The following is a 61,806-nucleotide window of genomic DNA, read 5'->3' on the forward strand; positions in this document are numbered from 1 at the left end:
AAATGAATTTGTTTAAATTACTTCATATTTTAATGTTAATCATGAAATAATGCTTAAACGGAAATGAAGAATTCACCAAAGTTATATGACCATTTCAGTACACACACAACTCCATATATATGGTTTAAGTTCAACCAAAGTTTTGATTCACATATAGACCTGGACCTATAGAAACATCTAGTCAGAGAGGTATATAGCGAGTCTTTCCTGTCGACCCCGATCCTGCTGTAGTGAGCGTGATGCGAGTTCCGGTTCCTCCGACACCCTGTTCACACCATTCTATTTGAACATCATTACTACATGTATTTAAAAAAAGAGTCAGTGAATCCCTATGAACAAGCAACCTCTTCTTCCTGTACAATATTGAATACGGTACCTCAACTAATTCTGTAAAGTGTTTCACGAGATCTCTAGTTGATTCTGGGCTTGTTTCTCCTATTTCTGTCCCAGCCTCAATATGTTCTGGTTCATTTCAGTACAGTGGTTCAACCTCAGGGACTAATTGTTTTTGTGATCCAACATCAGGGACTGAAACAAGGTCTTTTTCTGGCATGGAGGTAGTGGTAAATATATCAGCTGGAAACAGTTCGTCCAGACCCACATATTAGGCATTATTGGACACTTCAATGACTCCCTCATCTGTTTGAAATAAAGTAGGTTTGTTTTTTCCACTTTCTTCATCTTCAGATATTTGACTTCTCAGCCTCTTCACCCTAGCCCCTTCAACCAGAGACATTCTGCAGATTTAACAGTAGCATTTTTTTTCCATGTTCAGAGTAATTGAGGTGGATCTGTTAGTTTGTTATACCTTCCAAAATCTTACCCTTAATTGTACCTTTAACAAGCAAGCTGTTTGCCTGATTATAATGAGTACTCAACCCTTTATGAAACTTGTAAGATTCATGCCCATGGGTTCGGCCTTATGGTGGAACGATTATTTATTGCTTAACCCCTAGTCGGCAGTATTTTGACCATATTTCGCAGCAAAATTTATTTCCTCTCCTAAGTGGGTCATATAATATATTTGAATTGCATATTTGAAAATAATTTTCTTTACTTCCGGAAATCTAGCAGGGCAATCTGTTTGCTATAGTTGCAATATTGAACCCTCAAATTTGATTTTGACATTTCATTTTATGTCGGTCATTTATTATAAAATGTATATCTTTGATTTTCTTTCCATTTAACAAACAGGCTTTATGCATGCATATGTGATAGCAGTAAGCCATTCGGTCCTTGTGAGAAAAGCCTTGTTAATTATGACAGTGAATACAGTGTTCCCAACAATTAGGTAAATTCATGTCATATGAGTTTAGATTTTCTGTTCCAGGTTGGGCTTAGAAAGATACGATTTAGCTATCCTCCAGGTCTTTCTGATCGGTAGCAACGCCGTCAGAGACCAATTCTAAACCCTAAAGATAGTTTCTGAACTGATTTTCCAACACTTTAGATATTCTACTGTTTGAAACCACTGTAAAACAGCTTCACAATAATTGTTTTCGTCTCCTCTATCATTTTCTAACGTTTGTAAACTTATGGCTTTCTGTAGCAAAAACAGCTTACATTCGCTGCTCCAATATTATAATAGATTTAAAGTCCAATGCACTATATGGAGCATAGCTGTTGAACTTATATCTCCAAATTAGGTCATTTTACAAATATGGCAGTCAGTGATCCCAAATATTCACTAGGTTCTGATCAGAATCATATTGAAATGTGTGAATCCCACAAATTACCTTTTGATGTTATATGTGAGGAGTGTGATGAATTTATTTGTGGTAAATGTGTCAAAACAGATCACAGAGATCACGAGTGGAGCACTATATCCACAGCAGCCAGTCAAAAGAGGAGAGGTCTACTTAACTTTTTAAGAAAGATCAAGGAAGAGGATCTGCCTGGGATTGAAGAGAAGATAAAGAAAATATCAAAACAAATTACAGAAAATATAGAGTTTTGTCAGTCTGAGACTAAAAATCTCCGGGAGCATCTTAATGAAATAATAACCAGGCTGTCAGAAATCAAGAAGGAAAATGAACAAAGATTGAGGGACCATTTTAAGGAAAAAAATGAAAAGTTGAATGATGTGAAATCTGAGCTAAACAAAAAGAAAATAAAAATTGAAGAGATGGTAAAGTTTATGGAGGACAATAAGAGTGTTATGTCAGATTACAGCTTGATTGACAAACATAGAGAACTGAGACAACTGTTGTCTGGCCTGGATGTCGATATCAAAAATTGTAAACATTCAATGAGATACATTAAAGGAGAAATCAGTGATGAGGTAATGGAGAATATAATTGGAAAGACCCTAGATTTAAATGATACAATTCTACAATTTGACTGAAACAAGCTCATTCATATATGGAGATAAAAAAATCTCAGTGTTGAGAGCTTCATGTAGCGATGAATGTTACATAAAACAATTTGGATTAGCCTATACTGAAAAAGTAAACAACGAAGGTGAGAGAAAGCATAAATATTACATCAATCCTTGTAATATGTGTGTGACTGATACTGGTGACGTTTATTACACTGATTTTGATAACAATTCCATCTACTATCTTTCTCCATCAGGATCTGTCTCTAAGATCATCAAGACAGATCTACTGGTACCCATGGGAATTTGTCAGTCAGTGGACGGTGGATTACTGGTCACATTTAGAGACCTGGAATCAGAAATTTTAAACAAATTAGACTCACACAGCAGATATCTGGTGAGACACATCACACTGACAGGTGATGTCATCCATGAGTATGAGTACCAGGAGGACGGTCAGACCAGACTGTTTACAGTGCCAGTCAGAGTCACACAGAATAGTAACAGTGATATCTGTGTTGTGAACCTTACAAGTTTCACTTCAGGTAATCTAGTGATTATGTCTCCCTCAGGTTATTTGAAGTCTGTCTACCGTGGACAGAACCTGAAGAACTTTGATCCAAGAGATGTAGTGTGTGACTCCCTCTGTAACATCCTTGTTACTGACAAAAACAACAAACAGATCCATCTTTTGAGTCCTGACGGAGAGTTCATAAAGTTTTTACTGACAGAGAATGGAGTGAACCGTCAATATTCTTTATCACTATACAAGTCTATACTGTGGGTAAGATGCACAACTGGACTTGTCAAAGTATTCCTGTACAGAGTCTAACATATAATGTACATGTGTAGTGAATTGATTCAATCATATAAAATTAAAGCATGTTCATAAAACCACATCTGCATAATTATATGAACCATAAAATCAAGTACAGTCGGATGTGTTGAGTGCCCATATTTCGTTATTAATTCTTATTTAAATCAAACTTATAATAACAACAAAATAAAAATTACTTCTTATGTTAATCAAGGTTTTCAGCAGTTCTGTAAAAAATTTTTAAAAAAAACTTTGATAATGTTTGATTATTAAATTCTACAGAATAAACAACTTACAGTATTTTCCAATTTGAACATTGTAGCATATCTGTGTAAAAGTTATGGAAGTTCGTAAACAAGGACAGTTAAATCCATGTACTATTTAGGAGCACCTGTTATGATGTATAAAGTAAGAGTGGTAAATGATACTAGAGTCTCGTGAGTATATGGCATGTGATGCAAATTTTGCAGTGCATTTTTTTGTATTATAGGGGCTTAAGGTTAAAATGGAAGATACAGGTATAAATGACCACCGAAATATGTGATGTACATGTATGAAATGTGAAGATAACCATCAGTGATCATTCTCAAAAGTCCATTTAAACATACAAATTATGAGTAAATTATGAGTAGAGCCAACTCGGAACTCTGTAAACAGAGTATGACCAGGTGCCATGGAGAAGTAAGCATCCCTTGCCGACCTGTCACCACCGCCATGTGCTCCTTATCATGATCGGGTAAACGAAAAATCCGTTATGAATTGATAGTGAAAATAATATAATGGCATAACAATTTGTCTAAAAGACGTCAGTCAACATTCAACCCAACGACAGATTGCATTATTGTATCGACTATAAAACAGAAATGTTGCCTTTAAACGAGGTTGTTGATAGTCTTGTATCATCAATTTATTTGTCAATGTCCTGTCTCGTTTTAGAAATTGTTCGTATGTAGAGCATCTCTTGTGGATCGATTCAACTTGGAGATATATACTCCATATGCAGGTAATAATGGTTTATTGCTACATAAGTAAGGGAAGTGTTAAAGTCATCGCGTTTATCATAAAGTCTAATTGTCTGTTTGCCATCAATATCTTTCTCTGGTGTTACATCCAAATATGAAAAGATATGTCAGACTCAGGTTTCTTTTATTTTCCGTTCAATGGGATATATCGTTTCAACGCAGGGATGAAAATGAATATTGTTAATTGATGAAACGTAGTCAATATATCAATGTCGAATTGAAGGCTACAGAAAGAGACCTCTTTTCATATGAAAGTTTTTAAATATAAATTCTGCTGCATTTAAATACAAAAACAGGTCTACTAATAATAGGGCACAATAAGTACCCATTGGAATTTCAAAAAAAAAATGTTAGAAAGTCTGTTCTACAAAAACCATATAAATTTTGTCAATGAGAAACTCAAGCATCTCTTTAATATCAATTATATACAATATTACAGGGTCATGCGATTCAGCAGAGACAGGGATTGCTTTTTTTGGAATTCATAAAATTATTAGAAATTTGGAAAAGTTTGAATAACCCCAAATTGCACCATTTTTAGTTAGTAGAATATTCTGTCTACCTGATCAAAACATAGGGCTCATGGCAGATGAGACCGATCGACAGGGGATGCTTACTCCTCCTAGGCTCCTGATCTCACCTCTGGAATTTCCAGGGGACCGTGTTTTATGCCTTGTTCATAGATTTGTATTGTTTGAATTTTTTTTTCTTTTGAGATCGATCACTGTTCGTTATCTTCTCCTTTTTCATTAGTAACTCACTTTGAATGTTGAGCCTTTCTTTAATTGCTGCTTTTATAAAATTTACAATTTTTTTTTCTCATATAGATCTAGAAAAAGTAATGATGTATTGAATATTTCATTATTTTCACCGAGTGTACACCATTACATTGAGTACACAATCAGAGGATTTTGGTTGTTACACAGAATAATTAAAATAAATACATCATGCTGCCTTAAAACGTTAATTCTGGAGATGATTTTAAAATGGGGGAAATGAAATGTGGATTTTTTAAATTAGTCTGAACGAAGGAAATCTGCATAAATAATATACTACACAAAAACACATGATCATAATAATACAGTATGAAGTGAGGGCTTTGACTTAAAGAAAAATACCAGACGTTTACAATATTGAAAGAAATAACTTGAGGTCCAAGGTCCAAATGCAAATGCTGTTAATTTGGCTGATTTATAGTAGTCATATCGTTTTGTCTTTCAATTTGTATGTACATGTGTGTCTCTATGTATATATTAGTACATGTAATTCTTTTCACATACAAATGTAAAATTCCCTATTCTATTCTACACTATCCGAAACGTTACTGTATCGAGTCAGTTGACACTTTCCTTTGACAGCTGTTTGACAACCCTTAGCGGAACCCTAGCTCTCTGACTGTGTCAATTTTAAGCTCACCTGAGCTGAAAGCTCAAGTGATCTTTTCTGATCATCTGTTGTCTGGCGTCCGTCCATCTCTAAATTTTTCACATTTTCGTCTTCTTCTCAAGAACCATTGGACCAATTTCCAAAAATAGCACAAAGCATCTTTGGGTAAAGGCGATTCAAAATTGTTTAAAAGAAGTACGAAGTCCCCTTCCAAGGGGAGATAATTAAGACAAGATGCCCATGCATTCACTCGAGTAATTCATAATTATGGTCCTGCTGTTTTTCAAAAGCAGAATGAATTTTCCCCATCTTTTCCTATGTAAAACTTTGATCACATATTGAGGCTTCATCCCACCCCCCGGGGTCATGACGTGAACAAACTTGATTCTACACAATCCTAGGATGCTCCATACAAATATGACTAATGATGTCTTTGCTGTTCTTGAGATCTTTAATCATTTTTCCTATGAATGACTATGAAAAACTTTTGAATACCATTGTGGCCACACCCAACCCCAGGGGGTCATGATGTGAACAAACTTGAATCTACACTACCTGAGGATGCTTCCATATCAACATGACTAATCATGATTTTTCTGTTTTTGACAAGAGGATTTTTAAAGATTTTTCTTTTTACTATGTAAATCTTTGATTGCCCATTGTGGCCCCACCCTATCCTCAGAGTCATGATTTGAACAAACTTGAATTTACACTACCAGAGGATGCTTCCATATCGATATGACTAATCATGGCAGTGCTGTTCTTCACAAGAAGATTTTTAAAGATTTTCACTATACAATCCTATGTTAAACTTTGATCCCCCATTGTGGCCACACCTACCTATTGGTCATAATGCACCACCAATGGCAGTCAAAATTTTCCAAAGGAATACATGTATATAAGGAAAAAAATCTGCTGATGGAGAACAGCAGGGCCAAAGTAACTCAGGTGAGCATTGTGACCCATGGGCCTCTTGTTTCGTTCAATTAAATATTGTTATTTTTAAACCTAGTGCAGTTCTGTTAATGACCAAAAGCGACAATCCATATTATATCAATATCTGTTAAAAAAAATTTAGAAATGTATATTGGCCCAGAAACTGAAGAAAATAATCATTAAAGTATTAAAACAACGGGAATTTCTGTAAACAAATCAACACCTGGATATGTAGTGGGTAAAAATGTTATTGCAATTATAGATATGTTCAAAGATCTTTTTAATTTAGAAACAAATATTTCCTCAGAAACTGGAGAAAATAATTATTACAGTATTAAAGATAACGGGAATGTAAACAAATGCACACCTGGAAATGTAGTAGGTGAAAATGAATGGAAATTTGATTTGATTTGAAAAGATAGACTCAGTCATGGGTCTAGACAATTATCAGCAAGTTCAAAATTTGGTTCCTGGGTTTAATGCACTTGAGAATATTCACATACAAACAACGAACTGAGAACTCAAAAGGCAGACATTGACATAAAAAGGATTTTAGGGTAATATAAGGGTAGCCGACACCTTTTTTTATTACTCCTAGTTACTATGACGCAGACAAATACAATATTGATAAACTATTTTATGTGATACTGTGCACTTATGTTTCGTCTATTTACATGTTCTATAAACATTCACTGATGTCCACAAAGTATACTGGATATAAAAAGTAACAATTTCCACTTTGTATACAAGTTTTTGTGAGCATTAGTGTTTGATTCAATGAGTATTGTAGAGGTAACCACATGAATACTTTGAAACAAGAAAATAATACCAGGAACTCAGTGGTTCCTTGTAAAAATTACCAAACTTTACAAATCACGAGAGCTATTTACGACACTGTTTAGTATTTTATTAAATAAATAAATTAAATTCCATGAGTAAATAAATATTAACAAAATTTTCTAATGAAAGACAAATGCAATACAACCTGTATGTCATAATTTACAATACTGGTATGACTTTGCATTCAATTAACTTTTCATTTGTCCTCTTATTAATAAACTGTTGCCAATTTCACATCATTTTTTTTTAACTTTCACATCATTTTTGCCAACTTTCATAGTCTAGATTTGCCAGGAGGTCATCATCATCGTTGTCATCATCCATATCATCATTTTGGTCATCTGAACTGCTCTCCGACAGATTCACCTCATCTTTGTATACAGGCCTCTTTGTAATCTGAGTTTTCTTCGCAGGACCTTTCCCTTTCCCCCTCCCTCTCCCTTGGACAGATTTTGAACCTTTTCCCCTTGCAGGTCTCATATGGCTATTGCTCACTCCTTTTGATTTTTTAGTGCTTTGATCATTGGTTACTTTCATTCGTTTTGTTTTTCCATGTTCATTATCCTTCCTTTTAGATTCAGAATCACTGACTACTTTAGTTTCTGTTTGTTTTTCTGGAGAGTCATGGAACTTTTTGAGAGCCCTTTTTAACCTAACACTTTTTAGCTTTTTTGGTTCCATGAAGTTCTCCGGTTGGAAGAAAGAATTTATTCTAGTCTGTGTCTGAAAATCAAATCATTTTGTATAAGAAGTGATTACCACTTATGAAATTTGTCATCCATATTACAAACTCTGTATACTTACAACCATACATTTTCACATGATCATATATTTACATATCAATTATGTCCTTCTCATTTATGACATACCTGTGAGTCCTTTAACTTCTGAAGAACTGGCAATAAAACTTCATCAGTTTTTACTTTTGTCCAACCCAGCTTTTCTTTTGCATATCTTTATAACACATAAGGATTTAATACTCATTAGGAGCTTCCAAAAAAATGCACAACAGATAACCCAAGATTTGATTTCCAAAATCGTTTGAAATATCAAAGCTATTTTATATGTTTGTTGTGGGGTTAAGGATACTCTCTCAGAAGGTCAAGGTCAGGGAGGACCCAGGAGAACGCCTCTTCTGAATCATCCACTGTGGGTTTCAGGTATGCATCCACTATTCTGTGGTCTGGAAAGCCTGCAATGTAAAATTGATGACAAATTACACTCAGTATTATACAACATATATTACATTTTAAATGCATAATTTTTGGCCAAGTAAAAATCAAGTAAATATACCCTCATTAACTTCCAGCTGCCTTAGTTTTGATCGGACTTTGCTCACATTTGGATTTCTTTTCTTTTTCTGGCTTTCTTCCCACCAAGATCTTTCAAAAAATAAAAATGGAATACTTAAGATTCCTTTCAGCCTATGACTTAAAACATTTCTCTGTTGATGTTCAGTATGATACACAAATTGTTTGCCATCTCCCACTTTCAAAGACAATAAATAAGTTGACCTGTTTACTCTTTCCTGACTTACTTGAAGGCTTGTAGGGAGGAGATGTCTGAAGCAGGGAACTCACTCAGGATCTCCATAGCAGTCACAGGTCCCACCCCCGGGATTCCATCTGTGTAGTCACTCCCACACAACAAGGCCATGTTTATCAGGATTGCACGACTCAGACCTACAGTCAGCAATGGAGACATCAGTTTAACATGGGATAGTTCAGATTTTATTGTACATTATTTATTCTCCATTCTCCAAAACTAAATTTGCTATGGAATTGGCTTGCTCCACTCCAAACTAAATCGCACGTTCATACAACTGCTTGAAAATTCTCTCCTCAATTTAGACTTGATTTAATGAGTATTATGAGAAATGCGCAAATAGTGAAATATGTGTTTCACTGACATACTTGATACTGAACAAATATGTGTACAATACTGTACAGTGTTTTCCCTTTATTTCAAAGTAAAGGGTTAGAGATCAATTGTGACAGGCTTTGGGTTGAAGTTTATGACAAATCTCTTTGGACCACATAACAATTAAATGTTGATTTTTTTTTATTTCAAAGCAGCCAATTTGGCCAGTAGTCGGTTCTTAGGAATAACACTGCTGTAAAAGCTGTCTCTCACCTAGCTGACTTTGTATGCTTTCCTTTTGATAAAACTCTACCGTCCGATCTTGGTTGAAAAAGTTTTTATATACACGTCTCCCACCAAACAACCAGATGTCACTGTCGTCTGTAATGGTGCCATGAGTGAGATTGATTGAGTCGAGCCATGCACACTGAGCCTCTGCTTCTGTTGGACTCAGTACATACGGCACCCCAAACAATCTGAGTAAGTCCTGCAGAGTAATTGTATACATCAATACACATTCAAAATTTGAACGCAGGACTCTTTGGCATAATCAAGGATTGGAAATCTTCTTTGTCGATTCTTTCATGTATTTTTTTGATTATTTTTTTTCTGTTATATTCATGAATTAAGAATTTAATAGGTTTTCATAAATTCCTACAATATAAGTTGTATTGATATCTTTAGAGATACTAGTATGTTAATGTCCAGAAGAAGGTTTGGTTCACATACAGACCTGAGCCTCCAGGAACATCTGGTCAGAGAGAGACGTCGCGAGTCTCTCCTGTCGACCCCTCTCCTGCTGTAGTGAGCGTGACTCGAGTTCTAGTTCCTCTGACAACCTGTTAACATCATTCTGTTGGAACAGAGACATCAGTAATCATCATTAAGATTTAAAGAAAGAATTTGCAAAATTTTACAACAGAAAACGACCTCTTCTCATTCTTGTAAAAAAAACTTAATGAATACCTCAACTAATTCTGTAAACTGTTTAACGAGGTCTCTGGTTGCCTCTGGACTGGATTCTATGGTTTCTGACTCAGCTTCAATATGTTCTGGTTCTCTTGAGTACTGGGGTTCAACCTCAGAGACTAGTTCTTTGTGAGGTTCAACCTCAGGAACTATTTGTTTTTGTGATTCAACATCAGGAACAGAGATAAGGTCTGGCTTTGAGGTAGTGGTAAATATATCAGCTGGAAACAGTTCGTCAGGACCCACATTTTGGGGATCAATGGATACTTCAATGAATCCCTCATCTACTTAAAATAAAATGTTCGATATTGCAGTTAGAAGTTGCTTTTATGACAAAACTCAGAGCAGTTTAATAGATACTACAATTTAAATTGTTTCGGACATCAGTATCATATTTTTCATTCTAATGTAAGTAAATAAGTGTTTATATATTATCACACACCTTCTGAATCGCTGGATTCATTCTCGTTAGGTTTCCTTTCCTCACTCTCTTTCTCTACAGATAATTGACTTCTATCCACATTCAGGGTAATTGAGGTAGAACTGACTTTGTTAAATTCTGCAGTGGTTATTTCCTGAGACTTTATGTGAGACTGAGATGTTTTGTTCTTACTTTTGCTAACTTCCATCTGTCTTCTTGAAATGATATTGTCTGTTTCATTATTTTCCTCATCTGAATCACTAATGTCTATCACTCCTTCATTTTTAACAGATTTATCAGCACTTTTCACTGATGATTTCTCATCTTTAATCCCATTTTCATTATTTTTCTGCACTTGACATTCAATATTGCCACCTCCTTCTGGGAATTTTTCCCTGTCCATTCCATGGTCACATATTTCAGTATCACTTTCTACCAGATCATCCTTATAATTTTCAGGTCGTTCCTCCTTTCCTTCTACTCCACTTATAGATTCCTCCTCCATTTCCTCTGCCATTTCTGTTTCCTCTTGAATTCTGTTAATTTCCTCCATTTTACGTTTATTAGTTAATCCTTTGATGAGGATGAAATGTGAATTGTCATCGGACAGAATCCGACGAGTCTGTATCTCGGTTCCCAGGGTGTGCTCACCGAGATCCTCTGTAATTGCTCCGGAAACCTGGCTGTTCATTTCTTTTCTCACCTCCTCGATCTTATTTGACAAGTGGCTCTGTTTCAGAATTTTTTTCATTTGGAAACTTGAGAAGTCATTCGAATCCTGTAAAATATAAGAAAAAGGAAAAAAAATCCTTATCCATCTTTCCCTGTAGTAATATACTTTTGAATCCTGTGGATACAGGAAAAGAAAATGAGATCTCCTAAACTATTTCCCTGTGTGCTTAAGAGCTGAAAATCAATCCTAATTTGCAAAAATCTTGAAAATCAGAAAAAAATATCAACTCTCATTATTTTTTTTTTGATGGAACATTAATCTACTCTTTGAAATTTCAAAGCAATCCAGACCCCTGAATAAAACAACATCCTTAAAAAAAATCTTCATGTCATATGAAAGGAATGTAAAGTTATGACACTTTTCGGATCAAGTAAGCTCAGGTTTGCAGTGACTTGATGTCATATCTACAGTATATGTGTTGGTAGTTCAGAGAATTTACTACGGCTGGAACAATGTGATATTTTACGGACAGCCTTATCCTAGCCGAGCGAGTTTGAAGTCCCAACTTCTCTTCCTCCATGTATTTTAACCTCCATATCTCAAATCTTCCATTATCCTCCAATAAAGTTTTTTTTGTCCCCATTGAGTTAGAGATAAAGAGGTTTGAGGGTACATAGAAACTCCTTAAAAAAGGGTCTTTGGATGATCCAATTTTCAGATACAGAAAATTACCCCAAATCAAAATGAATAACTTTTTACCTAACCTCAGGAAGATCAAGAATTGTGTATTGAGTGAGTCTTTATAACTAACCTCGGGAAGATCAAGATTTGTGTATCGAGTGAGCCTTTTTAACTAACCTCAGGAAGAACAAGATTTGTGTATCGAGTGAGCCTTTATAACTAACCTCAGGGAGATCAAAAATTGTGTATCTAGTGAGTCTTTTTAACTAACCTCAAGAAGAGCAAGATTTGTGTATTGAGTGAGTCTTGATAACTAACCTCGGGAAGATCAAGAATTGTGTATCGAGTGAGTCTTTATAACTAACCTCGGGAAGAACAAGATTTGTGTATCGAGTGAGTCTTTATAACTAACCTCAGGAAGAACAAGATTTGTGTATCGAGTAAGCCTTTTTCTCCTTTCCTTGAGTTCACTCAGAATCTCATGCTGGATCTCAGAAGGTAAACTTTTAAACTCAGGTGAGTCAATATCTACATCATCCAAGTTCTGAAACTCATCCTATGAAAAAATTTCATGAATAAGATGTTAATACATGTATATACTGTATGCGTACTTAAAAAAAATGGGCTTCATATTTTATTGGCTTTGACGCAGACAACGATGCGCTAATTCATGAATACCACTAAGAAATCAATTATAAATACAATATACGGCACAGACATGTATAGCGCTAATTTATGATTTCACCAACAACTCCATACCCAGTGATTGCGCTAAATTTTGAATATGCCAATTTATGTACACATACAGTATATACAGTTATCAGGAACACAAGTACTAGATGTAACAAAAAAAAAATATGTTCATATTTCAAACATTTAGTTAACATATTTTAAAATAAAACGATATTTATGGCATCAAGTGCCAAGGTTGATAAATGTGTCTTAATGTGATATTTGATACCTACGTGTAATAATGATGAAAGCTTTTTATGTATATCGACTCATTTAAAGATCTTTTTCAGCTAAAAGTTCCTTCAATAAACATCTTGATAACACAGGTGTAGAACATCTGTTGAATAGTTTTCATTATAACTACAAAATCTCATTGTATTTAACCTATACCTACCTGAAATATGGTTGCATTTGAAGTAACTTCCTCCCAAGGCTGAAGTTCTTGGGCTCTTAAAAAAAAATTAGTCAACATTTACTACTTCTGACATTTAAAAAGAGGTTGTTTCACATGTTAAATCTAGTATATAATCATATTTAATATTTGCCCTACATATACACAATAAATATAATCAGAATTCTGCATGACCAAATGATTTTTTTTTCTGAATACCTTACAAATTCTTCAGGTGGGGGTGGTAACTGAAAAAGATCTCGTTTTTCAGCTGTTTCCTGTGACTGACTTGATGTTGAAGGCTGGGTAGAAGTTGAGGGCTGTGACACATTGGAGTTACCTGCTGTAGAAGCATGTCCTTTGTTTAGCACCTCCTTTAGGGCGTGGCTTTTTAGGAGATTGTCCAGTAACTTTTTAGATGCTTTATCACCTTCAACCTCAGCCACCATCTTTCTCTCTCTTCGAGAGGCCTGAAGGACAAATATTTCTCAAATACATCTGGTAATTTCTAACTTGTTTATAAAGTACTGGTAATCAATTGTTTTATTGTTTAAGTCTATTATATTCAAAACAAATTGACATATACAGTTCACTCTGCTAGCTGGCTGATATACTGAACATCAATATTTCAAAGACCATGCATGGATGTGTCAAAGTTAACTGGAAGTCCAAACCACTTTTCCTTTATGTATTTTAACCTCAATATCTCAAACCCTTAGATATCTTTTTTTTCCTCTAGATTTTCCTTGGCCCGCCGGAGTTTTAGAAATGTAGTTTGATTGTAAAATGTAAACAGCTCAATCAATTCCAAATTCTTAGAAGGTTGAGATTGTAACTCACTTTGACAAATCCCTGGTTTTCAACAAAACAGTGTTTGAGGTAAAGATGTCAACTGTATTTCTCTTTATAAGATGTTAATTTATAGATATTCTCCTTGGTTTTTAAGATGCATAATACTGTGGTCTCATTTTACACATGCACAACATGCATGAGGCGTACTAATTGAAAGTAATATACTTATTTATTTAAGTCCTATGCAGTGGTGGATTTAGAGCAGCTTTAAACTATCCTGGATCAACCATATAGCTTAACAAAGATCAAATTGTCCATTACATGCATAAAAGTAAAACATGTATTAAAAAATTCATCTGTGCAACAATTTACAACTACAAACTTCAAGATTTAAATATAAGGCCAAATAAAAAAATATGTGTGGTTCCGGTTACCCGACCTTCCCTATTTTATACCCCGACCCTAAACTTTTGTTTGGCAATTTTCATGTTTTTTCCTGAATTTCCCCTGATTTCCATCAATGGCTCCAGTTTAAGTTTTAGTTTCAGCAATGACGGCCTCCTTGCAAAACATACTGCAAGTGTTTAATAGTCTTAAATCCAAAGCAACCTAGCATGTAGGTGTCCCCTACCAATATTGACTAGTATATTATCACACCACATCTAAATGCCATTTGCAAAGCAGTGATAGGTATTATTTAGAAAAAATTAAGAAAATCATTTTGTTAAAAAAAAAAAAAAAAAAAAAAAAAAATCCCTACCTACCTACCCTAATTTTTTTGGAAGTGTAACCGGAATCACACATATTTTTTTGTTTGGCCTAAAAATTTTGCAGAAAATGAAATAAATTATCAAGAGTGAAACCTCTTACCATTGTCTGCTTTTTAAGCTCAGGAACACTCCCATCAAACACAAACACAGGTTTGATCTTGTAGTAGAGCAGTTTACAGACTCTGGTAAAAAGAACATGTAGGTGGGCGTTTGGTAGAGGGTTCCCACTTTTGTCTCTCATACCCTTCACTGCCTGATGTAGCCATATACTCACGTCTATAGTCCCATGGTTAAGGTGGCTCAATAATACCGTTATTCTTATTTTAAAATCATATTCCTCTAATTATTTGAAATTTCAAATATACCATCATAGTTGATGTGTTGCTTAGTATTTATGCCGTGCCATCTCACGTGCGGATCTGGAATCAGAATGGTGGCTGTACCGGTAAAAGTGCAGTCTATGCAGTCAATATAAAAACACACTCTCTACCATCGGCTCATACATTCAACTCTGTCACTGGCCGGTCCTACTAAACAGAGAACCCTAGAGAACTCTAGAGAACCCTAGAGAACTCAAGGTTTATTTGGTGAATTCAAATAAATATTATGCATAATTGGGTTGATTTTTACTTTAAAAATCATATTCTATCTATATAGTCAATGATAAAGTTATTTTATGAATGTTTTCCACCAAAAATAGTTGAAAAACGTAAACAGATAGATGGTTAAATATTTTATGTCATCCCGATCCCGATTGAATTTCAAAAATGTTTATTATTATTAATTTTATCACAAGTTTACAATTCTTTTTCACGTTTTTTTTAATTTAATACTATTTTTAAAGATATGATAACTCTTAGCCATTCACTTTAATGTAAAACGTATGAATAAAATTCATTTCTTATTACTTATACATGTATCATGAAAGGTATGTATCTTCAGAGATAAGTAATCTGTTAAAATTAAGCATAAAACGTGTCAAAATGTTATTTTTTCAAATTTGATTTTGTTTTTGTTTGATATACTGGTTATCTAATACATAAAAATTTCATTTACAGACCATACATAATTCAAAATCATTAGGGTTCTCTAAGGTTCTTTAGAGTTCTCTAGGGTTCTCTGTTTAGTAGTATTCGTCACTGGCTCGCATATATCACAGTGTGTAGCACAAGAAATAGTGCGTTTGTTTTAATTCACTATAAATATTTCTCTGTGCTAATGTTTGTCTTTTAAGGTAGATATTTCCTAAATAGGTAAAGAACTATTAGTATAATTTGAAATAATCCTTGGAATATCATGTTTTCTACTTTATGTCAAAAATTTTGACGCAAGCTCATATTGCAGAGGTTTCTGAGAGAGGAACGAGCAATAACTCTACATAGGAGATTGATAAAAACAAAGAATACCCACTACTAGTACATTAAATATTACAGAATCATACCAACTCATTCCAATATAGAAAACAAAGGATACCAACTGCTAGAACCTTTCCTTCTAAAGACTGAAGGGAAACAGGTCGTCCAGTCGGTTGGAGTAGCTGCCATAATCCTTGCACACCCATCTTTAATCTTTAGTCACTTGGGAAACCCAGACATGGATAATGCTGCATGGAAGAAGCATAATTTTATAACAACCCTATGTTAAACTTTGATAACCAAATGACATATTTATACCTAAAAAATACTACTTACAAGTGGTAATAATATATCAATGACAAACTCTATGAGAAGCATCGATGAAACTCTGTTCTACTTTCACTTTCTTCTCCTCTGTTACAGAAGCGCTTAGTGAAAATTTTATTATATGTGAAACGTTTTGAAGATGCATTGATTCTGCAGGCTTGTACATAAATTCCTTCTTACAATACGAATCAAACTTTTGCTGTTAGTTTATATATTTATTATCTGTAAGCAAAGAGTTATTTTTTTTAAAATTCCTAATCAACTACAATTAAGAAATTATGAAACTGTAGCGAATTTCCTATCCTGGAACCAATTCGAGTTTTAGAATATGCCTTCGGAACTCCTCTTATGTTTTCTAGAACACGTGCTCCGTAAATAACAATGGCGGAAAGCGGTAAGAAAAACAGTTTAAAAGAATTCTTATATCATTGTTTTCAGGCATTAGGGGGCTGTATTATCTTTACATTGTAGTGCAAATTATACTCTGATAAGGTTTGTTGACTAATACATCACTGCCGTTTCTATATTTTGCACTACATGAATGATTCACGATTGCACACGTGGTTGACACAGCTGCAAGTCTGCCAGAGCCGACAAATCTCTCTCTTTTTTTATCACGCTTTCTTTATATTATTGATACATTGATTATTTCTGATGAGCAGAGTAGTGTGATAAAAAATTAATGTTCTGTAAAGTGTGTCAGATTCATTATGTTTCATTTTGGAATGCATTTAAAAAGCATTGGTGATTTGTTTTCAGCTATAGCTATGTAGGTTACTATAGTATCCAAATACATTTATTTTACCTATGATATAATAATTCAAATTAGTTTTTAGGTTTAGTATTCATTTTACTGAGAAATCAAAAATCAAATGCAGGAAATTGGTAAATTTTGGGAATAATTATTCAATACTAATAAGTATATTTTTCGTCTTGTGACATAGATTGCATTATTTGGTAATATTTGTAGAGCACAAGAAGAAAAAGAGGAAGAGTGGAGCAATTGATGTTGCAGTATGTATATTTGTCTCTAAAAAATTTAGCATAAATACACAATAAGACTCATATCTTAATCAATTTTAATGTTAATTTTATCATACAAGAAGTCAAGAGTGGAATTGATTATTTCCTGCAAATAGTAAGAGGTCACACACTTTAGCATGTAGGCTAATGTAATTATTTGAGTAAATATGCATGCTTACCCTTGTTTCACTGTCACATGACAAGATATTATGGTGGTCAGGCAGGTTTGGTTGCCAGTGGCCAGAAAGCTCAGTTGGTAAAACGCCAGACTAGTGATTCAGTGGGCCCAGGTTCAAATCCTGGTCTGGTCCATTGCATTTTCCTTGCCAGTTACATATACCTTTATATTTGCAGGAAGCTCAACACTCAGAGAATTTTCTTCTGAAGCCCTCCACTGTTGTGGAACAATTGGACACATCACAATGGCCACTGCTACTCAAGGTAAAGAAGATATTTAAATGCAGATAAAAAAAAAATTATGTTCAAGATTGCTCATTAAATCTTTATAAACTCTGCCATGGGTCATAACATAGATATTATAAAACATGAATAAAAAAAAGTAATTTGAAAATATTTTATCCAGTTCAGAAATGCAAACAATTAATTTTTAATTTTTGTGTGTTTGCAGAATTTTGACAAACTGAATGTGAGGACTGCTCACTATACCCCCATTCCAGCAGGTTGTTCTCCATTGAAAAGACCAATACAGGAATATATCAAGTAGGTTTCTTCCCACCAAATCACAAGATACAGAGTGAATTCTTGTAAAGTATTCTCATTTTAAATTCTTTTTTTTTTTTCCTTCCACTTTTGCAACCTTTTCAATTATGATTTATAGAAGTGGATTTATCAATCTTGACAAACCAGCCAATCCATCTTCACATGAGGTTGTATCATGGGTGAAGAGAATCCTGCGGGTACAGAAGACGGGACACAGTGGGACCCTTGACCCAAAGGTCACGGGGTGCCTCATTGTGTGTGTAGAGAGAGCCACTCGTCTGGTCAAGTCACAGCAAGGAGCAGGGAAGGAGTATGTGTGTATCTTCAAGCTCCACAGTGTAGTAGATGATGAAAAGCTTGTGGCACAGGTGAATTGGATAAACATGCCATAAAAAAACTGGCGAAAATTTTCTAAAAATAGTAAATTTTTCTTCAAGTTAGAAAGTGATTGGGTTCTTGTTTACTGTTCATTTTAAAAAGATAAAAGATCAGCTTGTAAAAGATTTACGTTGATCATATGTACCGGCATGCAAAATAAAAAACAAAGAAAAATAGTATTCAACTTCTGTTGTAATCATGTTTTTGTATGTCAAACTCATGCTGAATGTATGAATTTTATATCACAGAAATTGGAGATGATGACGGGGGCACTGTTCCAGAGACCACCTTTGATTTCTGCCGTGAAGCGACAGCTGAGAATTCGTACTGTGTACGAATGCAAGATGCTGGAGTACAATAAGGATGATGCAATGGGTAAATAGAGCATTAATTTATCCTATAACATGAATGCTAGAAATTCCATTATTTTGCTTAACACTGGAACAATCTATATGAAATTATTTTTGAAAAGCACCCTTGTTTTGATGGCAACTGTGCCAGATAATCAAAACAGAAATTCAGAACTAAATACTTTTATTATAATTTTGTAATTTTTACTGTAAAACTATGAGGCAAGTTATAATCTGCAGAATGCAAGGTTACTACGGTCTAACATTAATGGTGCTTTCACACCTTGCTCAGGTATCTTCTGGGTGAGCTGCGAAGCTGGCACATACATTAGGACAATGTGTGTACATCTCGGTCTCTTTCTGGGGGTCGGGGGACAAATGCAGGAGCTCAGACGAGTTAGATCTGGTATCATGTCAGAAAAGGTGGGTGTTTGAGGTTGGAAAACAAAAGTGTTTTAGTAGATGTCCTTGTTAATTAAACAATAGGTTTTTTTGTTGTTGTATGAATTAGAAAAGTTCACCATTTATTTGAACAAAGAAGCAATTTCTTTGGAGGAAAACAAATGTACATGTATTTGTGACACTGTGTATTGATTTTTCAGGCAAACTTGTACACTATGCATGACGTGTTGGATGCCCAGTGGATGTATGACCACCACAAAGACGAGTCTTATTTAAGGCGGGTGATCAACCCTCTGGAGGCGTTATTGACGTCACATAAAAGAATCATCATGAAAGATACAGCGGTGAGTTTACGTAGAAATCTTTAGATTACAGGGCTTGACATTAACGCTTGTCCGCATGTCCGGTACCAGTGCAAAAAAATTACTGACAAGTGAATATTGCTGGGCACTTGTCTGATTGGACAAGTGCATTTTAATGTAAAGGAGTCTCTAAATAATAAAAAGAACGACTGTAGAAAGTTAATCGGTAGTTTCAAGACGGAAGCTGTACATAAAAACCGGACTTCGATTCACATTCGATCGGGATCAAAGTTCACTAATTGCATACTACTGAAAAGGCATGGAACTTACGAACTTAACAAAGTTTGGATTCTGTTTGATGTTGACAGGTTCACTTGTTGTTGTCAGATAAAATTTCGTTTTATGTGTTTGTTGTATTTATCAATAACATGTGTAATGGACTTAATTTTAGTTTTCAACAGTGTTTGAAAAAACCTTGCGCCCGACCACCCGAGATGCACAAATTTTGCAGCGAGCGAACAAATTTGCATGTACTGACGCCCCGGATGGACGTGTTAAGATTTTCGATAATTAAAATTCATATACTTGATAAATCTTTTTCATATCAAGTAGGGATGTCAAATCGGTCAATATTTAATAATCGGTTACTCGGACGTTTTTCCGATCGAGTACCCGGGTACTCGGTAAAAATGAAAAAAAAGTGTGTTCTTGAGCCCCGTTTAGCTCTGTTAAACCCCAAAGCTGTTTTTATCACGTTTATTAATGTAAATAAACATCGAGTCCAACGGAAATGATTTTTGCTACTAAATTTATTTATCAAATAAACACAAAAGACAAAATTAATACACCAAAAATTACAAATGGTTTACAGTTCTTGTTTAGGATCTACTAGTATTTGATCAATGCAAAATGAGGACAATCTGTTGCGCAGGTTTGATGATCAGACTAGCGAAAGAGAAGGAACAGAATTTGTTGGGATCGTTTAATATTATTTCATATGTTGGTTGTTTCCCCCATATACACTAAACTTACGACGCAAACTGACTCAACATTTTCTGATTCTTTAGTTATTTCTAAATATTTCTTCACTTTTGAAGTGGGTAGCGGCATTTTATGCATGTCCGATTTCGCTGCCGTATATTAACTAAATAATTTTAAAATGATTTAAAGATAATATCATAGACCATACATAAATGATGTTCATTGAAAACAATCATTGAAGCCATCCAAAAATTAAGGACCACACTACGTGTGAACAGCTGTGTACGAAATGATTGGTCACTAATTACTGTAAATACACAGGCGATAACGGGTGTTTTACGGGGGTTTGCCAAACGGAGATCAGACTATAATTGCTATCAAAACATATTTCACACCTATTGTTCCATACGTAATTATCGAATGGGTGCAAAACGGGAACACACCTTTTACGGGTGTAGATGACGGCACGCTAATTACCGTATGCATCTTTAAGTTATTTTTTGATAAGTTTTTGAAAATAATAAGTAGTTTGAAATAAGAAAAAATACACATCCGAGTAACCGAGTACTATTTTTAGTATTCGATACTCGGATGTTCGATCGAGTACCCGGTTAACCGGGTACTCGTTGACATCCCTAATATCAAGTAATAGTATCGGTAGCAAAGTGTAACAAGCCAATAGGAAGAATTCATCAGTCTATAGATTCTGGTTTGAAGTTATGGTGACCTGGTTCCAGTCACATTATCGTTAAAAAACAAATTTATACAAGACAATTTTTTTTTCTCGGGCAAGTAGATCTTTGGCAGGGCTGACAACTTTTACTAGCAGTCAGCCCTGCATGTCTGACTAATTTTACAGTGAGTTTCAAACACTGCATGGTTTTCAAGTTGACAGTATTAGATCTTTATTGAAAAATTTTTGGACAAGTGAAGTTGAAGTTCGGACAAGTAAATGTCTTGGTCACTTGTCCGAATGGACAAGTAGGGAAAAAAGTTAATGTCGAGCCCTGGATTAATTATAGCGGTGAGTTTACGTAGAAATCGTTAGAGTAATTACAGCGGTGAGTTTACGTAGAAATCTTTAGATTAATTACAGTGGTAAGTTTATGAGAAATCTTTAGATTAATCGACAAACACGGTAGAATATACTCGTCAAAGACAAAGATTTATGTTTTAGTGGAATTCTAGTGATCAGTTAAAGTATAAAATATTGTACTTTTAGAATTCTCTAGATTTATAATAAAATCAGATAAATAAAAATAAAATCAGAGAGAATACTTGTCAAAGATACATGTGTATTTAGATAATAAAGCTCATTATTTTTTGTTAATTAAGTGCAAGTTTAAAGAGAGATGTTTCTTGTCTTTAACATTTTACTCAAAGTACCTTCAGTCAAAGTCTCATTTTTGTTGTTTTTTTTTTTTTTGAAAACAGGTGAATGCAGTATGTTATGGAGCTAAAATTATGTTACCTGGTGTCCTAAGATATGAAGATGGAATTGAAGTAAATGAAGAAATCGTGATCTTAACCACAAAAGGAGAAGCAGTTGCTCTCGGTGTGTTCTTGATTTTAAAGACAGAATTTAGGCATACAAAATTCAATGTTATATGATATGAAGTATTAAAAAATAATGGTGGGATGTGAAATATTAAAGGGATTTTGTTCTCTTTTAGCCATTGCCCAGATGACAACGGCAGTTATGGCTACTTGTGACCATGGAATAGTGGCAAAGATCAAAAGGGTTGTCATGGAAAGAGACACATACCCGAGAAAGTGGGGGCTGGGCCCAGTAGCATCTCAGAAAAAGAAAATGATTCTAGCAGGAACTCTAGATAAATATGGAAAACCCAATGAGAAGACACCAGCCAACTGGAAAAAGGGTTACGAAGACTTCAAGTAAGTTTTCATAAATAGTATTTTTATGTTCTTGTTTTTCATGAATTATGTGGAAAATGCAGTGTCATGTATTTGTGCTTATTAGAGCTATTAGTGAAAATTGCATCTTTTTTTTTATTCTAGAATGCACAAAATAAATGTAATAAAAAATCTAACAAAATTGGATGTGGGTAAAGCATTATTTGGGGTACATAAATTTTTCTATTAAAAATTACTATGGAAAATGGGAATAACTCTTGCCCTTTTCGTAAATTTTGGTTAAAATTTTGGTGCATTTTTTTCTACATTGAATATAGAGGAAGTGAAATTGTGTATGATGACATTTATAGATGTGTGAAACCTTTTATACCCAGCAAAAAATTATAATTACAGATGTTTAGACTCACTTCAGAGTGTATGAGGCTTGTCCTGGTCTCATAATAATAAAATTTTAGGGTAAAGGTTATGAAAAAAATCTGGTCAAATTTTGTCTCTTAATTTATCTTTACAGATTATTTTTCATTATATGTAGTATAATAGTATTATGTTCGAAATGAAATCATTTTGATTAATGCATACTAAATCCTTATATTTCCAGATTACAAAGAAGTATGAAAATTAAATTCAAAATCCATTTCTAAGTTATATTATTTATGTGAAATAATGATCTGTTAAACTGAAGCAAAAAAGTTCAAATCAGACATTGGGTAAATTTACATAGTTATGTCCCTTTGCTATAGTAATTCCTATAGGTAATTGAATCGTGCTAAGATTATATTTTCTGCTCATTAGATTTTAGTAGATTTTTTCCTGCATATATTAATGTACATATTAGATTATATTTATCACAAAATAATTTCTGTTGCAATTAAGTTTTACATTGGCTCACATTTTTCACTCAATTGACTGGAGTATTATTCATGTATTCCATTCCCTTTTTTGATATTTTTTTTTCCTTCTCTGTAGTGTGAAGAAAGAACCCAAGGAGGAACCTTCAACAGAAACTGTGGTCAACTCACACAAAGTAAGGAACTGTAAAACTTGTTTGTATCAAACACTAGGCAAGATGACTGTAAATTTGTGCATTATCTTTTTCTTTTAAAAGTTCTTGATACACTTGCTTAGAACTTTATTTAAAATTCAGTAGTAAATGCCAAAGCTAGTCAAATTAGCAAAAATGCAGTATCTAATGCTAACCTGATCAAGTTCTAATGGATAAACGAAAATGTGACAATTTGCAAATTTTTTGCTTTTTATGAATTATGCTTCTCTTAAGGTGTACCAAGAAGCTGTTGTAGAAGCTTGAATTCAGTAATTAGTATAACCCCAAGAAATTGGTGAGATGTAAAAGTACTCCAGATACCGGACCAAATATCCAGGAAAAAAAGTTATTAATTTCTGATGGACTCTCTTCTTGTAGAGAAAGAAGGAAGCCAGTACTTCAGAGGAAAGTGAGCCCCCTTCACCTCAACCTGCTCCTGTGGAAGAGGTGGAAAAGGAGAAAAAGAAGAAGAAAAAGAAGAAGAAGGACAAAAATCAGGAAGCTGATGAAGCAGGGGATGCTCCAGAGGTAAAGGTCATAGGTCATAAGGTCAAATGTTGAGGAAATGTGATGTATTTAAAACAAGTATTTTCTGTATGATACTGATTTGGGATACAGTTGAACTTCGATGACTCGTTCACTGATATCTTGAATATCATGGATATATCGAAATGATTTGGAAGTCCCAATTCCTTATTTCTTGAGTATTTTACCCTGGATGTCTCAACCCTCGGATATCTCGGTCCCATCGGGTTCATGATAATAAGGTTTGACTGTATTTTAGTCTGACAGTTTTCTTTTTTCAGCATTGAGTAAATTATGTCCATAAATGCATTTATTTTCCAACTCTGTAAACTCGGGACATTGGGAACTAAATTTAGACTTAATACATATGATCTTTGTGTTTGAAAGAAACTTTCGTAACTATCTACTACAACCATCTTTGTCAAATTGGTTTCTAGAGAATATTGTTAGAAAAAAAAATGAAACCATTTCACGTATTTTTTTTTAAATCAAAAACCACAATAAACCCATTATCAGGTTTAAATTCCCTGTGTGACCAGTCATGTGGTAAAATTAAAACTAATTTTCACTTTGATTTCTTTAGGAATCACCAGAAAAGAAGAAGAAAAAGAAAAAGCACAAGAAATTAAAAACGGAGGCAGAAAGTGACTGATTAACAGTGTGTGTGTGTGAGAGGTGTGAAATCAACAGTGTGTGAGAGATGGTGTGAGAGAGATTCATGTGGCATTTCTCAGTTTTATCAACAAACTACAGACAACTATGAAAATGCTGTTAAACCTGATACATACATTTATATACCTGTAGATGGGACAGTGACCTGATTGACCAGGTTATGGATACTTGATGTGTTCATATTTTGTATATTTCTCTTTTATATATGTTAAGAATGAAATGTGCTGTTAGTCTGTTAATAAAATTGTTTTCATTCATCGTAATTGTTCATATCTGTCATTTATACATGCTCACCACATGTATTGCTGCTGTTAAGGGCAGGTCTAGGTACTGCTGAACTTACGTCTTGTCTGCCATAAGCACTGAAAATGTGGAAGAATAATCTTTACATGGTATTACTACTAAAAGGAACTGATGAAGTTTTCTCTCAACATTACTATACCCCATGCAACAAGTTGCTGGGGTATAATGTTCTTGACCCATCCATCAATCAGTCCATCAGTCGTTTTTTTTTTTTTTGTCAGCGCAACTCCTCTTAAACACAGAATTTCGTCAAACTTTGCAGATATATATTTAGGACACAGTGTGTAAATGTGCATATTGCCAGGAAATTCCGATTCCATTATTTTTCTCGGAATTTCGGCACTGTTCAACTTATATTTTTGCCCATATCTTGAAGATAGAGATAAACAGTTTGTCAGCGCAACTCCTCTTAAACCGCTGCACAGAATTTCGTCAAATTTTAGATATTTAGGACACAGTGTATGGTGTACGAGGACATGTTCAAGATTATTGCCTCCTATTTTAGACATCTGGGGGGAAAAAAACCTCTCCAGTTTTTTTTTATTTGTAGAGCTGGAGAATTTTTGTAATCGGACACCACATAGAGAGACACAACTTGAAACTGAAGTAGTTTTCATCCAATATACTACAGTATAACATTGTGGTTGGACAAATATGTACTTCTGAAATATTGCCCATACTGCATATATAAAATCTCGTCAATTTTTCCACTGATTGAGGTGTAATGTATTATGGAATTTATTCTTTACAGATAATTTCCATTGAAGAGCTAGCTTTTTGAAACTGATCATTTCAAAAGTTTGCAAGTCATCGCATTCACAGCAAATTTATTTAGTAAAAGGTCCTTGCTTCAAAGTCAAACTCGGCATGAAAAACGCGTCCGAGGGTGTTAAATATTGTCGTGCGTCATTCATAAACTTTTCACATTTTCCAATTCATCTCTAGAACCACTGATCCAATTTTAAGTATGCTAGTAATTGGATGATATTGAAATTCAGGGCCCTGGCCCCCTTATAAAAAGGAGAAATTTTAAGACCCCCCCCCCCTTAAAAAAATAAGATGAATATAAAATGTTGTTTCAAATTCAATTATCAAATACTACACAATACAATTCTATTTGTTTATATACCAATTAAGGGCCCTCATGTGGCAAAAAGAAAGTACATTGTAAACACCTGTATATTTTCATATACTGTAAATGTAATACAATATACATACAAACAAGAGAGAAAGAGTTGCATGATTGATAGAAAAAGACATAAAAAGGAGGAATAAACCATACTTTTTGTACATATACATAAATTCTGAGCAAAAATATTTGTTTTATACACATGTAGTATCCATTTTTTGTAAATAACTTTTTTTATTCATAAAGAAAAATTTCAAGTACCGTACCAATGACAAAATACACATTTTGTGTGTCATTTTCATTGTCGGATAGCAAAATCTCGTTTGCACGGGTCTCTTTTACCCCCCCCCCCCTCCTTTTTTTTTTTTAACTATCTAAGTTTTTTTTTTAAATATCAGACATCAATCTTTTTATCTCCTCTGTTATTAAAACCTTAAGAACCATTGATCCAGAAATGGTAAAAATTGTGTGAAATACACTCGTATGGTTTATCGTTATCCTATGTTACTAGTACACTAAAACACATTACATGTACAATGTATAAGCTGTGAGAAAAAATAGGTAGCAACTGTTCCTTCGCCATGCGCTCGGCACTTTGAAGTGAAATTTGCGGGTCCTTCGGATGAGACCTTAAAAACCGAGGCCCCGTGTCACGGCAGGCGTTGGCACGATAAAGATCCCTCACTGCTCAATGGCCCTGAGTGCCGAGTAAAGGTCAAAATTTGAAGCCCTGACGTCTCTATATGAGTGAAAAATTCTCGAATGGGACGTAAAACAATATACAATCAATCAATCACTGCCCCCCCCCCCCCCCAAAGTTTTTACAGATACTCTCCTCAATGAATTAATTATAACAAAATTCTGCCACATATAACATTTTATTAAATAATTTATCAAACAGAATCCAACATTTTTATAATACTCTACAAGTTGAACACATTTCATGAGAAACGTATATTGTTTGTAAATACAAGCAGCCCCGAACGTTCAGTTTCCTTCCACGGATATATACCCAAAACACTTCCATAATTAGCCATATACAATTACAAACGAACATTAAATATACAGTACATGTAATCTGCTAAAAATGTCAGATGTTGTCGCATATCCTGAACGCTACAAGATGTTAAGACTCTAGTTTCCTCGTCCGTCGTTGTGCCTGTGTAACAACCACTGTATATAATATCAACCGGTGGCAAGAAAACTGACTTCAAGTGTTGAAAAGCAGACCATGTCGCTCAAGACGAGGATCGGAGACCGAGTACAAGTTCATAAAACTGGACAACATGAATTGGCACAAATACATAGAATGTATAGGCACTAATGGATAGGAGACATACTAAAAATATGTCTAATTTAATGTTAAGGTTTAAAATATCAATTAAACATTATTTAATTAAGTAAGATAAAATAAAACGAACAGGACAAATTTATAATTTCCATTAGAAAATGGGGGAAAGGGGGGGGGGGTACTTAAGAATCACAGGTTATGTTTTGTGAAGCCAGAATTTAATTTTACGCCTATCCCTTAAATTTGTCACTAAATCACCGGTACATGACACACTTGATTCTGTATTTGTAAGCCCCATATTAATACAAGGTAAAAACATATTACATCAATAAAAAGATTATCAAAAGAAAAACAATAAAGTAATCTGCCAGGTATAAAAGTCGTTTACCTATTGGCGAACGGGTTTTGACAGGTATAGAAACTAATTGCGCATTTAAAAAAAAAAGGATCGTGCAACACACCTGTCTGAAAAAATACCCAATAATAAATTATGAGAAAGAAGTAAAATTGTTCTCAAATTAAAAGCTATGAAATATCATTTACTCACTGAGAGTGAGAGAGAATATTTATCCGATCAACACTCGTCATCTAAATATTATAGATAGGCGGATCAATCCGCCCCACACAGAAGTAAGTAAAAAGGATACTGAACAGAGCTTGTTCCAGAGGCTCCAGCATGTAAATACTGGTGTTGAGTGTATACTGGAGATACCAGAAATACAAAAAGCCCCTCACTGAATCCACCACACCCATTATCACAGTGCACACTTAAACTTCCCCGAATCTCCGTGATCTTTTAATAGCGTAGGTTGTCTCGCCACCGGAACACGCTATGCCTCGTATGATCGGCGTGTAAGATAAATATATCCTCCCGAGACGCGGAATAAACATTTTATTTATCCGTTGCCAAGCAAGTTGATTAACATATATGTTTGTGTGTACCGTTATTTGATTATTTATGCGATTGTGTTTGCTATATAATGTGTTTGCGATAACATTTTGGAATCATCATACCTGAAATAAAATCGATTATAAGGTGAAAGAGAAATTGAAATAATTCAAGGTAGACTTTTAAAAAGAAATTTTGATACATATACGTGATTTTTATTTGATCAGTGGACACGAGTCAAAAAGTTCTTAATTAGAATTTAAAATATATGCATTTAACTCTTATTCAATGTACAGTATGATTGAGGAATTAACGAGCTAAATTATGAATGGAATGAATAAATAATCAAAAACTTTTTTTTAAATGAATGGATTAAAAAAAGAAAGAAGAAAGTTACATACAAAAGGGAGTGTAGCATTGAAAGAAAAGAAAAGGAGAAACCAAAACATGGCATCTTTAATTATATACAGATACGTCAAATGATTGAAGAGTGATGAATACAGAAATCTAACATTTATTTACGATTTTGAATTCCATGCGTGAAGTCATGCACTGTGCGTTTTTATCTTTCTCTGAATTACGCGAACAGCTTAAGAAGTGTGGGTTTCATGCCCAATGGACACATACATGTATGCGTGAGAGGTACAGGGTAGCAGAGGTACAGGGTAGCAGAACCCGCTAAACCCTTTTAGAGAAGCAATAGATGCAGTACTTGTTTCATTATATGTTGGGATGTGGTATCGTTTTTCAAAACTTAAAGGAGGGCGAGGGCAAAATATTGCATTAAAAATGAAAATAAAACTTGGGAGGAGGGTCTTTTTTTCAACAATAACAAAAAAGAAAAAAAAAAGTGGTGCACCGGTCCTTGTCCAAACTAAATTAACAACAAAAAACTACAGGCTAAAAAAACAAGTGCCCCCTCCAACTACGTGACAAATAATATGATATTCGTGTAGACTTAATATGTCATTATATATGCTGTATTTAAATTGTCACTGATTTGAGATGCTTAATTTGAACTTGAAATGCATTTTGCTCATACCAGAAACATTCATGCATGTAGAGGAAAAATATTTTATACAATAAGGATTGCTGGTACTGTAAGTTAACGATTTTTTTTTCCTTTTCTAACTTTTTGGTACATTATCTTTAATCAAATGCTGGAATTGGCTAGTTCGACCTTACAACAACAAAAAGTGGGGAGAAGGAACTAGCATCTAAATGAAAATTTACATATTAATTAAACCCATGGCAAAAAACTGCACTTAGTAAAAAGTGGGGAGCCCCCCCTTCCCGCGTTCCGGAATTTAGCAGTTAGATTTCTTTGCATTACTTTTCAAACAGCATATCCGGTGATGAGTTTCGAGTTAGAAAAAAAATCCGATAGATGATCATGATGGAAACAATTTGTCAAACGTATCTATGAAAGAAACGTGAAAAATGGCAGGGAATTTTTGGCAGAGTTCACAATAGTAAGAAAGAGATCCAACAAAATTACTAGATCTGAATTTAACAGATAAGCTTGTGCTAAAAAAAAAGTCAAATTGATGGCATTGTCTGTCACAAAAGGAAAAAACGTTTACATAAATATGAGGTCATGTATCATAAAATATCTCGTTCCTTTCAGCCAACAATGGTTGTTTGATAAACAGGATTTAATGAGGGAAAGGCAACAGGATTTAAAAATTCTGAACTCGGAAGAGGATTACCACAAAATACTGATATTTTTTGCTAATTGTAGGTATTTTTAATTTTATTTGAATTGATGGCTACTGTTAAATTGAAAAAAAAAGAAAGATATTTAAGTTTATAATTATCTAAACAAGGTTTGGTTAAAAAACAAATGCTAGTAAGACTATAATTTCTACTTTCACTGTTTTGTGTTTTTAGAAGCAATGCCATGATGTTTAACTTATGTAGTTTCTGACAATTTAATAAGAATTCAGAAAAAAAATATTAATGCAAAAAATATTTGTAAACTCTGTGTAAGTATGGAAAGTACATGTAGATTGAGAAATGTACAGTAAAACATCCTTATAATGAAGTGCCAGGGATGGGTGATTTTGCTTTGTTATGAACACAATTCGTTATATCCATTAAGTTCACAGAATATTTCAAAGCCACAGGGAATGAAAATCACTTGATATAAGGCCAAACCAAAAAATACGTGTGGTTCCGGTTACACTTCCAAAAAAATTAGGGTAGGTAGGTAGGGATTATTTTTTTTTTTTTTTATTTTTATTTTTTTAACAAAACGATTTTCTTAATTTTTTCTAAATAATACCTATCACTGCTTTGCAAATGGCATTTAGATGTGGTGTGATAATATACTAGTCAATATTGGTTGGGGACACCTACATGCTAGCTTGCTTTGGATTTAACACTATTAAACACTTGCACTATGTTTTGCAAGGAGGCCGTTATTGCTGAAACTAAAACTTAAACTGGAGCCATTGATGGAAATTGGGGGGAAATTCCGGAAAAAATATGAAAATTACCAAAAAAAGTTTAGGGTCGGGGGTATAAAATAGGGAAGGTCGGGTAACCGGAACCACACATATTTTTTTATTTGGCCTAAGCATCAATTCTTCATAAGTGTGTTTTACTGTACTCTGTTAACAGCATATTTTTAAATTATACTAAGTACTCTGTATTTTAGTTATACAGTCTTTGGGAGAACAGTTAAAACTTCGACAGCAAGTAATAGCTACAGCTACTGTTTACTTCAAGAGATTCTACGCAAGGTAACACCATCACTTCCCATTCTTTGTACAGCAAAATAAGATTCATTCTAAATTCACTTTAAAATCTTTTGGATTTAATTCAGATCTACATACATTTAATTTTTCCTAACATGCATGTTCAACAAACAGGTAAAGGAAATTAGAAAACTAACGTACTTAATTACAGTCAAACTTCGTTATCTCAAACTCGATGGGACTGAGAAAAAACTTCAAGATATCCTAGGGTTTGAGATATCGAGGGTAAAATACTTAAGAGATACGTGGTTAGGACTTCCTAATAACTTCGAAATATCCATGGTATTCGAGATATCCGTGTTCGAGATACCGAAGTTCAACTGTATATCTCTCAAATTCAAGCTTAATACGAGGGCCGTTCAAAAATTACGCGGACTTGTTGCACAGAAAATATATTTGACGACATAATCAAGCAAAAAATCATAAATAATGTAGAAGAATCTTTTCATATATGATCATCAAAATTTCATATCAAAATATTGTAAATTGGTATCAATTTCAAGTTATTTAACAGGACATCTCATGAAGTCACGGCACAGTAAAACTTTCAACGTCACAGGCATTTTAAAAAATGGGAGCTTTCATTTTCTCAATATTTTCCTTTAGTATTTGATACTTTATAGGTTTGGTTACCTTATCCACTCAGAATAAACATCCATATACCATTTCTGATTCAGCTTAAAAACTATAAAACTATCATTGTGTGTTTTAGTTTGTGTTTAACCCCAAAACTGCAGATATTCCTGAAGTAAGGTTTGACATCAGTCGATCTCAATCACATTCTTCACAGCCCAGATCAGTGTTTTGTCGATGAACTTCTTCCATTCCTCCCGGATTGCCTTTTGACTAAGGTCTATCAGTCTAAAATTCTTTTTAGCTCACCTGAGCTGAAAGCTCAAGTGAGCTTTTCTGATCACATTTTGTCTGTAATCCGTCTGTCTGTCCGTTTGTCCATCCGTCTGTAAACTTTTCACATTTTCAACTTCTTCTCCAGAACCACTGGGCCAATTTCAACCAAACTTGCCACAAAGCATCCTTGGGTGAAGGGGGTTCAAGTTTGTTCAAATGAAGGGCCATGCCCTCTTCCAAGGGGAGATAATTAAGAATTGGTGAAAATTTGGTGTCATCTTTTAAAAATCTTCTTCTCAAGAACCATTGAGCCAGAAAAGTTTAAAATTATGTGAAACCTTCATTACATAGTGTAGATTCAAGTTTGTTCAAATCATGACCCCCGGGGGTAGGGTGGGGCCACAATGGGGGATCAAACTTTTATATAGGAATATATAAGGAAAATCTTTAAAATTCTTCTTCTCAAGAACAACAAAGCCACAATTAGTCATATTGATGTGGAATCATCCTCAAGTAGTGTAGTTTCAAGTTTGTTCAAATCATGACCCCCGGGGGTAGGATGGGGCCACAATGAGGGATCAAAGTTTTATATAGGAATATATAGAAAAAAATCTTCTTCTCAAGAACAACAAAGCCACAATTAGTCATATTGATATGGAATCATCCTCAGGTAGTGTAGATTCAAGTTTGTTCAGATCATTACCCCCGGGGATAGGGTGGGGCTACAATTTGGGATCAGTTTTACATAGGAATATATAGGAAAAATCTTTAAAAATCTTTTCAAGAACAGGAAAGCCATGATTAGTCATATTGATATGAAAGCATCCCCAAATATTGTAGATTCAAGTTCAAGGCATCCTCCAGTAGTAGGGTGGGGCCATAATGAGGGATCAAAGTTTTACAAAAGGACATATATAGGAAATATCTTTAAAAATCTTCTTCAATCTCAAGAACAACAAAGCCATTTTTAGTCATATTGATATGGAAGCATCCTCAGGCAGTGTACATTCAAGTTTGTTCAAATCATGACCCCCCCCCCCCCCCCCCCCCCCAGGGTAGGGTGTTAGACATCTTTAAAATTCCGTTTTAAAGAACAGCAAAACCATGATTAGTTATATGAAGATAGAGGCATCCTCAGAAGGTTTATATTCAATTTCATTCAGAACATGGCACCTTGGGGTAGGGTATGCCTAGAACAGGCGATCAAAGCTTTATATATGAATATATAGGAGAAATCTGTTGACGTAGAACAGCAGGGCCATATTGACTCAGGTGAGCGTTGTGGCCCATGGGCCTCTTGTTTACATTTTGTAAAGATGTGTTGGATATTCCACTGGTTTACTTCATGTTTCATTAGGATTATTCTGGGTCTCTATTGGCATTTTCCCAGCATGATTCATGATTTGATAAAAGTGCGCTGCTCCGTCAAATCACGAGACGTCATTTTTGCAGTTGATTTCGTAGGAATCACATCGGAGAAAAAATACAATATTTCTCTTAGTACTTCAAATATTACGCCAGAAATCTAAATACTTAATAATAAAACAATAAAAAGAAATTTTAGAGAAAATTTTTGAATAATATCATGAAATGTGGAAAATAAATGAATAAAATTTTGGATACCGCATGTTTGTTTTTAAACATTTTTGCCGTGCTCCGTATATCACCATCAGCAGTATCAAAACGGCAATAATTTTATGAAATATTAAACAAAATGAAATCAAAAATGTTTACCAAGAATTTATTGGAATTTTTAAGAAATATGTTCCGGTGAAATTTCAATTCTATATGACGTCTGTTAGAGTAAATAATAGCAGAGTCCATGTAATTTTTCAACAGCCCTCGTAAATAATTAATAACATGTAATATTGAATTGTGGTTTTTGTAGATGGATTTGCATTTACCTGTACAATGTCCCCAGATACTGCACTAACTTTTTTAAATACATATAAAGGGTACCTCGAAGTGGGTGCATAATTCTAATACAGATACTGAGATACATGTATTATTTATGACTTTCTAGGAATTCTCTCAAATGCATTGATCCTTGGTTGATGGCTCCCACATGTGTGTTTCTAGCGTCAAAAGTGGAGGTAAGTTTTCTTTTCAAAAGATTATGAAATGAAATATTCTTGTTAATTTTACATGAATTATGACTATATCAACGGATGTTACAAATGCCTACATTATGTTGTGAAATAACTAAATTTAATGGGAATTAATTTTCTTTGCTTTCCTGGTATGAAGAGACCCACAGATTTATTGCCTCCACGAAATGTTAAATTTCAAATACTGTAGATCACTAAATTTTCGCGACACCTTATTTTCGCGAGATAGTCATTGACTTTTTATTAGTGAGACATAATTTTCACGAATTGTTGTTATTCCTCTATATAATCTTAATGAATACTATTATACGCAAGAATGATATTTTCGCGTGCTCACTGTCTCGTGTAATTACGTGAAAATAAAGTTCTCGCTAATAAAAAGTGATTTACAGTATGTAACAACTCAGCACTCCTTCAACGCCAAAATCAATTCCCCATTAATCACTGTTTTTTTCCTCAGACCACGAAAATTTGACCCCATGAAAATATGTGATTTTACAGTAATATATACCCCATTGATATAATGATGTACGTTTGTTCATGTATTATAGCGCAATTGTTGATTAAATTTAATTTAAAGCTATATATGGCGTAACTGATCTAAAAAATGAAAATATGAAATTGAGTGTAGATATACATGATAAAATGTTATTTACTTTCAAATTAAAATTTTTACCTATTTTGAACTTGAATAACCTCATGTTTCTATATTTAAATTGATTAAATGTGTGTTTTATTTAAATGTGGAGTCAGTAAATAAATCGGTTAATGTTTAAATTTTTTGATATCTTTGAAACACGGTTGATTTAAATTGTGTAATTTACTGAAAAGTCCTATCTTTATATAAAGTAATAAATCAAATAGAAAGATATTTTAAATTTTGGTTATCTGAACTTATCAAAAACACGCCATATTTGACTTTCAATCAAATTTCTTTTTCTAGGAATTTGGTGTTATATCAAACAGTCGACTAATGACGACTTGCCAGACAGTGGGTAAGGGAACAATCAACAACAATTTATTTCTGATTGTTTTAGTGTTCTGTACATGAGTGAAGGGAATTTTTCTAGAAATTTTAAGAATTTCTATTTTAAGAACCTCACAGATTGAGTAAATGAAAGCATTTAATTGTTGTTAATTGTTGTTTTAGTAAAGAACAAGTTTTCCCATGCCTATCCCCAGGAATACCCATACAGAATTAACAGTGTGTTGGAGTGTGAATTCTTCCTGCTCGAAATGATGGTAATTAAAAAATGAATCTTAAGAATGTGATGCTGCTTTTAGATTCAATTTTCCATTCTTCAAAATTTTTTTGACTAACAGTGGCTGTGGAATCATTTCATACTCGTAGTCCTGTATAAATTGTTAATTTTGATTGCCATTTACTTTTTTCGTTTAACAGAGAAGGATTTGTTTAATTATTTATAATTTCAGTATCGATCTTATATCCCCCTATCAAAGTATATTTTGAGTGACAGAGCGTGTTCTGATGCTTGTTTTTCAGGATTGTTGCCTGGTACTTTATCATCCATACAGACCTTTAACAGAGTATTTCAAAGAATTGTCACATGAAGACTCACTCTACCCCCTGGCTTGGTAAGAATTCCTTTTTGTTTTCATTGTTTTACTATAGAATATATCACAGAACTAATCAGTCTCTTTTATTCTGATTGGAATAGGAAGAAATAGTTCAGGATCTGAACAGTTTCTATTCAAATACATGTTTAGATACTTTTTTATTTGCCATCATAAAATGAACATTTTACTTTCTTGTTTCAATATTGGTACTCATTTGCTTAATTTTTTTATGCATGTTATTATATGGTACCTAGGGAAATATGTATACAGGGTTGTTGACATTTTGAAATAAAATTGCTATAACCTGCTCTTATTTATATCTTTATCCTACTTTTTACTTTCAGGAGGATCATAAATGACAGTCTGAGGACAGATGTTTGTCTTCTATACCCACCCTATCTCATTGCTTTAGGTATGTACCCACCCTATCTCATTGCGTTAGGTATGTACCAACCCCATCTCATTGCTTTAGGTATGTACCCACCCCATCTCATTGCTTTAGGTATGTACCCACCCTATCTCATTGCTTTAGGTATGTACCAACCCCATCTCATTGCTTTAGGTCTGTACCCACCCCATCTCATTGCTTTAGGTATGCTAACACACTATCTCATTGCTTTAGGTATGTACCCACCCCATCTCATTGCTTTAGGTATGCTAACACTCTATCTCATTGCTTTAGGTATGTATCCACCCTATCTCATTGCTTTAGGTATGTACCCACCCCATCTCATTGCTTTAGGTATGCTATAGGAGTGAAACGGTTCACCGCGGTATCGATGCACCGCGGTATTTTTTCTCGGTTTGATACACGGAGCAAAATCTCTAATTTTCGGTTCGGTTCATTTTTCGGTCCGGATTGTTATTCAGTCGGGTTTGGCATAAGGTATAACACGTTACCCAGAATAAATAAGTATAGAAAACGTAAATTTTTGATGACTGATAGCTTGTAAAATAATTTTTGACAGTCAAATAATTTTAATCAATTTCTTCTAGTCAATTTGCAAATAAAATTCGTAAAATAGGTGACTAGATTTAGAAAAAGAAAGCATAAAACAACGTAGAATTTGTTTTCTTCTATCAAAATGTATCGTATCGAAAATAACCGAACCGAGACAAAATTATACAATACGTATCGAACCGTGAAGGAGGTGTATCGTTTCACCCCTAGTATGCTAACACTCTATCTCATTGCTTTAGGTAAGTATCCACCCTACCCACCCTATCTCATTGTTTTAGGTATATATCCACCTTATCTCATTGTTTAGATATGTACCCACCCTATCTTATTGCTTTAGAAAAGTACCCACCCTATCTCATTGCTTTAGAAAAGTACCCACCCTATCTCATTGCTATAGGTATGTACCTTCTCTGTCTCATTGCTTTAGGTAAGTACCCACCCTATCTCAAAAGCAATCATTATAAAGTCATTAGGTCAGAAAAAGCAGATAATTTGTTATAGAATGTATAATTTTTCTAACTGAAACATCTTTTGTTTCAAGGCTTGAAGGAACCAGTGGAATTGAGATTATTCAACGAATTTAGACTTAATTTTAATCACCTATAAAATGATTATAAAAAGTATGTTAAAATTCAAAATTGTAATTAACAACATTGTGGTAATGTAATTTAACCAACCATCTTTGGACTTTGGTCCTTTAGGCCATTGAGTCTAGTGTTTTCCTGTGTAACTATCTTCGGGTACTGTATTTTAGAATGTTTACAAGCAACTGTTGTCCTCAGCTGTATTAAAGTACATTACATATTTACTGTCCTTTATTTCACAGCTTGTCTACACATTGCTAGTGTCATACAACAGAAGGATCTCAAACAGTGGCTGGCAGAATGCAGTGTAGACATGGATAAGGTAGTACAGTAAAACAGGGTTATAGTGAAGACACTTATAATGTAAAACTTGCTTAGTAGGAAGATGGATGTAGCAAAGTTATGGATATAGCCAAGTAATGTACAGTAAAACATAGTGATAGAGAATACACTTACAGTGAATTCACTCTTTCAGCGAAGTAAATTTTAGTCCCCATAGCCAAGTAAATTCACAGGTCTCAAGGACTTTGCCTTAACAGAGAACACACTTTTTAATGAATTGACGCTTACAGTGAAGTGGGTTTTTTTTCACTGTGGTTTAAAACAGAATATTTACATTTGCTGTGTTTTTCTACTAAGCCAACTTTGAAATTGATTTGAAAGCCATTTTCGTGTATACTCACCTGTCGAAATAAATGTACACAGAGAAACTCGCGCTAAAGTGACGTCACAATGAGGCTACAGAGACGTTAATAAAAATATGACGATACAGAGCAACGAGAAATTCACATTGAGTATATTTTTGGTGCTTTTAAACACTTAAATTATAAATATAAGGAATGTTTTTAAGTTCAGTGTGAAAAATATGCCTACGTGCAAGTCTGTGTGATTGACACAAATAACTTACACAAAACTTAAAGATATACACGCTATATAAACGCGATTTTTTATGTGAAACAAAATTATTAAATGATTTGAGAAACATGATGTGTAATAAAAAATAATTACTTTCCACAAAGTTTTACTAAATAAGTCATTGTAATTACAAAAAAATTAAGCAAGATCTGCAATTAAGAATTCAGCCTATTCATGAATATTGATGAAGGAAGTGCGTAAACAGGATATAGACACGCATGTCCGCGGGAAATCATAGACAACGAGGTACGTTGCATTTTGACTACTACAGTGTATTTTGAATAAAAGTTAATATCTGTCATTACAGAGTAGATGGTTAATAATGGTTGTTTTCAAAGATAAGTACTGTAGATTCCTAAATATACGCGAGAAATAAATTATCGCGTAATTACGCGAGAAGCACCACTCGCGATATAGAACTACTCGCTTTATTTTTATGGTGCTTTAATGTATGTAAAATCTCTAGATAAATCACCCATTCGCGAATTATTGTTCTCGCGGTTTGATGCCCTTGGGAGATTTCACGATATTAAGTACTCGCATAAAATAAGGAATTTACAGTATCTTCAAACATAAAACGTATGCCATCCATGTCAAAAGCTATTTTGTATACCAAACGGCCTACCTCGTTTTCTTGACGCCATTTGTGTTTATCAATCTAAAAGTAGCGACGTTGTCACATGACGCATGAATTTAAATATAGCATTACTTTCCTAGAAGGATAATAAATAATTATAATTTGAGATCTTTATAATGCGTTCATTTCCAATTGTGTAATTTACAATATTTTCGTAACTTTATTTGGTAAACAAAATAAATAAATTTCCAACTTTATTTTTAACTTACACAAGTTATAGCGTGTATATCTTTAAAAACATTCCTTAATTAAAAACTTAACAGATGTATAGAATCACATTTATAATGATTCAAAATTATTGGTCCTTTGCACTTCATGTAAAGCATGTTTTACTGTATAGCCCATATCTGTTACAGATATCATTTTTGTGTTGTTAATGATCATATTTGCATTTAACTTGAGAACATTTTAAAAGATGTAAAATCCAATCTAAATACATCCAAACCTTCTTATAGCCATTCTGATATGACTGAGAAAAAAAAAACAACTTGAGGATATTTGTGGATTAGAAGTATTGAGATTAAAGTATAAACTAAAAAAGTGATAGGGACTTCAAACTCACTTCAACCTATCCATGATATTCAAAATATCAATGTTCTAAATGCTGAAGTTCACTGTACTGTAATGTCTCATTTTAGATCTTGGAGATATCAAGGCAAATACTGGCATTGTATGAATTGTGGAAGAACTATGATGAAAAAAAGGAAATAGCAGGGATTCTTGAAAAAATGCCAAAGTCAAGAACAACGTAGGTATTCAGTACTGGAAATGAATTTTTTATTCAAAAAAAAAAAAAAATTATGAATTTCTTAAGCACTTCTCATCTGCAAAAATTTGAAATTGTGAACCAGTTTCCTGGATTGTTCATTTTTTGATCTGAAGTCTTCATAGCAGAAACTTGTTTTCACAAACTACATTGGTATCAGGGATAGGTGAAATTAAGAAGCAGCAAATAAAAAGCAATCAGCAGTTCATACATTGTATTCTACTCAAGTTTCTTGAGCTTTTCCCTAGGGCTGGGACGATACAACATTTTCTATATCGATATGTATCACGACATTTGAGCCACGATACAATATGTATCATGATATGTTGAATTAGTTATAAAATGTTTTTGTATTGAAATGAACAAAACATTTCTTCACATATAAGAATAATTAATTCAAAAAAAAGTATATCTGTTGTAAAACAAAATTATTTTTCACAAGTGGTGTTTATTATTATGTATTTCATATTTATATTTTGCCTATTTATTATATATATTTAACCCAAAATGTTCAGTAAAAAAAGAAAAAACGTGTCAGAAATTTTTTTGCAATATTTTCGATATTTCTTCATACATATCGATATGCGTATCATCCTCACATTGAATCGATATTATCGATATCTCGATATATTGTCCCAGCCCTACTTTTCCCCTAAATACATTCCAGGTCGTATTTAGATAAAAATTAGGGATGGCAATTTGTAACCGGTTAACCGATTACTCGGTCAGAACGATGGTAATCGGTTAGAAAATCTGTAATTGGTTAGTCGGAAAAAATAAAATATATAAATTTGCAATATTTTCGATATTTCTTCATACATATCGATATGCGTATCATCCTCACATTGAATCGATATTATCGATATCTCGATATATTGTCCCAGCCCTACTTTTCCCCTAGATACATTCCAGGTCGTATTTAGATAAAAATTAGGGATGGCAATTTGTAACCGGTTAACCGATTACTCGGTCAGAATGATGGTAATCGGTTAGAAAATCTGTAATCGGTTAGTCGGAAAAAATAAAATATATAAATTTGAACGCAATCTTCTTAAATTCATTTTTAAAAAAAGAAACCTCAGTGTAAATGTTGATAATTTAGCTTTTTGCACATATCAATTTAAGCTGATTTAGCGGTAATTATGACTTTCCGGATTGAGATCGAGGGGTAATTGGTCTCTTTGTGAAGTGTTAATTACTGTTTAAACACCATGTCGTTATCCCGACTGTCCTGTAATTTTTAATGATATAAAAAAAAATCACCGTTGAGCACTGTGAATTGATATGTCTATTTTTTGCAGTTATCTATCAAATTATATTATTAGACAAACATTGTAAACTAAACGAAAGTTAATAATTATTCCGACTTAGTTTTGATTGTGGTGACAATGCAGTATGAAGAAATCAGCTCTGGAAAATTATCAATGTCTGATTTCTCAGGCACGTTTCATGGGTTTTCTTAATTTTTTCTTGTCTATTGATATTGAAATAAAATTGTGTACATGTAGTTTCCTGATCGAGGTAAACATAATATTTCTATGTTTATAAGAACAGAGCTTCTTAAAAAATGTGTATTTTGATACGATTAACCAGTTAATCGGTCGGAACGTCTTGCGGTTAACCGATTAGCATTTCTGTAATCGATTGCCATCTCTAATAAAAATGCTTTATAGGTTGTCATATGAAGCTATTGTTGATGAGGTCCACAAATTGTATTTGACTTTATTTCCATCTTCCTCTTGAGATCTGAAGTTTAAAAGATGTAATCATCAGAATCTCCAAACCTTTAGCTAAGGAGATAAAATGCATCTGTGTGCAAAATATTTTTTTGTAGCTTGCCAAAACGAATATTTTAAGTCGTCAAAATTTGATAGAATTTATCACTACAATAAGATTGAAAAATATCCCAGTTGTTTAATATAGCCTGTTGAATAAAAATTATGAACTTTAATTTGGAGATGACAATATCTATATTTAAATATTAATTTGTCAGGAAGAGAATGTTGACTCAGGTGAGCATTGTAGCCCATGGGTCTCTTTTTTATTACCAGGGTTGAATTTGTTTCATTTTAAGTCGTGTACCAGGATACATTTACTTATATTAATAATCAGGGGAAAAATAGTTTCTGAATTCATTCTGGGTTTACGTTACAGCCCTGCTTCACCTCAAGAAGTTACTGCCCAGCAACAGAATAGTCAACAGAATGTGGTATAGAGACAATTCTAATGCAACAAAAGAATAATCAATAAGATGTGGTGTGGAGATAATTCTAATGAATCAGCATCTAATTATCAACAAGATGTGGTGTAGAGACTATTTACTGATAAGGAGTTAAAACTATACAGTACCATCACATCCAGATATTGGATGACTTTGGTATTTTATAGAGAGGAGAAACAAAATGGGAACTGAAAACAGGACGTCGCCTAGCAACATTTTAGAAAAAAAGAAGATATTTTAAATGTACTGTAATTTTGTCAAAAGGTGCTTTAGAAGGCTTTTGTAATTTTGTAACGAATTGATTTGTTGTAAACAATATGAATGTATTAATTACAAAAAGACTGTAGATATTGTGTTATTATTTTTTAGGAATTAGCTTTCATTTATCAAGCTAATATTAATGTACTATTGTAAATTTAGCACATTTGCAAGAGTTACATGGAATAACAAAGGCCAGATTCACTAGCACTCTTTGGAATTTTGTTGAAAATGTGTATTTATATACTGTTAAATTCATTGTCTAACTTAGAGTCAATTTCAGTGGTTCACGATTGAGTAAGACAAGACTATGGCTGGACACTTTATTGTGTTTACAGTATTTATACGTGGTATAACTGAATGTTTGAAGTTCAGCAATTGTAATCCACATTAGGCACCTAGTGTCACTTTTGCTGTTTATTTAGTATGGAAATTTTCATTTAAATACTGGTCGAAATGAAAGAGAGCCCCCCCCCCCCCCACACACACACACACACACGTGCGCGCGCGAAATAGGTGTTACGAGCTTGAACAGCATTCTTTTTTTCTGTTTTTTTCCCAGCCACTTTGTTGGGCTTCACAATTTATTTTTAGCTGACCCCTCACTTTGAAAAATGATGCCACGTCCCTTGCATATCTTTCGATTAAAAAAACATTCAGTTGAAGAAGTTCTATACTGTATGTCTTAAATATTCAAAATGCGTGTATATGCCAGATATTTTGAGCAAATGTTATGAAACCAAATGCCAAAGAAAGGTTATAATTTTTCACTAAAATGAACTTGATTCTTTAAAATAATACTGGTTTTATGAATATGTTAACATAATAATACTTGTAACGTCTTTGCGAGATGAGAAATTTGTAAAATAATTTAGAAATTCAAATAACCTCACTAGTACAGTTCAGAAAAAGTTTCCAAGCTACAATCATGAGTTTGTGATCCGCACTGTCCCTCCGTTTTTGAGGAAGCGATGAGCATGCAGATTTTTAACCATTGGCTAACAAAGATGCCAAGATACTAAAATAAACAATTGAAACGAACTCTTACACAGCTCTTGACCTAAGGCTTATAAATATCTAAGGTCATGACCTCTGAAGAGTCATTGTAAGCAATTTATGGATATTCAGGTCATCGACTTGTGAAATTCATGTTAATCCATTTGTAAAAACATGTATTTGTCTTGGTCTGTCTAATTTGAATATCAGTAAAAAACAAAACAGAATGATTCAAGTCAAATGTTTCAAGACATTTCAGACAGAAAAAAATAAAGTAAACTAAAGTAAACCTAACGAAGTGGAGATGTTATAAACAAACAACTCTAGATCCTTAAGTTTATTTGCAAGGTCAACATTTGATGCATTATTTTTATAAAGAGAATTAATTGCTTACCCCAAATTAGTTAATTTTAATATTTTAGACTGCGTCTGTGTTTTTTAGTATTCCGTATGAATTCGAAATTGATAAGCTATATACTGAATCTTTTCAATACCCATGCATATCTACAAAGTCATTTAAGTTCATCTTGTGTTTTTACACACATTTTAAGAGTACCTAAATAATGTGAAACACCGGAAGAGATGGTCAGTGGCTTTTTTTTTTTGAAAGTGAAACACCCCCCTACCCAGTATGAACCCTTTTTCTCTGGTTAGAAATTTCAGCCGAATCCCTGATGTCTGTTTTAGAATTCAGAGAATTTAAAACTAACTATAACAAGTTCACTTATGTTATCTCCATTAGCTACAAAATAATATTTTCAAGATTTGGGCTCTGAATCAGAAAACTTCCATAGTTTTCAAGCACTTTTCACTTCCTTTGTGCGAGATACACATGTATACCCTGGATCCGCAAATGACATAAGACCGCGGAACATTTACTGGCAAAATTGGAAATATACAGCTTACGTCTTTTCCATCTGTTACAGTCAAAACATTTAATGATAGACAATGAAATGGGCGGGTACAATTCGGCACGGACGTCCGAGAAAACATTGGATTGAAATTCTATATTGAGATTCATTTTCAATCCACCTGAGCTGTTTTCAAACGCAGAGTGTGAATGTATGATCCAAAAGACAAATCATTTCAATTCCCATATACATGTTGTTTGAAATTCATATTTATCATTGTTGATACGAGTTTTTAGCCTATAATTTTAAGGACACATAAAAGTCATAGAAGACAGAGATTATTTTTTCAGGGAATGGATATTTGATTCTAGAAGGGGAGGAGGTTAAAATTGTCGAGTCAGATCATGCCTTCCAAGACAAAATATATTTATTTCTAGGATGACAAGAGGTATTTTCTTTAGTTTTGTCTTCACTGAAAAATGTTTGACAATGAAAAACAGGGAGGGGTTGTCCAAACTAAAAAAAAAACTTTCTTTTTTATTTTCAAGATCGTTCACCCCCCCCCCCCCCAACACATGCATACACATACCTAACAGAAATAAAATATTTGTCCCTTGATTGTAACAGATGGAAATGACGAAAGCTGCATATTTCAGATTTTGCCAGTTAATGTTCCGCGGTCTTAAAGAAAGTCAAATCGATTGCTATATATTGCATAACGGTTTCATATGAAGTCATCGCCGTTTCCGTACGATTTAATATTGATTGCACAAAGAAACAAGAAATGTGACTGATTTTAATGATGAAGAAGGGCGGATCTCAGAAGAAAATTGCCATATGAGGCAAATGTAGCGTGCCAAATTAATAATACTCGGGGCCATCGCCAGGTTTCTGGAGGGGGGGGGGGGGTCAGAAGAGGGTCTGGGAGAGGTATAGTCTCTTCCCCCTAGCTAGATTTTTTTGTTTGTTTTGTAAATGGGCATATATTGGTATGATCCTGTCCATTGAAGTCATTTTTAGCTCACCTGAGCCGAAGGCTCAAGTGAGCTTTTCTGATCACATTTTGTCCGTCGTCCGTCCGTCCGTCTGTCTGTCTGTCTGTCCGTCCGTCTGTAAACTTTTCACATTTTTGACTTCTTCTCAAGAACCACTGGGCCAATTTTGATAAAACTTGGTACAAAGCATCCTTGGGTGAAGGGGAATTTAAATTGTTAAAATGAAGAGCCAAGTCCCCTCACAAGGGGAGATAATCAAGAGAAGACAAAAATAGGGTGGGGTCATTAAAAAATCTTCTTCTCAAGAACCACAGGGCCAGTAAAGCTGAAACTTATATGGAAGCATCCTGGGGTAGTGTAGATTCTAAACTGTTCAAATCATGACCCCCGGGGGTAGGGCGGGGCCACAATGTGGAATCAATGTTTTACATAGAAATATATAGGAAAAATCTTTAAAAATCTTCTTCTCAAGAACCACTGGGCCAGAAAAGCTGAAACTTATGTGGAAGCATCCTGGGGTAGTGTAGATTCTAAATTGTAAAAATCATGACCCCCGGGGGTAGGGCGGGGCCACAATAGGGAATCTAAGTTTTACATTGAAATATATAGGAAAAATCTTTAAAAATCTTCTTCTCAAGAACCACTGAGCCAGAAAAGCTGAAACTTATGTGGAAGCATCCTGGGATAGTGTAGATTCTAAATTGTTCAAATCATGACCCCCGGGGGTAGGGCAGGGCCACAATAGGGAATCCAAGTTTTACATTGAAATATATAGGAAAAATCTTTAAAGATCTTCTTCTCAAGAACCACTGAGCCAGAAAAGCTGAAACTTATGTGGAAGCATCCTGGGATAGTGTAGATTCTAAATTGTTCAAATCATGACCCCCGGGGATAGGGCAGGGCCACAATAGGGAATACAAGTTTTACATTGAAATATATAGGAAAAATCTTTAAAAATCTTCTTCTCAAGAACCACTGAGCCAGAAAAGCTGAAACTTATGTGGAAGCATCCTGGGATAGTGTAGATTCTAAATTGTTCAAATCAGGACCCCCGGGGGTAGGGCAGGGCCACAATAGGGAATACAAGTTTTGCATTGAAATATATAGGAAAAATCTTTAAAAATCTTCTTCTCAAGAACCACAGAGCCAGAAAAGCCGAAACTTACGTGGAAGCATCCTGGGGTAGTGTAGATTCTAAATTGTTCAAATCATGACCCCCGGGGGTAGGGCAGGGCCACAATAGGGAATCCAAGTTTTACATTGAAATATATAGGAAAAATCTTTAAAGATCTTCTTCTCAAGAACTACTGAGCCAGAAAAGCTGAAACTTATGTGGAAGCATCCTGGGATAGTGTAGATTCTAAATTGTTAAAATCATGACCCCCGGGGATAGGGCGGGGCCACAATAGGGAATACAAGTTTTACATTGAAATATATAGGAAGAATCTTTAAAAATCTTCTTCTCAAGAACCACTGAGCCAAAAAAGCTGAAACTTATGTGGAAGCATCCTGGGATAGTGTAGATTCTAAATTGTTCAAATCATGACCCCGGGGGTAGGGCGGGGCCACAATAGGGAAACATTGAAATATATAGGAAAAATCTTTAAAAATCTTCTCAAGAACCACTGGACCAGAAAAACTGAAACTTATGTGGAAGCATCCTGGGATAGTGTTGATTCTAAATTGTTAAAATCATGACCCCCGGGGGTAGGGCGGGGCCACAATAGGTATTACAAGGGGGGAAGTCTGGTAATAAACAGCATGGCCAAAGTTACTCAGGTGAGCGATGTGGCCCATGGGCCTCTTGTTCACATATGAATTAATTTTGTTTCAAAATTTTATTTTCAAGTTGTCTGTGTGTGTTTTTAAAGGGGGCGTGATCGCACCCTACGCACCCCCGTCCCGACGGCCTTGAAACTGAAAATCCAAAGTGGTGTCCTTATTCCCTCCGAGGAACCAGCCGTTCGTTAATTATTTCATTTGGTCGCCCATTCCTTTTGATTATTGATGGTTCGGGTATTAGATGATCTAAATGCTCCTTGCTGGACTGTGATTTCAATTGTCACACACAAATAATACTTGCACGATCGATATCAGACTTTGCCCGCTCGTGAACAGCTGACGGTAGTGCCAATTGCGCGTGTGCATTAGAATAAAAATAGATTTTATAAACAAACAAACCGTATAAGTCTTTGTTTTTGTATAAACCCCACGCACACTTCGTAACAACTCGGAATATGACAGTATTCATACTACGTAACAGTGTATACTAGATGTAAAAGGTTATCGCTAGCCTTGGTCGACCTTGTCATTGACTGGAATAATCTTTGCACCAAGAAGAATTATTCTAACGAGGTTTTTTTTCCTAGTGACATTGATACTTGACAAGGAGAATGGAGATCGTGGAGGATTTCCCCAGGGACACAGGCTGGTCCTGGGTCGTTTTGTTGGGTAAGTAGAGTTTTAAGAACCAGGGTGGGGACGGGAGGCTATAGGGTTGTAGAAAATTCGCGTAGTGTACTTTTGCTTTGGGCAGTATTCAGCATGGTACAGCCCTCCCGCTCCCTCCCCCCGAAATAAAATCTTTGGCACTGTCTGAATTATGTACTTCGAAGTTGAAAGCCTATCTTGCTCTAAGAAATTGAGTGAATATACATATACTGTATAGATATAAAATATTAATTTTAACTATAAAGTAGCATGCAGTAAAATGTTTCCTATTTGTACACGTTTAACACATTCATTTCGATATCGTTGTTTTTCGTGCACTTGCATGTAATTTGTTTAAAGAGCGGTTGGTACAAAGTACATGCACTTTTTATATTTGTATGCTCTTTAAAAGAAATAATACCTAAAATATATCCACGACATCGTCCGAAATAAGTCAATACCCATTCTTTCTGTCTAGAAGTATAACAATTTCACAAAAAGGCACAGACCTCCATTACATCAAATCTCAACAAGACAGTGAAGAGATATATATCTTAATTAATGCAAATATATTGGCAGTTGGAATTCAAGATCATGTTTTTGCCCCCCCCCCCCCAAGAAAAGGGGGGATTATAATTAAATGTGGCAGGATCTCATTTTGTATATTTATCGATTCTGATGTATTTGTTATATATATGTGCATGTAACTATAGAATCACAAAAGTTAAACATTCGAGATCAAGAAGATCAAAGTTTATTTACTGCATCAGATATATATTTTTTTCTTGGTACGGAGGTAGATCAAGATTACATAAGAAAAGCTGCCTACATGCTGAGAGACATGTAGTTCCCCCCAGTACCCTGCTCTTTATTAATGATTTATATACTTACCTATAACTGTATATTGTAGTTACCTGTGCATTTTACTTACCTGTGTGATATACAATACTTTCAGCCTCAATGACCACATGTTTCCTGGAAATGGGTACCTACAAATGTTTTGGTATTTACATGAACGCGTATCTGGAGGAATTCAACACGTCAGTTACAGTTGTGTCATTAATCTCAGGAATCTTCTCAATTTCATTTTGCATAGCAGGTAAAACAAACCAAAAAAAACAAAACAAAACAAAGCAAAAAAAAAAAAAACAACAAACAAACAAACAAACAAAAACAAACAAAAAATATCTTAAAATTATGGTTCTGTCTGGAACAAATGTAAATTAAATTCAAAGACATCACTAAAGCGAGTTAGTTACATAATTTGTGTTATTTCGCTCAGGAATTGTTAAAATACATTTTTTATGATCATTATCTATAAATATTTCTTTACTCTTTAAAAACTTTTCTAGGTAAGTTCTAGGTATTCCTTATATCTTCCTGTACTATAGATGTGTTAAGGACGCGTGCTACAAACAAAAATTGGATGGATTGGTATATATATTTTTGAACTATATATATATATATATATATATATATATATATATATATATATATATATATATATATATATATATATATATATATATATATATATATATATATAATTATCCTCTACAATATTAAGAAATTGTAGATTTTCTATGATGTTCAAATTTCTTCCATTTTCCATTACTCCTGTAAATATATGCCTTTTTTAAAAATCACTTTATAGGGCATTACTGAGAAAATTTGAAAGAAAAATTCTGCTTAAGTCCTGCATTTTATCTATACAAACAGTGATTTACAAATATGTGATGCTATATTTTCATGATTTTTGAAAAAGAAAACAAAACTTTTTATCACATCCTTAAATGATTTATATTTCTCCTTGCTTTCATTGAAAATTAAAATGATTATCGACAGAAGTATTGCACAATCTTTCTTTGTTTATCCACAGGAGTCGACATACCTATCAATTTTTACGATATTCCCCTTTAAATAAATAAAAAAAAAATACATAATACATTTTAAGGTATTACGTATTGTTCATTTATTGAAAAATATCGTTAAAATTAATAGATATACGCTGACTCCTGTGGTTTATCATGCATATTTTACAGTTCTGCCGGTGACGGTTTTTGGAACAGAACGGTTCAGCTGTCGGACAATGGTCATCTACGGGGGCTGCGCCCTTTTTGTCGGGTATATCTTGAGCAGTATTGCCCCTAGTATTGAACTCGTGATGCTGGCTCAAGGGGTTTTAGCAGGTAATAAAAATACTAGTAGTCCAACGTCTCTGAAAAAATTGTCGAATTGAAAGCTCAATATCCGCTTAAAAATTGAACCACCCAATTCAAGTTTTATAGACATATGCTTGTTTGAAGAAGTCATTATATAAAGGCCATTTCAATAGCTCTTTTCTTTGTCCCAAAATGCATTTGTTTACTAATATTACAAATACTACATAGATTAACATTTTTAAATGTGAATATTAAAAGAGACTACATAATGTTAATCTTTATTTTTCCTTCTGTATATAAAACCCGATTCTATAAACATTTTCTAGCAAGTGGATCGGCCTCTATACATCCACCAACTTTAATCATCCTAGGAAGATATTATGATAAAAGAAGAGGATTTGCGAATGGCTTAGCAGTAGCAGCCGGAAGTCTAGGAGGGATGGTCACGCCAATTGTGTTCACCAAGTTAATGGAGGAATATTCCGTCAGGGGCGCTCTTCTCATTCAGGCAGCTTTACTGTTTAACATCGTGGCTGCTGCATCCTTGTTCCGACCAACAGAACTCACCGCCAAGCTGTACCAGTGTGAACAGCAGAAAAAGGAACGAAAAGAGCAACGCGAATTACTGAAACCACACAACATTGATGATAAGGCTTCAAATGGAAGTCTACTAGTGAAAGAAGTCCAAAATGGCATTGGCTACATTGGCAAGGAGGAAAACGGACCTTTAGTTCCAAATCATATACATTCAGTCGAACATATTTCTGTAAGAGAAATTCATACTCCACGTTTATCGTATCTGAGAAAACCAATGGAACATCATCATAGTACATCCACTGTGTCTCAATTTAGCAGTATCCATAGTATCATGTCGCCATCTATAGCAGACCTCCATTTAGCATCAACAACAACACAAACAGAATACGAATCTGATGAAAAATGCTCGTGTATGAATACTTTTTTGAAAATAATGGATGTTAGGATGTTAAAGAATAAGCTTGTATCTTTGTTTACCGTTGTCTTCTGTGTGGGCTCTATAGGAACCTGTCTTGGGGTCATATTTGTTGCCCCATTAGCCCGGGATCAGAATCTCACAAAGGACGAAATAGCAATAACCACGGCTTTAGTCAGTGGATCTGAATTTGTATTTCGGATTTTCCTCGGAATATTTGCGGATATGAATGTAGTTGAGAGATACCGTATTGTTCAAATCTCTCTCTTTGGGACCGGTGCTGTTTTACTGTCTTCTGTTCTGATTACGTCTTTCTGGCAGTTTACGATCTTTAGTATACTGTACGGGTTGTTTAGCGGACCCTTGATCTCCATGTATGCACCTGTCTGTATAGATTTTGTAGGATTAGAGAAGTTTCATCGAGTGATAGGAATTTTGATGTCCTTTCAAGGAATTTCTCTCGGGGTGTTTGGACCCACAGTAGGTACAGGCAGAATTTCAAGATATTAAATTTAAATACTTTAAGAATTATTTTTTATGAAGAGATTCGAATTTACTTATAATTTCAAAATTTCATTTTTCTTTTCAGGTATAATGAGAGACTCTTTCGGTTCCTATGTCCCAGCATTCCAAATGATGGCAGCGCTCACAATTTTTGGAGGGCTTCTTCTGTTCTTTGTTCCATGTTTGCGCAAGCAAGAAACCTTACCAGATGTTGTGGTTAACAAAGATGAACTGATACTCGAAAACAGTACTAAAGAATAGGATTCCGTGTTGTAAAACACGAAAAACGATATATGTTGATTTCTTTTTCTTTTAAGTACTTCAATTTGTGTTCTTGCAAAATACGTGTACATTATTTCATGTTAATTCTATATTTCTTTCTGAATAATGGATTATAAAAGCAAGTTCAAACAAATTCAACGCTATTACTCTGAAAAAAATTCCTCTGATAATGATACCTGTGTTTGACCATGAATTGGCACAAATAATTTTGTCGTGAAATTTGAACATATCTTGACCGACACTATTCACGACAAATTCACGTGAGCCACTCAGATCATCCTGTCGTTTATATGAAAGGGGGTCAGACACCGTACTGGTAAACATTTTCACGTGCTTATGTTTGTATATGTTGATGCAGCCTATTTAAAAAATTTGTTCTTGCTAAAATGATATTAGTTTTATTTGTATTTAAATACAATGAGCTTGTTGTTGAAATATCATGTTTGTCCTAGTTTTGCGAAATTACAATCACACTGCACTGTGTATGTAAGCAGCAGTGTAATCAGACTGTATGTAATTATTAAATTAAAACATTTAAAATAAATTTGTCTTAAAACTTTAAGCAAAACTTTTTTTACGATATTGATGATACAAAGTTAATTTTACACATGCAGTGCATGCATTTCATAAATGTGTACATGCATACGAAATGTCTATGTTTTCACCGCACCAAATTACAAATTTGGGAACAGCTGTGGTATACTTGACCTTTCTCCACTGCTTGAAGCACACACAGATACGTTGATAATGTGACTGCTTTAAAAATTAGGCATTTGTTTTAAATCCTTTGATCTCGGTCAGTGATTCATTGCCGTTTTGCTCTGAGTGGCAAATGATATTATATTTAATTTTTTTAGAGTGAAAATAAAAACAAGCAATCAAGAGTAGCCTTGGGTCGTCCTTTATGGTCAGAACCCTGAGATACAGACAGCAAGTGCGCCGCCGTCTCAAGTCTCAAAAATGCATATGTTTAGTTTCATCAAGCTGCTTTAGAAGACAAGATATAAGTAAAACCTATAAAAGGGTGATACTTGTACATATGTACATTTTCTATAGATGGTAACGTGGATTAAACAGACGTTTTATGATTTTTTTTTATAATACCTAAGCTATTAAAGAGTATTTTTCACATTCTCTTAAGATTCCTGTAAAACTATGATTAGTTATTATTGAAAAGGAATACTCTTTTATTTTTTATTGTAAAAAGTCTGTGATTCTGAGGTCAAATGATAATAAGTGTTAATGATTTCAAATATTTGAATATGCTTAAGAAATGAGAAGTAAGATAATCATATGTTAAACAAGATGTGTTTGTGAAACACTGATGCCCCCGTATGGCAGCTTATGGCGAAGGTTAAAGTTTCTCAAATGCAAGTCAAAATCCAGGCCAAAAAATAAAAAAATGTTAAATTTGAAAGCCCTAGCTGCAACTGTTCAAAAGTTATGGCGAAGGTTAAAGTTTTTAAAAAGTAAGTAAAACATCAACGTCAAGGTCAAAGTTGTTGGTATCCAAAGGATTAGGTCTAGTCACAAGGATTACATATGTAAAGTATGAAAGCCCTAGCACCAACCATTCAAAAGTTATGGCCAAGGTTAAAGTTTTTCAAAAGTAGGTCAAACTCCTATGTCAAGGTCAAAGGGTCAAAGTGGTTTGTATCCAAAGGAAAGTGATGTCACAAGGATTACATATGTGAAGTATGAAAGCCCTAGCTCTAACCGTTCAAAAGTTATGGCCAAGGTTAAAGTTTTTCAAAAGTGGGTCAAACTCCTAGGTCAAGGTCAAAGGGTCAAAGTGGTTGATATCCAGAGGAATATCTTGTCACAAGGAACACACATATTACGTTTGAAACCCCAAGCACCAACTGTTCAAAAGTTATGGCCAAGGTTAAAGTTTTTCAAAAGTAGGTCAAGGTCAAAAGGTCAAAGTGGTTGGTATCCAAAGGAAGGCCTTGTCACAAAGAATACACATGTGAAGTTTGGAACCCCAAGCACTAACTGTTCAGAAGTTATGGCCAAGGTTAAAGTCTCATAGAATTTTGCAAAAATGGGTCAAACTCCAAGGTCAAGGTCAAAAGGTCAAATATGATGGTACCCAAAGAAAGGTCTCGTCACAAGGAATACACATGTGAAATATGAAAGTCATAGATCCAACCAATCAAAAGTTATGGGCAAGGTTAAAGTTGACAACAGACAGACAGACAAACAGATAAACAGACAAACAGATAAACAGACAAACAGATATACAGACAAACAGACAGACAGGACAAAAACAATATACCCCCGGGATCTTTCGATCCGGGGGCATAAAAAAAATCATGTTGTTTCAATAACACGTTTCACGTTAGAAGCTTAGATTTTCACCTATTCTCTATTCTGAACATAAAAAATACTGGGAATTTCAAGACTGTATTTTCTAATTCAGAGGCCTGCATCAATTTCGCAAATTAAAATCGGAATTAAGAAAAATCTTAATATATGAATATTGGATTGAATATTATTTTAGATTTAATGTAAATTTATTGTATACATTTTTTTGGTAAAGCATTCACAAAGTATAATCACACAAAAGGTTTTGAGAAAAAAAAGAAGCTTTTGAGAATTGAAATAACATGTTGATTGACTAGTATTCAATTTCCTATGAAAAATTATTTTAAAAATAGTATATATATTTAGTACATGTATTATTCCAAACATTGAATAAATTAGAATTTGTTCATTTCATTCATTTAATACAATATTGATGATACACAAGGAAAGATATAATTGGAAAAGAAAATGCTTAAGAAGGTGTTTATAAAGTTCTTATTCAGTATGTTGTGTTTTTGTTACTAGTATTTAGTTCTTAGAGCACAATGCACGAGTGCACAGATTACGGAGCATGATAATGTAGGACAAAGGATAATGATAATGTAGGACAAATGTCTTATTCAATAAAAGTTTCTTTTACGCACAGACAGTTTTTTTCCTCTAAGATAAAATGATATTCGTCTCTTATTTGATAACAATTACCTAAGTTACATGGTCTTTTGGTTTTCCTAGGCATCACTCTGTCTGCCTTTTTGAATAGGGAGATAGTAATACGTAGTTTTAAATTTAAAAAAACTTTACAAAGTTTCATGATAAAATTAAATAGTTCACAAATTTTGAAAATTTTACATATTTATAGAATTTGATGTTCATATCAGTTTGATATAAATAACAAGCATTCTGAGAGTATTGCATTAGCAATACTAGTCCCCTACCGGCAAGTGTAATCTGGTTCCCGTAAAAAAATGAAAATGCCATAATTCCGTTAAAAATCATTGAAGCGGAACGAATGCAAACTTGATCTATAAGTAGTCAAGGTTAAGTCACACACCAAAAATCAGCACAGTATCTGCAAGCGTTTAGAAAAAAATCGCGGAAAACCCTTAAAAATTGAAAAGGTCGTAATTCCGTCAAAAATCAATGAAGCCGAACGAAATGCTAACTTGATCTGTAACTCATCAAGATACACTCACATACCAAAAATCAGCTCAATATCTGCAAGCGTGTAGGAAAAAAGTGCGGAAAACCAAGTGGGACAGACTGTCAGACAGACAGAGGGACAGACGGACAGACATTCAGACAGACAGACGGACGGACAGACTCAGTGGAATCCTATAGTCCCCTCCGGTTTCACCGGTAGGGGACTAAAAAGATGCTAAAATCTAGTTGTCAATCGGAAAAAAAACCTAGTTTGAATTCTTTTATAATTTTTAAAATGTTGCTATTGAAAGTATATACTCTTGTATTAAGCCATGTATGTAACGAGAGAAAGAGAGTTATAGAATATTAAAATGTTTTATAACATTTAAAGTATTTATATTTAATCTTAATAATTAGAAATATGTGGCCAGTATAGCAAAATCTTCTGAGTGAAAACTGTCAGGAATTTATTTAAAGAATGTATTTTAAAAATCAGCATTATCATTATTATAATTAGCTTATTTCACCAAAAGATTAAATACATGTATACCAAAGTGCATTTTACTTATGGTGTATAAAGTACATTAAACCAGGTATTTTCATAAAATTCTAATTATCAAGGTTTTAGGAAAACACTGGTTCGTGATGATAGACGAACATATTATGTAGCTTGAAGTTTTATAATTTTTTGAGAACATGACTTTATCGGTCTCTTCTTTATATTCCGAAAACAACGAAGATTAAACGTGAACAAAATTACATTCTTAAACAGTAAAAAAGAGTTTTGTATATTAAAACTGTAATAAAAAGAGAGTAAAGTGTACAAATTCTAAATGGCGTATACTTTTGTTCATTTATTAATTTTGAAGTTGAAAATTTGTCATGTTATTATTTTCAATTTTAGATTGAAAATTAATATACAAAACTATTAATTAATAAAAATATATTCACAACATTGATAGACAACTACAAAACTCCCACTCTTGATCCTTATTACTGAAAATTGAAAATATTTTGTTTTTAAAGTTAAATCCATTAGAATAAATGCAGTACAATCAACATATAGCTAACGCAATATAAGCTTATAAAAGGTCGCTGAAACTTATCATACATGTATGTGAAATATTAAGTTCAATTAGAAGGATTTCGTTCAAAAGAAACTTTAACTATTCGTAGTACAAATAAATATCGTTGTCATTAGCATATTCAACCTTACGAGAGAGAGAGAGAGAGAGAGAGAGAGAGAGAGAGAGAGAGAGACTGGCATAGATATGTAGTGATTTCACATGTTAAAGGCTAATAGTACTTGTATTCTAGAAAAAAAAAACTTTGCCCATTTTAATAAAGATCAAATAGCTGTATATATAGTGCAGAGTGTGCCCTTGCATATCTATTGCAGGTTACAAATAAAATACATGTATGTAAACAAACCGGGCATATATTCGATGTTGATTAAAATACATGTACTAACGTACTCTTTTCAACAACTTTAGAATATGACGGTTTCCATTCTGTATAGGAATATTTACATAATCTGCTGGGTTATCGCAATCTTTTGTAAGGAGGTCAGCATTTGATCTTTGCACCAAGACGCATAAATCTATCATTTTTCTTCGTAGCATGTAAAATCTCACAATAAAAATGGTCACAGGGGAGGATTTTCAGAGGGACGCGGGGTGGTCCTGGGTCGTTTTGCTCGGTAAGTAGACATCCTTGTGTGCGTAGACTGGTACTTTTCTTTTTGTGTTTTAGTCTTGTTTTTACACCTAGTATGTACGCTCTTTAAAAGAACATGGAAGGCAAGTTAGAATTCAAGATATATGTATAAACCAGGGGGTATATCTTAAAACTACAAAGCTGTTACATGGTAATTGAACACATTACAAGCAACACACATACTCTAATGTTTTGTTCCCTTTAATTTTCCCAACTTGAACATTCCTTGCACTATAATAACTTTTATTAATAGTTTTACTCATTATAGTATGCATCAGAATGTTTTTAACTATAATTGAAATGGTCACGATATATTAACCAAAACGGCTTTCTACTTGCTGAACTAAGAGTGATAAACTTTACTGACTATCAGATACATGTAATTGTGTATTTTTTGAACCTATAAAAAGTAAATATAATTTTTTCTAGCATCAATGACAACATGCTACCTTGAAATGGGTACCTTCCGATGTTTTGGCATTTACATGAATGCGTACCTAGACGAATTTAACACCTCTGTTACAGTTGTTTCGTTGATCTCAGGGGTGTTTCCAATTACGTTTTGCATAGCAGGTAAAAAAAAACCCCTAACTGAAACAGCTTTTAAGGGTAAAAGAAGTTAGCTCAGAAACAATTGTCACTTATGACCCAGTCTCTAACATCTTGCTCTTTTTCATCTTGATGATTTTACAGTTTTACCAGTGACGGTATTTGGCACTGAACGGTTTGGCTGTCGTGCATTGGTAGTCTACGGCGGTTTTGCTCTTTTTGTCGGATATATTTTGAGCAGTATAGCTCCAAATATTGAAGTTGTTATGCTGGCGCAAGGAGTCATTGCAGGTACTACAAGCAGTTAAAATGTTTTTGAAAAAAAAAATCAATGTCTCAATCCAGATAAAATTGTGCATTTTGTTTTAAGTATACATGTACATTTGTAAATAACTGTTCTGAACTATTTATTGCAAGTCTACACATTTAGAAATGTGTGAAGGTATTTTTTTTCCTCAAGATTGGTCTTGTTTTCATATGTAAATAAACTGTTTTCCCATAATACGAACATTTTTTCTCTTCAGCAAGCGGAGCAGCCTGCACAAACCCACCAAGTTTAATAATTTTAGGAAGGTATTTTGATAAAAGAAGAGGGTTTGCGAATGGCTTAGCTTTAGCAGCCGGTAGCTTAGGAGGTATGCTAACGCCTATTGTGTTCACGAAGTTAATGGAGGAATATTCCGTCAGGGGCGCTCTTCTCATTCAGGCAGCTTTACTGTTTAATATCGTGGTTGCTGCATCCTTGTTCCGACCAACAGAACTCACCGCAAAGCTGTACCAGTATGAACAGCAGAAAAAGAAACGAAAAGAGCAACGCGAATTACTGAAACCACACGGCATTGCTGATAAGGCTTCAAATGGAAGTCTTCTAATGAAAGAAGTCCAAAATGGCTCAGGCTACATTGGCATGAAAGATAATGGACCTTTGGTTCCCAAACAGATACATTCAGTTGAACATAATTCGACAAGAGAAGTTTCCAATTCACGTTCATCTTTTCTGAAAAGACGAATGGAACATCATCATAGTACCTCTACTGTTTCTCAGTTTAGCAGTATTCATAGTATCATGTCGTCATCTTTAGCAGACCTCCAATTAGCATCAAAAACGAAAGACTCAGGCAACAAATCAGTTGTTAAATGCTCGTTTTTGAATACTTTTTTGAAAATAATGGACATTAGGATGTTAAAGAATAAGCTTGTAGCTTTGTTTACCATAGTCTTTTGCACAGGTTCAATAGGGGCATGTCTTGGTGTCATATTTGTAGCTCCATTAGCTCGGGATCAGAATCTCACAAAAGACGAAATAGCAATAACCACGGCTTTAGTCAGTGGTTCTGAATTTGTTTTTCGAATATTACTCGGAATATTTGCGGACATGAATGTTATAGAGAGATACCGTATTGTTCAAATATCTCTCTTCGGGACTGGTGCTGTTTTACTATCTTCTGTTATGATTGCATCTTTCTGGCAGTTTACGGTCTTTAGTATACTGTACGGGTTGTTTAGCGGGCCTCTGCTTTCTATGTATGCACCAGTCTGTGTAGATTTTGTGGGATTAGAGAAGTTTCACCGAGTGGTAGGAATTCTACTGTTCTTTCAGGGAATGTTCCTCGGTGGATTTGGACCCACTATAGGTAACAAATACTAATTAAGTACATGTATATTGAGAAAAATCAATTATATTTAAAACTATTCTAACTAACTAATACATAATTAGATTCACTAATACTTTCACAATTTGATTTATCTTTAGGTGTAATGAGAGATTCGTTTGGTTCCTATATCCCTGCGTTCCAAATGATGTCATCTGTTACAATTTTGGCGGGATGTCTTTTATTCTTTGTTCCATGTTTACGAAAACTAGAATCCGCCCCAGATATTGTGATTGAAAGCGAATAATCAAAGCTTGAAAATTACCTCAAAGAACCTTGCTGAGGATAGCATATTAACTTGCATGTTAATTTGCCCTCGAATGAAAAATAAAATAAAGGGGAAAACATGTTTGCAGTTCTTTTACAAACCAGCTCTTAGTTATTCCCTTATGCACATTATTATTTTTGTTACAATCTTTATTTGTTTATGAAAAGTTGCCTCAATCATTTTCATAAAAACTAACACAAACGGACACACAGTTCCAATCATAAAGTCTGCTCGTCAGACGCAAGTACACTTTCTAGATTGTAAAATATATTGTAAAATCACTAATTTTCATGAGGGTCCAATTTGCATTGTTTTCGTGGTTTGCGGAGACCCAAGAATTCATCCTCCACGAAGTGTTAAAATTTGTAATGAAAATAACGCTAACGCGAAATCAAATCCCAACGAACCAACATTCATTTTCTTAATTCACAAAATTTTGAAAATAAGTGATTTACAGTGTACAACTGTATTACAAATTACTGTTTATTGGTCCCATTAGTGTCTACTTATTAGAAAAATAAAGTCCTATACAAATATAAATAAATTGGAATCATTTAAATCATTAGTAACTTTAATTATTTTTAATTGGAATTTCTTGTGTGAGTGTGTGTGACTTAAATATTTTTTCTTAAGAAAACAAGATGTGTTTGTGAAACACTGATGCCCCCGTATGGCAACTCATATCAAAGGCTAAACTTTCTCAAATACAAATCAAATATGTTGGTACCCAAAGTAAGGCCTTGTCTCGAAGAATATACCTTTGAAATATGAAAACCCTAGCAACAACCATTGAGTAGATATGGAAAAGTTTAAAGTTTTTCAAAAGTAATTCAGTTACATCAAATTCAAATGGTCCAAATTAATTGTGCCTAAGGAAAGGCTTTCTAACAAGAAATACACATGTGAAATATGAAAGCCCTGGCACCAACCGTTCAAAAGTTATGACCAAAGTTAAAAGTCTTTCAAAAGTAGCCTGTAGGACAAACTCCAAGGTGAAAGGGTCAAAGTTGTTTGTATCCAAAGTCTTGTCACAAGAATTACATATGTGAAGTATGAAAGCGCTACCACCAACCGTTCAAAAGTTATGGCCAAGGTTAAAGTTTTGCAAAAGTAGGTCAAACTCCAAGGTCAAGGTCAAAGGGTCAAAGTTGTTGGTATCCAAAGAAAGGTCTTGTCACAAGGTATACACATGTAAAATAGGAAAGCCCTTGCTTCAACGGTTCAAAAGTTATGGCTAAGGTTAAAGTTTTTTCAAAAGTAGGTCAAACTCCAAGGTCAAGGTCAAAGGGTCAATGTTGCTGGTATCTGAAGAAAGGTCTTGTCACAAGAAATACATCTGTGAAGTTTGAAAGCCGTAGCACCAACTGTTCAAAAGTTATGGCCAAGGTTAAAGTCTGAAAAAATATTGCAAAAGTGGGTCAAACTCCAAGGTCAAAAGGTCAAACTTTATGGTACCCAAGAAAGGTCTTGTCATAAAGAATACACATTTGAAAAACGAAAACCATAGTTCCAACCAATCAAAAGTTATGGGCAATGTTAAAGTTTTTGCGGACAAACAGACAGACAGACAGATAAACAGACAGACGGACGGACAGGGCAAAAACTATATGCCCCCGAATCTTCGATTACAGGGGCATAAAAAGGTCCAAAAACGACTGAATCAATCCAAGATTTGAACGAATTAAATTAAAATGTTATTATCTTTATTGAAATTGATACAAACATGTACAGAATAAACTTAAAGATTATAAAACATTACGTTACAAAGAAGCAACTCAGGATTCCTTACCTTTTTCTTCAGATGATGGCACAAGATTTGCTGTGTGATTCTTTTTTGGAGAAGATTAACAGTTTACTATGATCAATCTCAAATTCGAACAAATATAGTAATTAATCCAAATCTTCTTCCATAAATAAACGTACGTTAACGATAAATACATATTTACTTTACATCAATTTATTCATTGCAGAAAGGTCGATGAACAACAATTACGACATACATAATAAAGACAAAGTAAAAAAAAATTACCATTAGTGTTATACGTTGCTGGAGTGAACGCGCATGTGCCGGTTAAGGTTTCCGGATTGTGAAAACCTCAACAGACACAATTTGCACTGATAAGGTTTCTCACCAGAATGAATTCTCAAATGTTTCGTTAACGTTGAACTGTCCGAGAAAGCCTTTTTGCATAACCTGCATCTGTAAGGACGTTCACCACTGTGAGTGCGCATGTGCGTTGTGACGGAAGAACTCTGTGAGAATCTTCGATCACACATAGGACAGTGAAAGGGTTTTTCACCACTGTGTGTCCGCGAGTGAGCTGTAAGATTTGCTGCTTGAGAAAATGATTTACTACAAGTTGAACATTTATAAGGTTTTTCCCCAGAATGTGTCCTAAGATGGGTCTTTAATGTACTTGGTCGAGCATAAGTCTTGCCACATATTCGACACAAGTTAACTTTCGAGGATTCACATTGTATGTTACCATGACGATTTCCAAGAAATTTAGCCCGTTTCCATTGCGAAACGGCACATAGGCGCGCTGCCTCCTTATAATTGTCTGTTGGTCTATAAATAAAATTCCTTGTTTCCGGTGAAGGGAATGGTCTCATTTCATGTGAGATAGAATAATGGTTGGGATACTGATTAGCAGACGGTGTGTTGTACTGAGGCGACACTGGCGGGAGACCGTACTGGTTGTATTGGTAAGGAGGCGGGGGTGTGGTGGGTCGGGGCGGGGCCGGATTACTTGACCACTGCTGGACCGAGTACTGGTTATTGCCCATATTATGAGGAACACCCACATTCATACTCATACTCACGTTCACACTCATGGAGGGAAACATATTGTTTTGTTGTGAATCATTTCCAGGATATTGTTGTACGGTAAATTGACCAGAATTTTGCGGAGGGTAAACTCCTGTATGATGAAATGGACCATTATGATACGTCACAGTTGACTGACTTGGACAGTTTCCATTTCCATGTCCCAGATGCATTGTGGGAGATATTGGCGATATCTGTCCGCTGTATCCCGGTCTGACCACTGCATTTTTTAGCGACAAAAGAGCATCTGCTATATCTTGAGACTTTTCTTTGAAAACAGAAAATTCCCTATAATACAAAAGATAATTAATTGCCCATGTCTGAACAAGAAAGTTAAATTGAAAGTTTTGCATTTCTCAATTATTTAT

The 61,806-nt window shown here is 34.2% G+C and overlaps 6 protein-coding genes and 1 long non-coding RNA gene across 10 annotated transcripts in view; 4 read left to right on the forward strand and 3 right to left on the reverse strand.

Moving 5' to 3' along the window:
- Positions 1-7,375: 7,375 nt before the first annotated feature.
- On the reverse strand, positions 7,376-16,204 carry LOC133188568 (DNA excision repair protein ERCC-5 homolog). Its single transcript, XM_061324045.1, has 14 exons — positions 16,081-16,204; positions 14,708-14,883; positions 13,265-13,515; positions 13,049-13,103; positions 12,335-12,478; positions 10,590-11,346; positions 10,145-10,431; positions 9,912-10,031; positions 9,452-9,665; positions 8,856-9,000; positions 8,612-8,700; positions 8,408-8,510; positions 8,188-8,272; positions 7,376-8,041 (listed from the first exon to the last, which is right to left on the reverse strand). Exons 1-14 carry the CDS (start codon positions 16,166-16,168, stop codon positions 7,577-7,579), a joined length of 2,979 nt encoding a protein of 992 aa, XP_061180029.1. The 5' UTR covers positions 16,169-16,204; the 3' UTR covers positions 7,376-7,576.
- Positions 16,205-16,617: 413 nt separating this feature from the next.
- LOC133189029 (H/ACA ribonucleoprotein complex subunit DKC1-like) lies at positions 16,618-24,816 on the forward strand. The gene is made up of 13 exons (XM_061324471.1): positions 16,618-16,683; positions 17,260-17,303; positions 17,667-17,753; positions 17,941-18,032; positions 18,151-18,400; positions 18,659-18,785; positions 19,053-19,183; positions 19,363-19,506; positions 21,880-22,000; positions 22,119-22,341; positions 23,287-23,344; positions 23,741-23,890; positions 24,471-24,816. The coding sequence occupies exons 1-13, from the start codon at positions 16,671-16,673 to the stop codon at positions 24,537-24,539; spliced, it is 1,509 nt and encodes a 502-aa protein (XP_061180455.1). The 5' UTR covers positions 16,618-16,670; the 3' UTR covers positions 24,540-24,816.
- A 2,034-nt stretch (positions 24,817-26,850) lies between these two features.
- Positions 26,851-28,150, reverse strand: LOC133189030 (uncharacterized). Its single transcript, XR_009721387.1, has 2 exons — positions 27,930-28,150; positions 26,851-27,342 (listed from the first exon to the last, which is right to left on the reverse strand). It is a non-coding gene; the product is annotated as an uncharacterized LOC133189030 (long non-coding RNA).
- Positions 28,151-29,542: 1,392 nt separating this feature from the next.
- Positions 29,543-41,647, forward strand: LOC133189034 (cyclin-C-like). Its single transcript, XM_061324476.1, has 11 exons — positions 29,543-29,643; positions 29,799-29,908; positions 30,831-30,915; positions 33,803-33,872; positions 34,831-34,882; positions 35,038-35,129; positions 35,392-35,483; positions 35,810-35,877; positions 37,253-37,332; positions 39,201-39,310; positions 41,483-41,647. The coding sequence occupies exons 1-11, from the start codon at positions 29,612-29,614 to the stop codon at positions 41,541-41,543; spliced, it is 852 nt and encodes a 283-aa protein (XP_061180460.1). The 5' UTR covers positions 29,543-29,611; the 3' UTR covers positions 41,544-41,647.
- Positions 41,648-46,900: 5,253 nt separating this feature from the next.
- Positions 46,901-51,541, forward strand: LOC133188569 (monocarboxylate transporter 8-like). Of its 4 annotated transcripts, none has more exons than XM_061324046.1 (5): positions 46,902-47,100; positions 48,035-48,178; positions 49,122-49,268; positions 49,568-50,677; positions 50,783-51,541. In XM_061324046.1, the coding sequence occupies exons 1-5, from the start codon at positions 47,043-47,045 to the stop codon at positions 50,956-50,958; spliced, it is 1,635 nt and encodes a 544-aa protein (XP_061180030.1). In that variant the 5' UTR covers positions 46,902-47,042; the 3' UTR covers positions 50,959-51,541. The 4 variants fall into 4 exon arrangements, with proteins under 4 accessions (XP_061180032.1, XP_061180030.1, XP_061180033.1 ...); XM_061324049.1 differs by having other exon boundaries at positions 49,568-50,673; positions 50,783-50,879; XM_061324050.1 differs by lacking the exon at positions 46,902-47,100 and adding an exon at positions 48,432-48,513 and having other exon boundaries at positions 48,131-48,178.
- Positions 51,542-56,067: 4,526 nt separating this feature from the next.
- On the forward strand, positions 56,068-58,612 carry LOC133188570 (monocarboxylate transporter 9-like). Its single transcript, XM_061324051.1, has 5 exons — positions 56,068-56,125; positions 56,572-56,715; positions 56,836-56,982; positions 57,216-58,325; positions 58,445-58,612. Exons 1-5 carry the CDS (start codon positions 56,068-56,070, stop codon positions 58,588-58,590), a joined length of 1,605 nt encoding a protein of 534 aa, XP_061180035.1. The 3' UTR covers positions 58,591-58,612.
- A 2,036-nt stretch (positions 58,613-60,648) lies between these two features.
- The window catches only part of LOC133189031 (protein glass-like), a 4,159-nt gene continuing 3,001 nt past the window's right edge, over positions 60,649-61,806 (reverse strand). The window contains exon 2 of the mRNA XM_061324472.1: positions 60,649-61,726. Within this exon, the coding sequence (XP_061180456.1) occupies positions 60,649-61,726 (1,078 nt within the window). The remainder of the gene's footprint in view (positions 61,727-61,806) is intronic.

This window comes from Saccostrea echinata, unplaced genomic scaffold (genome assembly GCF_033153115.1).
Source record: "Saccostrea echinata isolate AGI-Se365-2 ecotype Australia unplaced genomic scaffold, CSIRO_AGI_Sech_v1 ptg000016l, whole genome shotgun sequence".
NCBI classification, from domain to species: Eukaryota; Metazoa; Mollusca; class Bivalvia; order Ostreida; family Ostreidae; genus Saccostrea; species Saccostrea echinata.

What these genes read in the sequence shown, in the direction of transcription:
- LOC133188568 (XM_061324045.1), bottom strand. Translation starts at nt 16,168, where the DNA reads ATGGGTGTGCAAGGATTATGGCAGCTACTCCAACCGACTGGACGACCT. An exon ending in AGGAAAGGTTCTAGCAGTTG is followed by an intron (nt 14,884 to 16,080) that starts GTATCCTTTGTT and finishes ATGGGACTATAG; the next exon opens with ACGTGAGTATATGGCTACAT. An exon ending in AGTTTACAGAATTAGTTGAG is followed by an intron (nt 10,032 to 10,144) that starts GTATTCATTAAG and finishes CTGTTCCAACAG; the next exon opens with AATGATGTTAACAGGTTGTC.
- LOC133189029 (XM_061324471.1), top strand. An exon ending in CCAATACAGGAATATATCAA is followed by an intron (nt 18,033 to 18,150) that starts GTAGGTTTCTTC and finishes TATGATTTATAG; the next exon opens with AAGTGGATTTATCAATCTTG. An exon ending in AGGAGAAGCAGTTGCTCTCG is followed by an intron (nt 22,001 to 22,118) that starts GTGTGTTCTTGA and finishes GTTCTCTTTTAG; the next exon opens with CCATTGCCCAGATGACAACG.
- LOC133189034 (XM_061324476.1), top strand. Translation starts at nt 29,612, where the DNA reads ATGGCAGGGAATTTTTGGCAGAGTTCACAATA. An exon ending in TCACTCTACCCCCTGGCTTG is followed by an intron (nt 35,484 to 35,809) that starts GTAAGAATTCCT and finishes TTTTACTTTCAG; the next exon opens with GAGGATCATAAATGACAGTC. An exon ending in ACCCTATCTCATTGCTTTAG is followed by an intron (nt 35,878 to 37,252) that starts GTATGTACCCAC and finishes TTTATTTCACAG; the next exon opens with CTTGTCTACACATTGCTAGT.
- LOC133188569 (XM_061324046.1), top strand. Translation starts at nt 47,043, where the DNA reads ATGGAGATCGTGGAGGATTTCCCCAGGGACACAGGCTGGTCCTGGGTC. An exon ending in GTCCTGGGTCGTTTTGTTGG is followed by an intron (nt 47,101 to 48,034) that starts GTAAGTAGAGTT and finishes CAATACTTTCAG; the next exon opens with CCTCAATGACCACATGTTTC. An exon ending in GGCTCAAGGGGTTTTAGCAG is followed by an intron (nt 49,269 to 49,567) that starts GTAATAAAAATA and finishes AACATTTTCTAG; the next exon opens with CAAGTGGATCGGCCTCTATA.
- LOC133188570 (XM_061324051.1), top strand. Translation starts at nt 56,068, where the DNA reads ATGGTCACAGGGGAGGATTTTCAGAGGGACGCGGGGTGGTCCTGGGTC. An exon ending in AATTACGTTTTGCATAGCAG is followed by an intron (nt 56,716 to 56,835) that starts GTAAAAAAAAAC and finishes ATGATTTTACAG; the next exon opens with TTTTACCAGTGACGGTATTT. An exon ending in TGGATTTGGACCCACTATAG is followed by an intron (nt 58,326 to 58,444) that starts GTAACAAATACT and finishes ATTTATCTTTAG; the next exon opens with GTGTAATGAGAGATTCGTTT.